Consider the following 60,948-nt stretch of genomic DNA (forward strand, 5'->3'; position numbering starts at 1 on the left):
TCTTACCAGTCCTTGGCCACCACTATTGTCCCCATAGTTTTGCTTTTCCCAGAGTGCCATATAGTTTGAAGTATACAGCATGTAGCCTTTGCAGAATGGCTTCTTTCACTTAGCAATATGCTTTTAAGTTTCCTCCATAGTTTTTCTTTTTTTTTTTTTTTTTTTTTGAGACAGAGTCTCGCTTTGTTGCCCAGGCTAGAGTGAGTGCCGTGGCGTCAGCCTAGCTCACAGCAACCTCAAACTCCTGGGCTCCAGTGATCCTTCTGCCTCAGCCTCCCGGGTAGCTGGGACTACAGGCATGCGCCACCATGCCCAGCTAATTTTTTTTATATATATCAGTTGGCCAATTAATTTCTTTCTATTTATAGTAGAGACGGGGTCTCGCTCTTGCTCAGGCTGGTTTTGAACTCCTGACCTTGAGCAATCCGCCCGCCTCAGCCTCCCAGAGAGCTAGGATTACAGGCGTGAGCCACCGCGCCTGGCTCATAGTTTTTCTTTTTTTTTTTCTTTTTTTTTTTTCCTGAGATAGGGTCTCACTCTGTTGCCCAGTGCAGTGGCATTATCATAGCTCACTGCAACCTCAAACTCCTGGGCTCAAGTGAACCTCCCATCTCAGCCTCCCAAGTAACTGGGACTACAAGCACACACTACCATGCCCAGGTAATTTTTTTATTTTTTGTAGAGCCAGGGTCTTGCAATGTGGCTAAGGCTGGTCTTGAACTCCTGGCCTCAAGCGATCCTCCTGCCTTGGCCTCCCAAAGTGCTGGGATAACAAGTGTAAGGCTGGTGGCGGGCCCCCTCCCTTCCCTAGTTCATAAAAGAAAAGGCTCGTGAGGTCAGACCTGCCAAGGACAAAACTGCCAGGCCCCGCTGAGAGGATCCACACCCAGATGTCCACCTGGATAAGAATGTTTTGGCTCCTGGATTTCACAAACACCTCCAGCCCCTCCTTTCCTCAATGACCACCCAAGGTCACAATGGAAAATCCCCCGCTCTTCCCGCCAAAAGTTTCTACCCAGGCCCAAAAGATATAAAAGGCCTCAGCCCCTTCAAACGGGCACGACTTCTGGGGCCCCCCTCTCTTTAGACCCCAGAACCTCGTCCACGAGTGTATAATAAAGCCACGTGGTTTGGCCCCAACTCTCTCCCTCTCTGTCTGTCTTTTCTTCTCACCGCCGCCAAAAACCTTACAACAAGCATGAGCCACTATGCCTGGCCCCTCTATGTTTTTTCATGTACTGCTAGCTCATTTCTTTTTATTGGTGAATAATATTCCATTGTATGGATGTACCACAGTTTATCTATTCACCTATTGAAGGACATCTTGGTTGCTTTCAAGTTTTGGCAATCACAAATAAAGCGATTGTATATATTCATGTTCTGGTGAAGAATGGGTATATGAGAGATTCTTATGACAAATCCAAACAATGGAGATTCTCTTAAATGTTTTAGAACCTAGATGCATAGAGACATTGTATACCTCTATGGCCAGCCCAGTATTAACCAGTCTTGATAAATTATAGGTTTATAGAATATAGAAAATCCCTATCTATTCACCTCCTTAGTAAGAACAACTTCTAATTCAAACAACATGTATTGGTCTCCAGTAAAGAGATTTGCTTATATTTATAGAATTAATGAAATATCTATGACTAAGTATTAAGCTAAGTGAGCTTAATACAGAAAATGCATATTATGAAATTAATCATATATGAACAATGTTAAAGATTCATAAGCAAAATTTTATTTTGCAATAACTATTTTTGTGATTATGAAGATAAAACCTGATCCAGGAAGGAAATGAATAAACAGTTGTTCTTTTTAGAAATTAATAAACTATCTACTGTACAAGCCCATACACCTATAGTACAATGAAAGAATGAAGATAATATCTTTACATTGTGAATGGTTATGAGAAATCCAGTGACCCTAATGTTATCTACTTCATATATGCCAATATTTTCTCACCTGTCCTGAAATAATTGAAAAATCACATTCTCATATGAAAAGAGTGATATCATAGCTTTGGTATAATTACTGTGGCTACAATAAAACTACAACATACATACAAACATATAACCCCAAATAGATCCATTCTAAATGGATGAAGTAATAATATAATTTATTTTAAAAAGTACTTCAAAGACATTTTTCTTGATTAAATCTGTACCACTTAATTTTTCCTGCCTCCTTAAAAGGTTCTTAAAATTTATCCATGAAATTTCTTCCATCTAATTACATGAACTGTGTCACATGATGTCACAAGCTGGTTAAATGCATGAGCTGGGCAATTGCTCGCATAAACCAAACATAAAAAATACTGAGGTTATTATCAGAAGAGTGGTAGTTAAGGATTCTATCCTGCGCGTTTATGGGATTCCACAAAAAGTGTTCTACTTAGAGCAGATACATTTTCTTTCTCCTAAAACAAGCATAATGAGGCAAAATATCTGAGTGAAAACAAATAACACAAAAGTACAACTCTTGGAGGAAAAAATCTGACATTTACCAACAATTTTGGGGAGATGAAACGTCAACACTTAAATGATGCAGTCCATCACGTGAATCTGTAACGTGTCTATGTCAGGCAGGACTTCTCCACATTTGGGGCAAGAATGAATTTGAATATTCTGTTGTTGCTGTTGTGGCCAGTTCCTGTCCTCAGCTCCTGAGACAAGCATGAAATAAAATGTCATTCTGTTAGTTTCCTTTTGTAAGTAGTTTCGCTTGTTTGATTTTTAAGAATAGATGATTAATTTTAACATCAACTACGCTGTGTCATCAATACCCAGTGGGACATGAACACAAGTGTCTGGTCTTTAACTGAAGTCATCACTATGCACACAGAGAAAATCTCCCAAAATAGTATCCCTGCTTCCCTATTATTCTAGGTATGGGAAAATATTAATACATGATTTCAGTTCTAGATACAGGGCAATACATGTTCTAGTAAAAACTAGAATACTGGGCCAGGCATGGTGGCTCACACCTGTAATCCTAGCACTTTTAGAGGCTGAGGTGGGAGGATTGCCTAAGGAGTTCAAGACCAGCCTGGGCATAGCAAGACCCTGTCTCTACAAAAAATAGAAAAATTAGCCAGGTATGGTGGCACACCTATAGTTCCAGCTACTTGGGAGGCTGAAGTACTGAGGATCACTTGGGTCCAGGAGTTTGAGGTTGCAGTGAGACATGATAATGCCACTGTACTCGGCCCAAGGCGACAGAGTGAATCCGTCTCAAAACACACACACACACACACCCCTCTAGAATACTGGAGAGAAGAAAAGAGACGAATGAGGATATAAGCAAAATAGAGAGAGAATGCAGAGAAAGAAATCAACAGAGCCAGGGAGAGGTCTCCTAGAGCAGGATGTCCCTGCTCAGAAGCAGAGACAATAATGTCATTTATTGAATAGACGCTGAGACCTCCAGGATGTGCAAGAGACTGCTGTGTCTGGGAGACAGATGTGGCACGGAAGCCATGGGAGAGAAGTGGCAGAGGCTGCGTGGTGAGGTTAAGTGTCAGGCACACGAGGGTTCAGTGGGAGTCAGAGAAGGGCCCTGGCTCTGGCCTCAGTGCAGATTACACCTGAGAGAAGGAAGCCTCGAGAAGGAAGAGGAGTTATCCAAGTAAAATGAGTGAGGAGAAACACCTGAAGAATGCATTTTGTCATACCCTCAATTCTGAAGTTATGCTGAGGTTCAAGCCTAAATTAGAGAATGTTTGCAAGAAGCCCTGACTCTGGTTAGGTCTCCTGTGTACAAACTGTGATCCATGCCGGGGAAACTACTTTTGGCTCCCGGGCAGCTCTCTGATCTGATCTTTCTGGACCAATGCAAACCAGTTTGGTTTTTAAATCACTGCCTAGACTTTGGTATAGGCCTCAAAATGTTTGTTTTTGGAGGTAACCTTTAACATGGCTATTTGCTTCTAAGAACATTATTTAAATGTAATAACATATAAGACTATTAAGATGGTTTGTGTTCAGTGATCTTAAGAAGCATTTGTGAGTAGATATATTGATCACAAAGCATGATTTCTGAAGCAGGGAGCTTTCTAATGGTCACACTGAGATCAGGGGTCGGAAACTCCTTCTGTAAAGGGCCAGAGTAAAAATTGTAGGCTTTGCAGGTCATATAATTTCTGTCACAACTACTCAGCTCTGCCAGTAGAGCATGAAGTGCCCTACAGACAAAATGTAAACAAAAGGGCATGACTCTGTCCCAGTAAAACTCTACAGGCCAAATCCTGGTCTAGGCTTCAAGACCCCCCACTTGGGCTGCTGCGCCAGCCTGCTCACAGCCCTTCTGCCTCCTGGCTCTTTGCTCTGTAATAACCTTTGTCTTTTTTCATTATCAGCACATCATCCTTACTTCTGCCCTTGCATCATGGTTTTCTAACCCCTAGTTTCGAGGTCAGGCTTAACGGGATATCTTTCCAAGGCCTTTCTCCACTCCTCTGGCCCTTAGTGATCAAACCCTTTCCTCCATCTTCAGAACCATTCTTTCCCTCCGTCACAGGCTATCCACTGTGAATGCACCTTTTCACATGCAAATCCTTTCTCTCCAACAAGACCACACCCTTTAAGGATCTGCCCCTGCCCTGTGCCTCCTCTCCTGGTGCTTAGCTGCCTGTCCTGGAACAGAGCACACTCCTAAACGGCTGCAGATGACAACTATGATGGAATTTATTAAGAGGATTGTTGTTTAAAGCCATCTTATCAAGAAATAAAAAATTCTTTTTATAACAAATAAGTTTATTAGGACAATTAAGAATGAATTTATGCTTTGTGAAGATTTTTAGATTACATATATAAGTCAAAGAGTGACCAGTTCTTTTCTTTCTTTGATGGAAATAGGTATTAACCTAATATAAAGAAGAAAAATCTTCCTTTAAGAAATCTAGGTGCAAGAGATTGCTCTCTTTGACTTGAGTCAATCTTGTAGGGCACTTCTAGAAATCAGGTTTATAGGTGTTGCTAGGACATTTAAAATCAGGTTCAAGAAAATACCTGGCAGGGCTCAAGTGAGTAAATGCTTCTTTCAGAGAGGAACATAGCTATACCCACTGATGCTAAAAAATGCGAGGTTAATATTTTTAGTAGGCCACATGCTACTTCTTCTAGCATGTGCTTCCTGAATAATACTATGTTGATTTTCAACCTAAATTACTGCCTTTAATATTTAACCTATTTTTTTTTTCCTGCAAGGGAGCTTTGGTATGTGGGAGAAGGGGGAGATGGTGGATAAAAGGAATACTTGGAGAAATTTCCCCCAGATTTAAAAATTTACTACATACACTGAACTGACAGAGTCTCACTATGTTGCCCAGGCTGGTCTTGGACTCCTGGCCTCTAGTGATCCTCTCACCTTGGCCTCCTAGAGTGCTGGGAATTTTACCTTTGTTCATACCTACAATCAAAGATAAAAATTCTTTTCCTTTCAGTGATAAGACAGTGATTTGTTATAAACTAAAGAATGCTATTATTAGTGTATTAAAACCATGTAATAAATATAGCACCATACTATTAAGAAGTGCCATGATCAGTTTCACTCAGAGAATTAACATCTGGATATTATATAATTAAATGGCATTCTGTTCTATGCAGTACTGTGTAGAGTCAGAGTCAGACAAAGTCAGACAACCTTGGGGTCCACTTCCAATCTGCCTCTAACTAGCCTTGCAATCCTGGGTTATTTAACCATGTCAAATTTCAGTTTTGTCTTCTGTTAGAAGGTGATAATTCATGCCTCATGTAATTTTGTGAGGCTCAAATGAGATAATACCTATGTTGTGAGATCAGCATAGAGACTGACATAGTAAACTCTCAATAAATGGTAATATTATTATGTGCATAACACCAGGTAGTAGGTGCAGATACATGCTCCAGGGGCTTATCACTGAATAAAGTACTTAAATACCTACTTAGGACACATAAATGCTTATAAAATAGCAGATAAATACCAAAACAAAGGAATACAATACTTTCGAAGTGCAAGAGGGAGAGGATGCATAGAGATGGAATTTGAAAAGGGTTTTAAAGACGGGGTAAGGGTAAGGGAATTTGAAAAGGGTTTTAGAGACTGGAAGAAGATGGGAACACGCATGAGAAGGGCATCTATGTGAAAGACACTGCATAAATAAACATACACATACATAAGCATAGGCTTAGGACCAGTGGAAGGAGACAGTTCAGTTTGGCTCATGTCTGTAGGAAGGCAGAGTGAGACAAGGCTTAACAGCTGGCCATGCCAGGCTTATGTGATGGGGCAAGAGTCTGGTCTGGATTCAGTGGGTTGTGGATGGAGACTAGAGCACTGTGGGAATGAGACTGGTGGACATTGTATTTTGGGTAGCTCGATTTAGAATCTATTGTGTAAATTATAGTGGAATTTTTCTTCAATTGTCTTTTTTTAATAGGACACTTGTCATTCCCGGAAAACCCAGAATCGCACAGGACTCACCTCTCTGAACAAGGTAAGCCTGTTGGTCGGGATCACTTGTTCTCGCCCCATGACGGCTCTGCATTTCCATCAAGGACTGCCTACTGGGATTAAAAGCAACACTATATGTAATGTTCTACAACCCTGAAACATGACAACATTAAGCACATAGTCAACAGAAGTAGGAGAAAAATAAAGTCAAACTACAATGCCAAAACTGAGGTTCATAAAAACCAGAACTTGAAACTAATTTGAGTTTTAAATACTAGTGGCACTAGGATACTATGTTGTACAAGTAAATAATTAAGATTAAAAACAAACCAGTTAGGACATAACTAAACTTTGATTGATAGGGAATGGATTAGAAAAAAGTGGCATATTTCCAAATCAAGACACTATACAGCAATTAAGTACAGTGAATTAAACCTGCATTTATCAACATTGACAGAGTTCAAAATCACAGTGTTATACGAAGCAAGTTGTAGAACAATACCTATAGTGATTATTTTATAACTTAAACACAAAGAAATCAATATTATCTTGTTTTAAGATAATATATAGGGGTGTATGTATATATGGAAAAGTGTAAAATAGATGGGGAGACTGCCCACCAAACTTCTGGTGATACAGGAAAGAGAAGGGAGGAATTTAATGAAGGATGAGGGACAAAGGAAAATTCAACTTTATCTACAACTTCCTTTTTTCCTTTAATTAAAAAAAATACTGGAAGCAAATAAAACAAATGTTAGCAACTGTCAATTCAGGATGGGGGACATATTGGTGTGGGTTATTTTTTCCTCTGTATTTTACTATGTTTCAAAGCTTTCCCAAAATAAATTTTTAAAAGTCAGAAGCAATTTTTGGCAGTATTTTCTTTTAAAGCATATTAGAGAATTTGAAGTGTTATGAATATTTCATTTATGACAATGGCAAGATAGGGACACATAATGTTAGGTTTTCACAGCTTCTCTAAAAGCAAGGAACTTGATCAGCTTCCACAAATCTCTGTCAAGCTTTGCTGTAAAATCCAACCAAGCACTGGGAACATGATCAAGTGAAGCGTACATGGAGCAATTCTTATAGCTCAAATTAGGAAACATGTTGGAAAAGGTCACCTCTGCTACAGCCCATGCTGACGTGTGCTCTAAGCCAGGGGTCTCCAACCTATGGTGAGCTGTATAATTATTTCATTATATATTACAATGTAATAATACTGGAAATAAAGTGCACAATAAATGTAATGTGTTTGAATCGTCTCAAAACCATCCCCTCGCCCTAGACCGTGGAAAAATTGTCTTCCATGAAAATGGTCCCTGGTGCCAAAAGGTTGGGGACCACTGCTCTAAGTCTTCCTCTCTCTTTACCTTACCTGCTGCCATCTTCAAAAACATCATTCTCTTTCAGCAAAATTGCCAGCTGCAATGCCAGTTGCTCTTTTTCTTCATGAATCTTCTCTCTTGCTGCTCTTTCAGCATGAAAATCAGAACAGTAAACCTCCATCTGTTAGAGGAAAAAAGATACAGAAGTTACTATGTTGACAAATGTAGGTTCTCTGTGGTTCTCTAGCTGTTGATGAGGTGAAGAGCTAGTGCTACATCCTCTGATAGGCCTTGTAAATAACAGATACATGTTCCTGCTAGAAACTGGTATAATGACCCCAACTTTCCAACTACAGTCCACTAGTAGATACAAAAGTTGTATGTGCATGTGTGCTGTAAACAGTTCAAATCCTGCCGTACAGTGACTAGAGCTAATAACAAGGCATTGCATGTTTCAAGATAGCTAGAAAAAGTTAATGCCATAAAGAAATGATAAAGATTTGAGGTGATAGACATGCTAACAACCTTGATTTGATCATTATACACTGTACCCATGTACTGAAACATCACACTGTACACCATAAACATGTACAATTAAATGTCAGTTATAAACAAAATCTTAAAAATCAAATCATTCAAAAAATTATCAAGTAAAAACAAAATAATAGTAAATTGAGTGAATTGAGCATTATTCTAATACCAGTTTTTAACTTTCAATGTTTAAAATTAGTGTTTTTCTTTTCAAATTACTGGTTCTAGGATACAAATTAGGAAAGATATATTCTCATTCATAAATTTTCCTGTAAGCACTCCACTCATCAGTACCAAGAGTAGGCCAGCCAAAATAGTCACAGCAAGCCTCTTACACAAATTCTTCCAGAGAACAATAAAAGAAGAAATGTGCATTAACTTGTTTTTATGAGACCAGTATAATCCTGATGTCAAAAACTGACAGGGGCATTAGCAAAAGGAAAACTCTAAGGCAATCTTACTCAAGGATCTAGATAGAAAAATCCTAAGCAAAATATGAGCAAACCAAATCCAGCAATATATACAGAGGATAGTTTGAGAGATCCAAGGATTAATATTTTTAAAAAAATCAATGTAATTCACCATAACTTTAACTTTAATTTAAATAAATTTAAAAAGCATATAATTGTCCAATTATAGCATACAAAGAAAAAACATTTCCCACATAAAATCCACATCCACTCAAAACAATAATTTTTGGCAAACAAGGAAAAGAAGGGGATTTCCTTCATCTAGTAAGTGATATATACAAAAAGCTTTTAGGAAGCGTCACATGCTTAGTGGAGAAACATTGAAAGCATTGCCTCAGGGACTGGGAGCAAGGCAAGGCTGCCTGCTATCTCCACTACTGCACAGTGTTGTAGTGGGGTTCCAACCAGTGCACTAAGACAAGAAAAAGAAATAAGAGATTTTCTAGAAAGGGAGAAATAAAACTGTCATTATTCAAATAATAATAATATTATAAATTTATGAAGTCTAAAAGATTATTCAGAAATATTAGAATTAAAAGGTGAGTTGAGAAAGTTTGCTGCACACAAAATCAATATACAAAAATCAACTGTAAGGCCGGGCGCTGTGGCTCACGCCTGTAATCCTAGCTCTTGGGAGGCCGAGGCGGGCGGATTGCTCAAGGTCAGGAGTTCAAAACCAGCCTGAGCAAGAGCGAGACCCCGTCTCTACTATAAACAGAAAGAAATTAATTGGCCAACTGATATATATATATAAAAAATTAGCCGGGCATGGTGGCACATGCCTGTAGTCCCAGCTACTCGGGAGGCTGAGGCAGAAGGATCACTCGAGCCCAGGAGTTTGAGGTTGCTGTGAGCTAGGCTGATGCCACGGCACTCACTCTAGCCTGGACAACAAAGTGAGACTCTGTCTCAAAAAAAAAAAAAAAATCAACTGTATTTCTATATAATAGCAACTTTTGGAAAATAAAGTTTTAAAAATATGCCATTTATAGTATCATAAAAATATAAAATATCTAGACTAAATCCAATAAAAGATGAGCAAAAACTCTACTAAGAAGATTAAAAACATTATTGAGAACAATTAAAGAAGATATGCCATGTTTACGGATTAGAGAAATCAATGATATAAAGATGTTAATTCTCTCCAAATTGATCTATATATATTCAATATAATTCCAATCAAAATCCAAGTAGATTTTTTTTTTTTGTGGAAGATACCAAGCACACTCTAAAATTTATAAGAAAAGGAAAAGGAGAAGGATAAAGTCCTCTTGAATAACATCAGTGAGGTAAGAGGACGTGCTCCATCAAGTATCAAAATTTTTGATGCTTTAGACTGGATGGTATGAGACCGAAGATACATAAGTCGACCAATGGAGCAATACAGAGTCCAGACACAGACCCATGCATACCTGGCCACAATTTATGATAAAGAGGGCGGCAGAGCTCTTAAGAAAAAATGGCTTTTTAATAAATGGTACAAAGTCAACTTGATATTCCTATAGGAAAAATATGAATCGTTACTCTTATCACACTCTACTACAAAAGCCAATTTCAGATGGTTTATACATCTTAATATAAAAGTTTTGTAGGCCGGGCGTGGTGGCTCACGCCTGTAATCCTAGCTCTTGGGAGGCCGAGGCGGGCGGATTGCTCAAGGTCAGGAGTTCAAAACCAGCCTGAGCAAGAGCAAGACCCCGTCTCTACTATAAATAGAAAGAAATTAATTGGCCAACTGATATATATATAAAAAAAAAAAAATTAGCCGGGCATGGTGGCGCATGCCTGTAGTCCCAGCTACTCGGGAGGCTGAGGCAGAAGGATCGCTCGAGCCCAGGAGTTTGAGGTTGCTGTGAGCTAGGCTGACGCCACGGCACTCACTCTAGCCTGGACAACAAAGCGAGACTCTGTCTCAAAAAAAAAAATAAAAATAAAAAAAAATAAAAGTTTTGTAAAACAACAACATTTTTAGAAGGCATCATAGGAGAATATCTTCATGGCCTTGGTGTGGTGAAAGTTTCCTAATTAGGACACAAAAAGTACTAATCATAAATGAAAAGACTGATCAATTGAGAACTTCTGTTTCTCAAAAAACACCTTTATGAGAGTGAAAAGGCAAAAATTAACTGACAAGGGGCTTGTATGTGGTGTATGTGCAGAGCTCATAAGAGCAAGAAAAAGCCAGGCAAACCAAAAGAACAATAGGCAGAGACTTGATGAGGCCCTTCACAAAAGAGAATAATACCTAGAGGGCCAATTAATACTTGAAAAAGTACTCAACCCCATTAGTTATCAGTGAAATGTAAATTAAAGGAGATACCACTACATACCTGCCAGAGTGGTTAAAAGAAAAACGACTAACACAAGTGTTGGTAAGATGTGGAACAATGGAAACTCTCTGTTGACAGGAGTGAAACTTGGCCCAACTACTTTGGAAAACATTGGCATTACCTGTTAAATGTGAGTAACAGGCAGAGCCTGTGAACCAGCAATTCCACTCCTCGGTGTGTGCCCAACAGAAATGAGTGCACATGTGAACAAAGGGACATGCACAGGAATGTCACTGAAACATTAACCCTATTGCCACAAACTGGAAATAACCCAACTACCTATCAACTGTAGAGCAGATAAATAAAATTCACTGAGCTATGGACTTAAACATTGGGTGCACTTTCCATGTTTCAATTTAAAAGTTTTAAAAAAATTCATTGGTGAAAAAAACCCCATATATTTTAAACACCATCACTTTCCCATTGGAGAATGCAGTCAGGGCTGGCCTCACTCAGCTCAGGCTTTGGAACATGTCTCACCTGAGCCCGGAGGACGCTCATGGTTTCCAGGTCTTCCTCCTGCCTGGCGATGGTCTGCTTCATCTCGTCCATCTGAAGCTGCTTCGAAGCCAGGGCCTTCTCTGCCAGTTCTAGTTTTTCATGCAGTTCCAGCAGCACTGCCTTATCTACTTTCTCTGACTGAAAAACACACGTTTATTCTAGAAATGGTTTTGAAATAATTCACCCTATTTTAGTAAAGTACTAGATAAAGGTTTATTTTTTTAAAAAAAATTATCGGCTCTAAACTAGTCTGTTAATTAGCAAGGCTAACGTATCAGAAAGTTGTACTGATTTAACTTATGTCTTGCAAATAATAATTTCCTAATGTAAAACAATAATTTTTAAAAAAGATAACACTAAAATCAGGAAAATAATAACAAACTCCAACTTGAAGAGGTTGTGACTCACTGATACTATTGTTTTTCTACAAGTTACTTTTACTTTGTGAAGTCAATGGAAAAGAAGAAATATGTTTAAATTTTAAAATCTATTAGGTCCAAGAGAGGAAAACTATTCTATTAAAAAGTAAACAGAAAACAAAGAATATATTTATAAGAATAACAATTCAAAGACCTCTGCTAATTCAAAGCTGTCATCTACAGTGAGAATCTACAGTGAGAATCTGTAGATAATCACACCATGCTGGGCATTATTACTCATTTATATAGCACGTGGATCTACAGTGAGAATCTGTAGATAATCACACCATGTCAGGCATTATTACTAATTTAAATTGCACATGGGGGGGGACTGACAGCAGGCAAGCTAGCTGTAGCCGTGTGCAATTCCACGCAGTAGATATCCCTTCCAGTCCACAGGAGCCCATGCTCTTAGCTTTCCTACAAACTTACTCTTAAAAATATTAAAAAATACTAAAAGTTTACTCCCTGACTGTAGGATATTAGTGCCATCTTCTTACACAACAAAGGACCTTATACATATGTGCAACATCAGAAGTTATAAATGCTTAGACCCTAGAAATAATAATAAACTTGAAAACCTTTGAAACTAGACTTAGTTAAGGAATAATGCAACTATTTTATATATAAAATGTTCCAGTTTCCATTCACTTCTAGGCTGTGGACATAATTTTTTTTCTGTCTTTACCTCTTTCCTTGTTAGTTCCTCAATTGTTTTCAATGCCTTATTATATTCTTGAAGAAGCTTGCTGTGTGTCACCTGTAGAATGGCCAATTTGGACCTATTAAAAAAGATATTGAAAAGTGGAATCTTGGAGGAAAATATCATAGAAAATTACAGTCTTATCTCCCAGCCTTCTTCTGAACACTCAAGTAGCAAAATCTCCTCACCTACCTTTATTATCCCACCACTGACTAGCATTTCTTACTCTCAAAGAAAATAATCTTTTCTAAAGAATCAAGACAGAATGTAAATATAATTTGCATAATTTTGTTATAATAAAACTTCTATATTCTATCCCCTATGAAAAGTATCCTAGTACTCCCTCAAATAAGTAAAGAAGAAATTTTATAAATTTATTCTCAAATCCTAATTTCAATCTGTATAAAAGCTAGCCTATCTCCTCTGGCAAGTTGCCCTTCCATCACAGCACACTCACTTTTCATCTTCTGTTTTAGTTTGCTCCATTTTGATTTCTGATCGCATGCTTTCCACTTGTAGCTCCAGCTTTTTATTAGTATAAACAAGCTCTTGCTTTTCATTCAGCTCTGATGGGGTTGCAGAATTTTTCCTTTCAAGGACCTGACACCTAAGAAAGATCAAGAGTTCATGTGGATAAACAATGCTCCTTCATGTCTTGTCTCAGTGGCCTTTAAACAAATCCCAAGATTATGTAAAATACAAAGAATTTTAGGGTTGTTAAGATTTATGAATGCAGAATAAAACATTTCATTCTCCTTGCTTCTTTACTAGATACAGACATATTTCTGAAACCTTATGCCCAAACATAAAAAGTGCAGATCTAAGATCACATGAGATACTGTCCCATTTGAATACTTGTTTCAAGTAGTCATACAAATACATTTTTGTTGCTTAAACACAGATCAAACTAGTAATTGGCTAACGGTCCTTCTCATATAGTGAACTATCTTTTGTATTTAAAAAATTTATGAGTTCTGTCAATCACAAAGACTTCAACTTCTGAAAAAGATTCAATAAAGGAAAAAGGAAGTCCCTTTAAGTACTCTTGAAGACCAGAAAGAGAATTTCAATGTAATAATAGCAAATACAAATAAATGACAGATGCGTATAAGGCATTAGGTTATGCCAAGCCTAATAGACATCTTATTAAATATGACATATATAATAGAAATTATGACACAATTTACAAATGACAAAACTGAGGCTAAGAGGTTAAATAACTTGCCCAAGGTAATACCACAGATATGATGCAGACTCATATTTCAAATCTAGGTCTGTTTGGACAAAGTCCTTAGCTGTAGCTGCTATGCTATATCAGATTATTATAATATTGTAGAGCTGTGGTCCCCAATCCCTGGGCCACAGATTGGTACTGGTCCATGGCCTGTTAAAAACTGGGTTGCCCAGCAGGAGGTGAATGGTGGGTGAGGGAGCAAAGCTTCCTCTGTATTTACAGCCACTCCATATTACTTACATTACCACCTGAGCTCCACCTCCTCTCAGATCAGTGGCAGCATTAGATTCTGCATTATGGCAAGCTGTATAATTATTTCATTATATGTTACAATGTAATAATAATAGAAATAAAATATACAATAAATGCAACACACTTGAATCATCCCTATACCACCCCTGCAACCCCAGCAAGTCTGTGAAAAATTGTCTTCCATGAAACCAGTTACTGGTGCCAAAAAGGTTGGAGACTGCTGCTGTAGAGTGTTAGGAATCATAACCTCAAGAAAATATACACCTATATATTGTGCTAAAAACAGGTTTGCCAACCAATCCAACAAAACAACATCAACTTAGTTTTGGGTAACTTCTTATATCAACAGAAAAAAAGCAATGCAGAATTCTCAATCTATATACTAGCCTTAATAACTGATTAAAAATGATTGAAGTACTTGATTGAAATTGATTTTTTTTCTAAATAAACCTCACTCAAGTTCGTTATACTCTTTTCAGCTTTATGTATGTTTGTATCAATAGTGTCAGTTTAAGATAGTCACTGGAAATCTGGCCCACAGCTTTGCACAGGTCCCACCTAGGCTTGTACACTTAACACTCTCCCCTAAATGGCAGAACCAAAGCCCCATCTCCATGCCTCCATGTTACAAGTATTTCACACTCACACAGTAACCTGGACAGTAGTGTTTTCTGAATTCACACTTTAATTAGGTCTCTATTTTTCTGTTAGTAACATAGTAACAAGACTATTTTTTTTGTAGTAACATTTTAATACTTTGTAAAAAATGTTTATTTTTAACAGGAGGATAAACCTTATCATTCTTACTTTTCTTGAAGTCTCTTCTTCATTAGCTCAGCTTCACTGAGTTTTGTATGAGCTTCTTGAAGCTCCTTAAACAGGGATGTCACCTGAAGGTTCAATATTTCCACTTCACTTCCAACCTGTCATACAGGACATCCCAAACATGAGACATTAAATAAACCTTTTTGTGAGAAAACAGTCTGAACCTTTACTATCCAATTAAGACTGACTGGTGAATTGACCCAAATATCTTGTATAAAAAGAAATTTTTTGAATACAACTCTGTTTCCCAGTAAAGCATGAACTAATCAATTTGGATGCACTCTTAATAATGACTTTATCACATTAAGATTAACCCTACTTGCGGTTTAGGAGATCATAGATCATAGAGGTGTCAAAGCATAATCCCATTTATCTAGCTAACAATTCTCCCCCATTTTCCTTTGCCAATTTATATTTCTGGTTTACTCAACTATTTTTGTTGGACAGCCTCTTTTCTAACAGCTCTATAATTTTTGTAAATGAGTTTTGTGATGCCTTGAAAGTCTCAATACTTTCCTACTACTACTTGTCAAATTACTTTTAGTCAGCAGAGTACTATTACTCATTGGTGGTCTCTTCATCTCAGTTTTCTAAATATTCTGTGTTCTCTCAATAGTAGGGGACTCCGTCCCCTATGTGGCATACAGTAGACATTCAATATATATATGTATTTGTGGAATAAATGAATTAGAGTATTTTATGTAAATGCCTTTTACATGGGCTGCTGTGGCCATCATAACTTCGTGGCTTCATTAACTTCCCCTAAGCTCAAGACTCTCATCAAGCTCAAATGTACAACTCTAAGTTACTAGATAACACTGAACTTATAAATTATATATATTTTGTATATGTGTGTGAGAGAATCTTTTTCATTCAAACTACTTTACTCAAACCAGTAGTGGGATTGAACCAAGATCTTTCAATTCTAACTCGAGTTTCTGAGTCATATCCTCAAATGATCTCATTTTAAAGTGAGCAAAATTCCTTTTTCATTTAGCAGACTTGTTCAGTTAGGGAGTTAGGAGGAGAAATCCATCAAGAAGAAATATAAGAGTGGATAGGAATACATCTCACTATACTAGACACTGAATGAAATCCAAACCAGGACAAAGAAATATAAAAAATAATATATAAACATCAATATTATTTCTGTATTTCTAAAGCAAATAACACATCACAAAACTTGAATCCAGCTGCTGAACCACTCTTAGGTATATGGGGGTGACACGGTCTTGGAATCTTAGTACCCACAGTTTCTGGGCTTTTCTTCTCTTCATTCTCTTCTTCTATACTCCCCTCTGTCTGGGTTCCAATCTGAGAACGATCATTTGCTTTCTTTTCAAAGTCTGAAACTCTGAAAAATTACAAAATGCAGAAAAGTTACTTTCTCTTTGGCTTCAAGGGGAATAGCAATTGCAGAAGCACTAAAAAAGAACATTGTTCAAAATTTGGATAAAAGATCAGAGGTTTTCAAAATCTCTTCATATTCACTATATTAGCACTGGTTTTGTTTTGCATCCTAAAACTGCCTAGAATTGATATGAGAGATGAATACACACAGAGGTAAAAGACAGGTATAACTAACTTTTTTTTTTTTTTTTGAGACACAGTCTCACTTTGTTGCCCAGGCTAGAGTGAGTACCGTGGTGTCAGCCTAGCTCACAGCAACCTCAAACTCCTAGGCTCAAGCAATCCTACTGCCTCAGCCTCTAGAGTAGCTGGGACTACAGGCACGCACCACCATGCCCAGCTAATTTTTTCTATATATATTAGCTGGCTAATTAATTTCTTTCTATTTATAGTTAGAGACGGGGTCTTGCTCTTGCTCAGGCTGGTTTCAAGCTCCTGACCTCGAGCAATCCTCCTGCCTCGGACTCCCAGAGTGGTAGGATTACAGGTGTGACCCACTGTGCCCGGCCTAGGTATAACTAACTTGAACACTGCCTGTTTTCATGTAACTGTACTATCCAGAAATCTTTTAAAAATGGTTTTAGTATCTATATCCATGTGGATGTGTATGTTCTGTCAGTGTGTTGTGTCCCATTTACAAGAATACACAGAGAGAGAGGAAGACTGTTTTTTTAGGACTCATCTAAGTTTGTAAGTCCCTGAACAAACAGACAAATGTGGCACTATTCTTACACCAAATCCCAATCACAGGCAAGCCATTCCAGTACAAATGATACAAACAGAGACTGTGGCTAAAGATGGTAGGTTGAATATATGTATACAATTTTTCTCCCACCCCAAACCCTACTAAAATTACTTTCAAAAAGCCACATGCCTACAGAACAAAGAGAAAGGGAAAGGAAATAATAGCAGGAAAATGTGGGGAGCACAGGTATGAGTGGGGACTGGCTGTGGAGCCCAAGAAGGATCCTAAGTCAACAATAAGGAGGGCCAGAAATGACCTGACTCACACTGTGGAAATACAGGAGCTCAGGAATTGGTGACACCAGGTACCTATGGAAGTGGTGATAAGGTGGGGCCTGTTTAAGAAGGACAAGAAGGTGGTAAAATAAAGGCACTCTGGACCCAGATGTAAAGCAGAGTTGAGGGCCTGGGTTATCTGCTTTAAAAGAGAGAAATTTAATTATAGACTACTGAGACCTTTAGCCTTCTTTTCCTCATCTCAAGAAACCTGACATCTAAAAAAGTCAGAAGGCTGGAAGTCTTCTCTGGAGAATCTGACCAGGACAAGGGAAAAGATGAAAAGTTTCAGACATGAGGCTTCCCCAGCAAACCCTCCCAGCTGGATCTCCCTACACCTTGCTAGGTGTACAGCTTTTCAAATTAGAGCTACTGAGCTAGGCCTGCCTTTGACATGGAAGTCTCATGTCCCAACCAGCTTTCTCTCAGTATTTAACAAAAGTCACCAATTAGTTGCTAGGAGCAATGTTTTCTCTACATGGGCATCAGGATGATGATTTCCTCCTACCTAAAATAGGACTGAAACCAAGAAACAAAATCACTGATACATGAACAACCTGTCTTGATGTATATACTATATAGGATATGATAAAAACACATTGTAAGACTTAGCATGTCTTTTTCTCAAGTTGGTCTTCAACTATTTTCATTAATCATGGGAAATAGGGGTATAGATGTTCTAAATTTTATTCTGAATAATTGGAATGATTTATAGGAAAAGGGAACAATAAGGTACAGAAATTTTACCCAAAACCCAGTCTAAATGATTTTGCTTGTGGTAGCATTATGCTACAGCTGTACCAATATAAAAAGGTCTACCAGCTATTTAAAAAGGTGTATGTATATAAAAGAGGTGGCACGTCTCAACTCATTCTATGAGGCTAGTATTACCAGGTTACAAAAACTAGACAGATATCATAAGAAAAGAAAACCATAGATGTAAAAATCCTCATCAAAATAATAGCAAACCAAATCTAGCAACATATAAAAAGGATTATATACCATGACCAAGCAGGATTTATCCCAGAAATGCAAGGTTGGTTTAACATCTAGAAATCCATTAATGTGACATACTATATTATCCCAACCCCATGGGATTATCTCCATGGACACAGAAAAAGCATTTGAAAAAATCCAAAATCCTCTCATAATAAAAATGGTAAATTAAGAATAGAAGGGAGCCTCTTGGTCTGATAAATGCATCTATATAAAACCTACAGCTAACATCGTACTTAATGGTGAAAGACTAAAAGCTTTCCCCATAAGATTAAGAATAAGATAAGGACATCTGCTCTCTCCATTTCTATTTAACACTGTATTAGAGTTCTAGCCAAGGCAGAACTGGTAGACCTTTTTATGTTGGTATAGCTATAGCATAATGCTATCACAAGCAAAATAAGTAAAAGGCATTAAGTTTGGAAAGGAAGAAGCAAAACTATCTCTATGTGCAGATGACACAGTCTTGTATACAGAAAATCCTAAGAAATCTACTAAAAAATTATTGGCACTTAATAAATGACTTCAGCAAAGTTGCAAGATTCAAGATCAATATAAAAAATCAGCAATTGTATCAACAGTTCCATTTATGATAGCATAAAAAAGACTAGAATACTTAGGAATTCAACATAAAAAGTCCTGGACTTGTGCACTGAAAACTACAAAACATCACTGAAATAAATTAAAGACAGATAAATAAAATGATATCCCATACCAGGGATATTGTTATGTACCAGGATGTTGTTATGATGGCAATACTCCCCAAGTTGATTTCCAGATTCAAGGCAATCTCTAACAAGATCCCAGCTGGCTTTTATTCAGAAATTAACAAGCTGATTCTAAAGTTCATATGAAACAGCAAGGAACCCAGAATAGCCAAGACAGTCTTTAAAAAGAAGAACAAAGTTGGAAGGCTCTCACACTTCCTGATTTTAAAACTTACCACAAAGCCATAGAAATCAACATGGTGTGGTACTGGCCTAAGTTCCACATAGATCAATGGAATAGAATTGACAGTCTGATAAAGTTGGCCTTCTATATCATACCACAAAAATCAGCTAAAAATGAACCACAGACTTAAATGTAAGAACTAAAATTATAAAAATTCTTAAGAAAAAACATAGGAGTGAATCTTTGTAACCTTGGGTTAGGCAGTGGTTTCTTAGATATGATACCAAAAGCATAGGTGACCAAAGAAAAATGAGATAAATTGTATTATATCAAAATGAAAGGCCAGGCATAGTGGCTCATGTGTGTAATCCCAGCACTTTGGGATTACAAAAGGCTGAGATGGGAGGATCATTTGAGGCCAGGAGTTCAAGACCAGCCTGAGCAACATAAAGAGACCTGTCTCTATAAAAATAAAAAAAATTAGCCAGGCATGATGGTACGCAGCTATAGTCCTAGCTACTAGAAAGGCTGAGCCAGGAGGTCTCTTGATCCTGGGAGTTGGAGGTGGCAGTAGCTATGATCACTCCACTGCACTCCAGTCTGTGCAAGAGAGTGAAATCCTGTCTCAAAAAAAAAAATTAAAAAATTTTTAAAAAATTGTGCTGCAAATGATACCATCAAGACAGTGAAAATACAATCCACAGAATGGGAGAAAATAGTTACAGATCATTTAATAAGGAACTTACATCCAGAATATGAAATGAACTCTTATAATTCAATAATAAGAAAACTTGATTTTTTTAAGTGGGTAAAGGATTTGAATAGACATTTCTCCAAAGAAGATATACAAATGGTTAACATGAAAGGATACTCAACGTCATCAGTCACTAGGGAAATACAAATCAAAACTACAATGAGATACCAATTCACATCCACTAGGATGGCTAAAATCCAAAAGACAATAAAAACAACTGTTGGTATGGATATGGAGAAAGTGCGATACATAAACATTGCTGGTGGGAAGGCAAACTGGTGCAGCTAGTTCCTCAAAATAGTAAACATAAAGTTACCATATGCCTTAGCAATTCCACCCATAGCTATAACCCCAGAGAAGTAAAAAAAAATATGTCCAAACAAAAACTTGTACAAAATGTGCATAGCAGCATTATTCCTAATAGGCAAAAAGTGGCAAGGACGCAAATGTTTACCAACTGATGAATGGATAAACAATGCTGTATATCCAGACAATGGATTATTGCCAAATGACAATAGAAAGGAATGTAGTACTGACACAAGCTACACTGTAGATGAACCTCAAAAACATTATGCTAAGTCAAAGAAGCCTGCCACAAAAGAACACATATTATATAACACCATTTATATGAAATATGCAGAATGGGCAATTGATACATAAAGTACATTACCAGGAGGAGGGGGTGGTGAGTGTTATGGATGTTGGGTTTCTTATCTGGGGGAATGATGTTCTAAAATTATATTGCAGTATTCATGGTTGTGAATATTCACAACACTGTGAATATTCTAAAGACCACTGAAACATACACTTCAAATAGGTGAATTGTATGAGATCTTAATTATATTTCAGTAAAGCTATTTTTAAAGAAAACCCCAAAGAATGTATATTTCAAGTTAATCTATTTTGTACCTTTCTTGGGCTTCCTTGAGTGCAAGTTGAAGTCTCTCCACCTTCTGGTTTCCTTCCCTTAGGCAAAGCAGGAGCTGGCTCACAGTTAACTCCTCAGATTCCAAATAATTCTTGGCACCTTCTATAGATCTGTTCCTACATTAAGACAATGCCATTTTCATAAAGGTTAAAATGTTTTCATCAGAAAATAAAAATATCAAAGCCTAAAAACAGAGTAGCCCAATATAACTAAAACCAACTTACAGGAAATGCTTTTTAGAGCATTCTCCAATTAATTTTCATCCACTGACCAAGCACAGCTGGACCTGGGATCCTCAGTGCCTAGGTCCCTCGCGCTTTATAGGGAAAGCATGGAGGCTCACAGTAGGGCCCCAGAAAGGCTGGCCTTACACTGCTCATACTCATTTCCTCCAAATGGTCTCCGTACACACACCAGTGGTCCCCAACCTTTTCGGTGCCAGGGACCAGTTTCATGGAAGACAGCTTTTCCACAGACTTGGGGGTAGGGTAAGGGGAGCTCAGGTGGTGATGTGAGCGATGGGGAGGGGCTGTAAATACAGACAAGGCTTGGCTCGCTCACCCACCACTTACCTCCTGCTGTGTGGCCCAGTTCCTAATAGGCCATGGACTGGTACCAGTCCACAGACTGGGGGTTGGGGACCACAGCTGTACACGACACCATAGGAACAGTTCACCAGAGGCAGCCCTGGTTGGTGGTGCCAGGCTTTCCAGAGATCTAGTCTCAAAGAGGACTGGCCTGTCTCAACTTCACAGAAACCATCACAGTCTCAAGTCAAGAGAAGAAAACCTTTCTCATTTCTGCTTTCAAATAATAGAGCAGAGAAATACAGGCACTGGTGGTATGTCAGATATCTTTCTTGATGTCTGATTAAATCAAGAGCCATTTCAGTGACAAACAAAACCATGACCACCCCCACTACAGTAACAACATATTAAGGATAGCTATGACGATGGCAACAGCAGCCACTCTTTCAGTAATTTACTGAAGTTCTCATGTCTAATAAATAGCCAGGGTTAGATCCTGGTTACCAGAACTCCAGAGCTTGACCTCCAAACCTAGAGATCAATCCAGACTCCTTACCGTACGCATAAACAGGGTACAGACATGTTATTAATATTATTTAAAAAGTTAATTTTTTTTAAAGTGTGGCTTCAAAGAGGAAGTGGTCTTTGGATATGGATGTGAATGAAGAGGAAGTGGCTTGAAGGCTTTCTCCCTTCCCATTACTTCCAGGAAAGTCTTTTGATACTAAAAAAAGCAATTTGGAAAAAAACTGAGATTCTCAACTAAGAAAAAGAATAACTTTCACTTATGCCAACTGCCCGGTTTGATGAAAGAATCCTATCTAATACTTATTTTCTTCCTTATACAAGGGCTTAGGAACATAATTGAAGCAATTTTCTTCACATTTTATGTGATTCTCTGTTTACATTCATCATGTTATAGAGAAAAGTTTTTAAAAGTCTGAGGGAGGCCGGGCATGGGGGCTCACACTTGTAATCCTAGCACTCTGGGAGGCCGAGGCAGGTGGATCCCTCAAGGTCAGGAGTTCAAAACCAGCCTGAGCAAGAGGGAGACCCCATCTCTACTAAAAATAGAAAGAAATTAATTGGGAGGCTGAGGCAGAAGGATTGTTTGAGCCCAGGAGTTTGAGGTTGCTGTGAGCTAGGCTGACACCACAGCACTCAAGCCCAGTCAACAGAGGGAGACTCTGTCTCAAAAAACAAACAAACAAACAAACAAAAAAGTCTATGGGGGAAGAGATCCTAAGTGAACTTTCCAGATAACTGTCTCTTAAATGGACTAATACAGTAGTAATCAGCTTACAGAGGACAAGCTAGCAGCCTCCCTGGGGTGAGCACTGCCTGCAAGACTCGAGAGGTTCAAGCACCCCATTTTGTTACTACCACAAAGGTCCTCCCACGATCTCAGATGTCTGTTTCCTAACATCCACGTGGGACAGGTAAACTTGAGACCCCACAGATAATATACCTGGGCACTTTCAAGCACCACCCACGTAGATTGAGAGTACTACTGGTCATGTTACAAAAGATGATCCAGTGCTGGCCACCCTGGCTCGAAACTGGGAAGGAAGAGGGGAGAGAAAACAGTAACATCTCACTTATGGCTCCTGGGCAGCCTGGTGCAGGGGAAGCTGCCCTGGGGAATAAATGAACAAACACAGCTCTGGATGAAGAACAAATAGCTGATTTGATTGAGAACCAGTTTGTTTTTCCTTCTCATCTGCTGGAAGTGAGACACCTCTATGACAGATTGGTCAGTGTGAGTTAGCCAGATAGGCACCAAACACTGTTTCTCATCTCTGCAAGTTTAGGCTGCAACATTAAATAACATCCAAACAGAATATTCTTTTTTTTTTGAGACAGAGTCTCACTTTGTTGCCCAGGCTAGAGTGAGTGCCGTGGCATCAGCCTAGCTCACAGCAACCTCAAACTCCTGGGCTCAAGCAATCCTCCTGCCTCAGCCTCCTGAGTGGCTGGGACTACAGGCATGTGCCACCATGCCCGGCTAATTTTTTCTATATATTTTTAGTTGGCCAATTAATTTCTTTCTATTTATAGTAGAGACAGGGTCTCACTCTTGCTCAGGCTGGTTTCGAACTCCTGACCTCGAGCAGTCTGCCCGCCTCTGCCTCCCAGAGTGCTAGGATTACAGGCGTGAGCCACCGCGCCCAAACTGAATATTCTTGAAAGGTCCTGGTATAAATTAATAAGTTACTTTTTCAGCCTGTTATGTTTGACCCCCAGGATAAGCTCAAAGTGACAAGGCTGCCCAGTCTGCCTGCCTGCCAGTCTCTTGTCTTCCTTCACGTACGTGTCAATGGTGTGCGTTCTCGTGGACCCAAGGCTATTCTTGGTTTCTTTTACTGACCCTTCTGTTTCTCCTTCCTGTAAAAGCAGAAATGAAAGGTATTTAACACAGTATGTCTGCAAGACAAATTCTTTGTTAAAAAAAAAAAACACAAAAAGACCAAAGATTAAGAATTTTGATGATATGCAACCCAAGGAACCTACCATGCATTTAAATGTGAAATGTTTAAATTGGGTTGCTCAAATGGGATGGGAATGTACTCTTCCCTTGCCCCGCACACACTGTCAGGATTATAAATATCTAGGCTAAGGCATGAAGGTCAGACTCCTCTCCCTGAACACTTTCAACCTGACTCCATAAAGGCTTATCTCCTCCTCCCTCTCCCTGGCAGTTCCTTCTTTCTCAAGGTTAAGGCTATGCAGAGCTAGTGACAACTCCATATACCTTTCTTGCAAAGTCCTTTAAAATGTAAGATGCTAGAACTTGCTGAGGCAAAGTTGAAAAAGAGGCAGTTTTCTATGGACAAGACTCAAAAACACTGTCTTTGCTGAGGCAGCTCCCATTAGAAATCTGTATGCACCACAGGCCATTTAAGGAACAAGACTAAAGCTAAGACTTACGGGATTGAAAGGCATTTATATTCCAATAGCTCATGGGAAAAATCTTCAAAAGTACACAGAGATGGTTCTAGATATTATTTTTCTGCTTGGGGCCAATGGAGGTTCTAGATATTTTTTGATACACTCTTCCTAAATCTTGGGCAATATTTTCCAGTTCACAGAAGCAAAACAAGAAAAAGATGTTTACACTAAAAATAACTATCACTCTTCTGTGAGGGAGAATCTAATACTAACCAGGCACCCTGAAAGAAGTGGCCTCATTTGGAAACTTGTGATACGCTGTTTGGGTTTCCTGAATTTTATCAGTTATTTGCAGGCTAAAGTTCTCCGATTAGACTTCTGTTTTAGTTATCTTCAGCCACTTGCAAAAAGGGTACTCTAGCAAAATGTGCTTTTCAGTTGGTATTTTAACTCTCTTGATTTTGGCCATTATGAATACATCTAAAATGTCTAAGGGAGTATGGATGGCATTTGCAACTCTATTGATCTTTAGTGCAGCAAATGAACCCAGAAAGTAAAGAAAGGCACACACTAATATTTCAGATATATCCAGTAGTTTAGCTTTCTTGTAAGTTGCTCCTTACTCCTCCTGCCTTATCTACAAAGTACATTTTTCTCTTTCAAGACACTATTAATGTCTTTTCCTGTATCAATCAGATGGGTACTTTGACTAAGCCAAAATGGCAATCTGTATCACAAAGGATTTTATCCTGGTGTGTTTTTCTCCTCCTCTCCCCAATCTTTGTTAGCAGCATTGATGGAGAGGCCCCTGCATGGGTGTCTACTTGCTATGCTCTTTAACTGGACTGTCCCTACACCCCAGTATAGGTGTGATGGTTGTAACAGGTGCTACTAACAGGTGCTGCACAAGAGCTTAGGGATCAGCACACGCCCCCTCACTGAGCTCCCTTCGTTTTGGGCTGCACAGACATCTGAGTTTGATGGTATTGGCTTCAAACTCAGCTCTCAGAGGTTCCTGAGCTGTTGCTGTTAAAAGGGAAAAGCCAAGACACCCTCTCAACCAGAGCAGCCTGGCTCTCTTTTCTCCTCTTCCTATTTGTAATATGCCATGGTTCCTCATAAGACTGTTTGAAAAGAGGGTTCTACTATTAAAAACGGTTTAAAAGCCATTTGTTTACTGCTTTTAATCACATTTCTGCTCACTAAGTGAACTGCTAAACACAGTTCACTTAGTTGAGACCTGGTCTGAAAAATGACAGAATGTTCATGGTTATGTTGTGTTTTTTTTTTTTAGGTCACAAAAATGTCCTATTTATCAGGACATATTGGAAAGGGGAAAAAAAAAAAAAAGACTACACCTTTTGCCATAAAAGGTAATTAATATTTTTCCATTTCCTCCATGACAACCCTTACAAGCATTATGTTATACTTAAAAAATGAGAGCCAGTTTATCTTTACTACACTGAAATTTCCTCATTATTTAGTTTCCCTGTGTTGACTAGAAAAAGTGATATTTGTTTCTTCTGTGCAGGTGAGGCTTTGTAGGTTGCTTAAAACAAAAACAGAAACCTTACAGCCATCCTAATTTCAACAAAGGAGTCTTCTCCAGGGCCGCTGGCGTTCAGCTTGAGCTGCAGTTCAGACACAATGCCCAGCAGGTCTGCCTTCTCGGCCTGAAGGCGTGCCACCTGCATCTTCAGCTGCTCCATCTCTGGCTCTCCTTCGGCCTTGGGAAGCCTGGAGTCACCAGTGGGGTCCTGGAAATGACAGGGAGTAAAGCAAATTAACAAGTCAAACCTGGGACCCAGCCACCTCCACCCATGGACAAGATCAACATCTTTGTCCCAAACCTATGCCTTAAAGTAGAAAATTCCAGCTCTTACTTGACTATTTTGATATCGCATTTAAATTGGAAATTTTTACATTATTTTATTGTATTCAAATATTATGAATTTTAAAACAACTTCATGATAAGAAAGAAAAGGCTTCCTCAGCACACTGGACTAATCTGACATTATGAAAATAACCAAGCCAACTTTGGCAATGGTAGACTCATAAACCGTAGTTCAAAATTCCAGAAAGTAAGGGCAAAAAGCTGCCATCACCCAACCCCCTGCCTTTTTTGTTCCCCACAAATGCCCACCCAGGCCCACTCTTCTCCTACTTGTCATATCTACTTAGAAGCCAAAGCATCAATGATGTTAAATGGTCCCAAAATGGCAAAACACAAAGAAAGGTCCAAAGGGCTCCCAGTGTGGAGGCTGACAGCTAAAATATTCTATAGTGGTGTCTTAAGCTTGCTAAAAGTACATCTGGCAAGAAATAAAAAAATTTAAAATTCAGAAGCTGGTACCAAAGATTAAAAAAAATAAATTTCAGCCTATATAAACATTAATAATAAGCATTAATATTTCAGTAATGTCAAGAACGTGTTGTGTTCACCCTGTTACATTCACTGCATATGACAAAATCATAAGAGAATGACCCTGTTTAGATGCAGTGTTTTTACTTGTTTTTTATTTTCTTTTTTTTTCTTTTTGGTAGAGACAGGGGTCTCACTCTTGCTCAGTCTGGTCTCAAACTCTTGACCTCAGGCAATCCACTTGCCTCAACCTCCCAGAGTTCTAGGATTACAGGCATGAACCACCACACCCAGCTAGGTGTTTGCACTTGGGAGGAGGGAGAACAGAGCTGGGCCATGCTCTGCTTTTCACTGAGTGTGTCACTTGGAGTAGATTCCCTTCAGGTCCTGGGCTCAGTTCTCTTGGGTTAGGAAAAAAGATATGGCACCACAAGGTCTCCATGTTTTCTTTCAGTTGTCACCTGTTAAGCCTCCCGTTTCTTCCTCAGGAAACCTTTATTGCCCTTATGTGCCTGGTTCCCTTCCCAAACCAGAAATACATACACTTGGGATTGTCACAAAACTGCAACACATTAGAAAATTGAAATACACACCCCCCATCTTAATAGTGTAGTGGAAAATAACAAATACCTTAAGATCAGCATTTTTTTTGTTGTTAGAGACAAGGTGCCATTCTGTCACCCAGGCTGCAGTGCAGTGGTGTGATCATAGCTCACTGCAACCTCAAACTCCTGGGCTCAAGAGATCCTACTGCCTCAGTTTCCCAAGTAGCTGAGACAAAAGGTACATGCCACCACCTGGCTAATTTTTTTTTTTTTTTTTTTTAATTTTTGGAGGAAGAGGTGTCTTGCTATGTTTGCCCAGACTGGTCTCAAACTCCTGGGCTCAAGCTATCTTTAAACCTTCGCCTCCCAAAGTGCTGGGATTACAAGCATGAGCCAACACACTCAGCCAAGACCAGCTTTTTAAAAAAAATCTTAATTACCTTTAGGAACTTACAGCATGATTAAATATCATCTAGAGATGCTACAAACAAGCAGTTTAAATGAGTGATCTCAAACTCAACGTGTTCTGAGTTTTTTCCCTTCCCTGCCCTCTTTGCCATTTCCTAAGGAATGGAAAACAGGCCCAAAGGATCATAGTAGAACCAAAACAGTAACAGAAAGATATGCAGATGGATCATAAACCAACTGGGTCATGAAATATTAAAAAAATGAAGGTACAGGCATTAACTTGCAACATGACATGTCCTTTATGCCACCGGGATTGTGCTCTTCCTTCACATGGAGTGGACCTGTCCCTTGATAGGAAACTTGCTACCACCTGCCTTAGAGAAAAGCAGCTCATTGTGAAACTGAAGAGTTGGGTCTGTGAGGGAAGGTTAAAAGTCCGCACAGTCTCTCTTAGTAATGACTCAAGCAAAAGAAACATAAATTTAAAGGAAGAAAAACAATAAAAGGGCAGGTACTGCTTAGCCTAGAACCAGGAAATAAGCACGAAGAGGCAAGACTACGCCTTACTAGGAATCTGCACGTTTACCCTCCTGACCTGTCTAAAGACATTTTATGGAATGATTTTTTCAAAACCACCTTCACATAAGGGTAGGCAATAGAGTTTTAACCAAGTGTCTGGGGACCCGTGATATAAGGCCACGACATTAGAATCTCAGATTATTAGGTTAATTTTCCTCTTCACACTTGTGAGGATCTCTTAATTATCCTTGGGAAATCATGAATCCACTTATCTGGCCATAAACGCATTGTACAATGACTCTTTAAATTTCCCTTCACTTTACTGCCTTACTTTCCATTCCTTTCCTGGACTATTCCCATGGTTCACCTCTTAGATCTCTACTCCAACTCTATTGTTTTTTACTGTCTTTCATCACTTCCTGGCACTTACCATTGGTCTTTGTGCAGCACAACTTCTCTGTCTTTTCATTTATTTGCATAATCTCTCTACCCATGGTCCTGAAAACATGCTCTGGTTAATATTCCACCTCAGACTCCCAGAAGGAAAGTCTTATCTAATGACCTTCTGCCTAGCAGTCTGTACAATCAAAAGTCAGAAAGTGTGCTCTAGGGATCAGTATAGTGCCTCATCCAGTGAAATCGGCCAGAACCACAAACAGCAGCCTCACCCTGAGGCTCAAGGGTAGACTGAAAAGGAGATCCCTACTCCCTTCCCTGGAGAGTTACGGGACACACTCGAGGCCCTGGTGGCCTAGTAGCATTCCCTGTGATACCCCTGTGGAAAACAGCAGCAAGGGTGGGTTGGCATGAGTGAGAAAGTCCGAGGCCCAAGAATTTAACCAAGTCAGGGAGAAGAGGGCTAAATGAAACATGTCTCCACGGGCCCATGAAACAGAAATTAAAGAAGAGGCAGGGAGGCAACAAGGCGGGCCTGGGGAATGGAGCCGGGTTTTAAAGAGCTGAGGGTTTTAAAGAGCTGAGGGTTTTAAAGAGCCATGAGCTTCTCCTCCCAGGCCCCCACCTCCTTTCTGAGTAGCTGTTTTTCAACGATCATCTGCTTAAAGCAGCTGTCCAGAGTCAGCTTCTGATCTCAACATTTTCCAATTCTGGGCCCTTCTAGGAAAACCTACAGGCAGATTGTCTCAGACAGACTGCTTGCGGAAGCTCCATTCTTGACTTCAATGTGACAGGCCCAGCAGGCTTGAAGCCACTGTCAGATCGTGTCCCCCTTGCTACATAGGGTAAGATATTTTCTTCCAGAGAGTAGAACATTATTCATATATCCCAGGTGATCATTTCTTCAGAAAATTTTGCCCTCAAAATATTTAGATAATGAGAGATTTTCCCCCAAAGAAGTAAATTAATGCTCTTTGAACTGAAAGACAAGTTGAAGGATCAGATGTGATAAATATCATGAACAATAAAACACTTCCAATATGAGTATAAATTTATTCAAGCAGGATCTTTTCATTGTTTCTTGAGCAAGATCATTGACATGAACTATAATATTTTTCTAAACAATTTTCATGCTTTGATCATGCTATATTATCCCCCTCTTTCCTATCATTTTCTTTCCATTTTATTTCTTTATTTCCATTCTTTAGCCAACTAAGAAATCAAAGATCAGCAAAGTTCTAGGTAGAGTCTCAAGAAAAATCACCGATATCTGGAATAAATCCTCTCTCAACCAGCCCAGTGCTCCATCCCTCAAAGGGTTGTTAAGTGCCAGTTTTGGAAGAAAACAGGCAGCAGATGTCCACTGAAACAAACAATCCTAGTGGGCCCTGCAGTGTCTGTGGGGGACTTCAAATGTATTCTGGTTTATTTTTTTTCACTAACATTTTTGACTTCTACTGTCGGGTATGAGGACATTTTCCAGGTTTTTTGGGTCAAGAAAAATGTGTTTAATTCCCTCTTCATCTGTGGCAACCCTGTTGTCTCCTACCACATGAAATTTGCAAAACCATTTTTTAAAAGGAAAATGTAAAGTGAATAATCTCTATTTTAGACTGAGAGAAAGGACAAGGTCAGTAAGTAAAAATTCTGAGTAACAGATTTTTAAAATGTGATTTTATATCAAAGACATAAACTAAGGACAATTGGATGGTTCCATCTATACCATCTATAATGAATCTAAAACACTGATTTATAACCTTAACATTCTTTTGACTACAATCAATATGGTCAAAGATTTACAAATTTCTTTCCCCCAACAGAGATGATACATGATCCTTAAAAGTACAACCAATCTTTTCAGCAAAAACACTTCTTCCAAGACTATGTAAAACACCAGTCCAGCCTGAACCACGAAAGGTTTTGATCTAGGAGTCTAGACAATGAAGATCTGATTCTACTGCAAATGGTAAGAAAATAAAATCACAATTGATTAGTCTGCTCACCTCAAATGACTTTTCTGATTTCCCTTTTAGTTTTCCAAGCTCTTCTTTTAATTTCTCATTTTCATGACTCAAGGCCACAAGACGTTCTTTGGCTTCTTTGCTCTGTGTCTCAAAAAACTGGCGTTCTTCCTTCTGTTTCTCTGTCCAGGCTGATAGCTCCTCAAATCGCCCTTTCATAGCTTGATTATTTAGCTTCATGGCTTCTGCACAAGGTTCAGAGTGAGGAGTAAGAGAATCACACGCCAGGAGAGTGGACTTAATTTGATGAACCAAGCCTCCCCCTGGGCCACTTTGCCACATGGCCCTGAATCTAAAGTTGCCACACTTGGCTTGGGCCCAGGGTTCAACAGGAAAAAGACTATAATAATGTGAGTGGTTTTAGCTTCCAGAAAGGACTAGTGGATCTAAAGTCATTTCTAGTCCTTAAAAATCCCAACACAATAAAATTGATTTGGGTACTGCCACTACAGCACAAATACCTATTAGTAACTAGGGAACTGAGGAAGTTCTTATCACTCCTACATGGGAACAGTGGTCCTGCCAAAAGCCATGGCTTGAGATATAAGAATGCTTTCTCTTAATAATGTGATTTTTAGGACTAACTCTGTAATCATAGTGGCCTTTCTTTCTTTTTCCTTTTAAATGGGCTAAATGTCATTATGCGATTTCCCTGAGATACACAGAATACTTTTTATTCTTACCTGTATTCAAAACTAAGGTAAATAGAAACAGTTTTAGCCTTGCCAAAAACTAAAACCTGTGCTCTCTCTCCCCAGGGAAACAGAGAAGGGCGCTCACCTACAAGCCTTATTACAACGGGATCATGTTTCGTGAAGGCCCAGGAGGATGAGCGCACAGGCCAGCTGCTGCTCACCTTTCAGCTGATGGTTCTCGGTCAGGAGCTCTTTCATCTGCCGCAGCAGCTCCTCTGGGGTGAACGTGTCCAGGTTTGGGTGAGCCAGACTGGGGGGTCCATTTCCTGTGGTTTCGTTGGGGCTGTCCCCTTTTTCAGTCAGGCAGCTGAGAGGTTGGTGGGACATGGCAGAAGTTCCTATGGAAAAGTCACTAACTGAAAATAGGACACCTTGCTGCAAGGGGTCCACTTGAGTCCCACAAATCCATTAGCAGTTGCTCATATTTACTCCAAAAATTGCCTTTCTCTCCAAATACTGTTTGAACATTTGTGATTCTTCACTTTAAACAAACAAAAGGGGTATATTCCAGCTCCAGGGAACTATGTGTGCATGTGCATTGCATGCATGGTGTATAAGGGAGTACAGATAGGAGCTGGGAAATGGGGGAGGAAGAGGGGTGTACAATGTCATGATGATCAGGATAATATTTGCAGACAAGGGCAAAGTGTCATTAACTAAATTTCCCATGCAAGTCTTTAAGTTCAAATATCCTTGCATGGTATGTGAATTATATGACAATAAAGCTGCCAAAATACTCCATATTTTATTTCCTGTATTTTTGGTTAAAAGGAAAGGGAGGATTAGCATTCTTTGAATGCCTAATATATGCTGAATCACACCAGACATGTCACTGTCTCTATTCTTCACTGAAGCTCAGCTAAGCAGCTACTTTACAGGGGAGGAAGTTGAGTTTGCAGAGGAGCACAGCTCATCCAAGTGACACTGGATGTGGCACATCAGGAATCAAGGAAGATTCCAAAACCTAACCTGTGATACAACAAAGGTACTACTGAATACTTAGGCTTTAATATTACAGTTTTCCGTGCATGCTGAAAAGACGAAGATATCTTTAGTTATTACATATTTTGAAAACATTTTTACACATACTGCTTTATTTTGTAGAGGGTCCAATGTGGACATATAAATATAAGATGGATGAGTGAATGCCAACTCCACTTCTGTGTTACCTGCCACCTGGGCAAACACAGATCCTTCCCACCACTGGCTACATGCTACAGGTACAAATGTAAAAATCTTCACACTTCATGAAAATGATTCTTTTCCCTCAAGAACTGATGTGGATAGACTATAAAGCAATACATAGTAAAGGTAACTCCTCTTCTAACACTGTGTATACCTGTGCACGCGCACACACACATACACACACATCCCTATTCTACAAAGCTAAAAAGTGGCTGATGTACAGAGAGATGCCTGAGAAACATATTACTTCCAAGAGGCTTACCCTTAGAAGACAATTTTCAACCCATCTATCCAACAAATAGGGAATTAAGCAACCACGCACGCTGTTCAACTGTGATTAAGCAGAAAGCCACTGACTCCACAAAAGCCTTGGGATGAAGAAGGAACTTGGAAGTGAGCATCCCGTTTCTAATGGAAACAAAGCACTGCTCCAGTTAGACCAATCAGCATCTCATGATTATAGAGCCTGTGTGATCCCTTTGTATCATAACATCTAAGTGTGTGCTTAGTATCCATCTATTAAAATGAAACCAAACACACAGAATGTAGGGTTGCTTCCCTGTGACAACAGGAGGCAGTACCTCAGGCTCCCTGGAGGTGCTCTGGAAGCCAAAGCCTGGAGACCTCCTTTAGGTCTCAGGAACTCATAGGTAACCAGAGACAGCACTACTGACCATACCCTGGGGCAGGACAAGCCTGCATAACTTCTTCCTAAAGCAGCTCGCATCAAGAAAAGCATTCTCATGAAATCCTGTAATGAGGATGATGGCGATTTTATAAAGTGAAAAGCACTGATAAAACACATTATTCAATTTGAACCTTTTATATCTGTTTCATATACCTGAATTTAGAAAAAAGGTACAATGCTAAAGTGTTCTTCACTTAGCATTAGTTGATTAGAAAAGAATGCTTTTTTCCCCCAAAAAAATGATTTGGGTAAACTGTCAGTTCCTAACTTTCCATAAAATTTTTACACAGAATCACCTTGGTACTAATATTTCATAAAAACAGGGTTTTACTAAGTAATGGTATTCCTACCTATTTTACAGAGGAATACTAAAATTCTAGGTAATAGATCTAAAAGATAATATCTTGGCAATATGAATCATTTAATTGTCAACATTAAATTTCCTCTGATATTCAGTGATGACACTACACTTTGCAAAGGCCATGGAAACATTTAACCAATTGTTATTTTTTAAAAAGTATCTAAGCAACCATCTAAAGAAGTATTTGGTTTCATCTTATTGTATGCACAAATTTCTCCTCCATGGCTTTTCCAAGATGGAAAGAGAAGGGAGAGGAAGTAGAAAAGAGAGACATGTTCCTTTGAAAATTGTCCAGATTTCTTTCTTCCTTCCTTTATACCTTTACCAAGCCCACAGATACAACCATAATAAAGTCAAAACTGGTTCTAGTTGTTAAATCAGTGTTTCTAACTTTCTCAGGCTGTCCAGATTTTATGAAGACACAAGGGAAAAAGCTGGGTAAGGAAGACAGAAGAAAAAACACTTGTACCAGATGTGTGGGCTTGGGCAGTCACCTGACTTCTTATGATTATTTATTGACTCATCTAGCAAATGATGATCTTGACAGTTGCTTTCAGCTCAGAAGCCCTGTGAAAAGTATTCTTAAATTTATAGTAAGAAAGATCACAGTCTAAACCATACCCTTCAACATACACACTCCCAGGACCCTCAGGGACATGCTAGCCACTCTCATGAATACATACATACACCTGTCCTAATCAGAGCAAATTCTCTGATAGCCAGTGTTGTTAGGAAAAATTATTTTGTAATTCAAATGTCATAGTAAATAAGAAGTTAGCATATATGGCAAACATAAGCATGTAAGTACTTGCAACCAAAATTTTACTAAAAGTAATTTAATTGATTTTGGATGATTCGAAGAGTACTTGATGATTTTTAGAATGTTCTGGGCCATCATTATGGGTTATTGCTACATGATAAACATGTGAAATACATATTGTTAGAATGACTGAGAAAGCATTATTCTCTAAGTTTTTAACATTACCTTGAGCTACTTTCAACTGTGCAAAGACAGAGACACATTATATATCCTCGCATACATCTATAAAGGTTAAAGAAACTGAAACTAAACCATTTATTCCAAGCTTCTATCTAATAACAGATTTCTCAAAATCAACTGTCCTAGATCTGAAGTGTGTCATTTCTAAGCAAAGGTGATGTTTAACAATGGAACCATGAATTAATTGAGCAAAGGATTTGTCAAGATTTCACCAATGAGGAAGACTGAGAACTACCTGGTAGGAGAAAAGTAAAAAGCAATTCTCCTAGATTTTATTCCTAGATCTGCTATCTGAATTCCTGAAAGTACATATTATTTTTTAATACCAGAGACCAAGTAATAATAGAAATGACTTGACCTTGTAGACATAGGCATAAATCTCATTCCTGAGTTGGCCTAAGAGATGATCCAGTCCAACTTCTTATTCAATGCAAGAATGTCTTTTATGTTTTCCATAGCACATGGTCATACAGAGCTCCGGAATGCTTCAATGACCGAAAATATCAGGGATGACTTGGCAGGCACCATTTAATCCATTACAGGATGGCTCTGATTGCCAGAAAGTTGTCATATGTCAAACAGAACCTGCCTTACACTGACTTCCACCCACTGGACACTGGACACAGACTAAGCTTAGCTCCTTACTCTGGTGTGGCTGAGTCTTCAAATTTACTAATGAAGTATTTACAGGTTCAACCATACATGGACAAATTAGTTTTAAACAGTGAAAATTTGTTTCTTGATCAGAGACAATAGTTGGCTATTTGCAAATTCTGGTGGGTTCACAAGGGAGCTGAGTAAGGTTCCAAGATTGCATCCACTAAACCTATCATACCACTCTGGAAAAAGAGCTTAGAGTAAGCATCCTACTAAGGGGTAAAAGCAGACTGTATTTTACTGTATTTACATCACCTTTACAAAGATGATGTTTAACAATGGAACCATGAATTAATTGAGCAAAGGATTTGTCAAGATTTCACCAATGAGGAAGACTGAGAACTACCTGGTAGGAGAAAAGTAAAAAGCAATTCTCCTAGATTTTATTCCTAGATCTGCTATCTGAATTCCTAAAAGTACATATTATTTTTTAATACCAGAGACCAAGTAATTATAGAAATGACTTGACCTTGTAGACATAGGCATAAATCTCATTCCTGAGTTGGCCTTAGAGATGATCCAGTCACGTGGGAAATGGGAATAGCTTTAACTAGTTGCCTAAGGCAGGAACCTGGGAGTTATGCTCAGTTCTTCCCATTCCCTTTTCTCCCAAGTCTACTGGGTCACCAAGTGCCATCACTTCCACCTCCAAAATGTTTCTAAACCCCACTGCCTCCTCCATGCTTAGTCCAGGCCCTTCTCATCGTGTCTGGACCACAGCAATGTTGGCCTTCACAAAGGACAGGTTTTTGCCTATTTTGTCTACTGCTGTATCCTCAGCACTGAGAATGTTACTTGGCACACAGAAAGAAGGGTTCAGCATATATTTGCTGACTACGTTAGAAAAGCCTCCAAATGGTCAACTTTCACCCCTTTCCACTTCAGTCCCATGGCCTTCGTGGTTTCGTAATATGAGGTCATTCTCCTGAGTTCATCCTTCCTACACAAGGCGGAGTTTCAGCTTCTTACCAACACAAACATGGCCTTTCAGGGTCTGGGCCCAACTTACCCACTCGAATCACCTCCTGCCACCAAACCACTTGTACCCAAGGCACGTTAAAGAGCTCACAGTTGCCTGCATTCTTTGGCCCCTGTGCCCTTGTTTCTCCTCTGTTCTCTGCCAGAAATGTCTGGCTCCCTTTTGCCCTGGCAAACTGTCCCTGGACAGATCAACATCCAGCTTGAAGATGATGTCTTGTGTCAAATGAACTGTTCCTTCCTCCAAGCACCCAGGAGCACTTTGCATTTCCACTTCCTCAGCCCTTTCCAAAATTACTGTAATCATCTCAGGCCAGTCTATTTTCTGTTCATTTTATTTTTTCTAGAGACTAGCACATGGTAGGCTGTCAGTAAATGTTTATTAAAATGAAATGAAAATATAGCATAATGAGGTATTTTCAAGTCTAATACCTGTAAAGTGCTTTCTACTGTGTAGGTGACAAATCCAGCATGCCAGTATTGTTACAAGTTTTTCTACAGTCCTATGGCATTCATTTCCAGATTCCTGAAATTGACTTTTTAAACTTATTCTAAAAAGTAGAACTGCTTTTTTATATCACTGCAAAGCATCTGGATATCATTTCATAACACATATTCTAATAATCATCATACACATGTCAATGAAAACTTTTAAAATAGTTTTTTCTTTTGGAATGAAATAGATTTTAATTTTTAAAAAGAATTTAACTTCTTCCTTTTCTTTTGGATTTTGAGTTTACTATTCCATAAATTCCAAAGGACATACTAAACATGCCAAGTCTCTATAAAATTCAGGAAAGCAGGGCTTTGGGGATGAAAAGGTGTCTTTCCTGGCTAGAATACCTATAAGCCCCTACTTAAGGGAGGGGGTTTGGTAGGAAGGTAATACAGTGTCCAATTGTTTGCAAGAATAAAGTTTGGTTTGGGGGTTGGTGAAATTCTGTAGAGTAGCATAACATGCAACCTAAAGGTCAGTTTATAAAAAAATAAGCTGCTACTTTTATACTGTTGTACACAATACATAAAAAATTCCTAAAATTGGCCCAGTAGAATTCCTAAAAATAGACCAAACAATCACCCACAGACTCAAATCAATCATTGTCCACTCTCTCTACAGGCTACATTTAAACTTCACTTGTCTTTCCAGGGCAATCATGGCCTTGGCCTCTGCTCCCTAACCTCTCCAGACCAATGCAGACTGGGCCTGCCGGAGGAGGCAGCCTGGGCTAACTGTCCTCTCCCTAGGTCAAGCACTGCTACCTTGCTAACCAGGTCCAAAGGCTCTTGATGTCTTAACACCGCCTTACTTTTTCCATGGCTTTGGTTTCCATGTCATCCTTGGTGCGAATTTCTCTACCAATAGTTTTCCTGGTGGTGGAGGGCAGGCCAGAAGCTGAGTTTCATTTTCTTTGACGGATGTTTACTGCCTCTAGCTTGCACATTTCCAGTGGTGAAAACAATTCCTTTGGGGTTCTCAGCCACATCAAATATTCTCTCTCTCTCTCTCTCTCTATATATATATATATATACACACACACACACATAGTATGTGTACACTATACCTTCTCTCCTAAAAACAACGGTTTATGTAGATTCCTTTCAGCTGTTCAGTAATCCCACTACCTTAGAGAGGGGACACTATTCTTTACTGTTCCTGGGCCACCCCGTTAAGCTAGAGTAGCGTTCTCATGTCTTCCAGAGATGTATCTTTAACCATTTCCTCCTTACAATGAGGAATTGGCTGCACATTCATTCCCAATCTGCGGGAGGACGTCACCCTCAAACAACCTCGGTGACCCGCAGAGGAAGTCACCTGCGGCCAGCCAGGCCGGCATTTTTACCTTTCTTGGGGGCAGGAGCTCTTTGGGGTGGCCGCCCCCGTTGCCCCTGCGCACCAGGGCAGGATCCGCGGGGCCTGGAAAGCCTCCCAGGGCAGCAGTCCCATGGGAAGGACGCCCCACCCCTGGCCACCCTCACCCGACAGGTTCTGGGCCGCAGCGAAGGGGGCGGCGGGAACCGATTTCGGACAGGAGAGGGGCCCGCCACGGAGGAAGCCACCCTCTCGCCGAGCCCCTGCCCGCCCCTTGCCCCGGCTCACCTGCCGCCAGCGATCGGCCTCCCTCGGGGTCACTGCTGCCCCGGCATCGTGCCGCTGGGGTGGGCTCCGGACCCGGATGCGGACACCGACCAGGGGACCGGCAGGGGGCGGCGGCGGGGGCAGCTGGGTTCGGGGAGCCTCTAGCTGACTCGCGGCCTGCCGACCCCGCCCAGCGCCGCTCAGCTGACCGCGCGCCGGCTCCCCGCCTAGGCCGGGGACTTTCCCGGGCCCCGCCCCCCGAGGCCCCGCCCCTCCCAGGTCCTGTGCCCGCTCGGGGCTCCGCCCCTCGATCCTGTGCCCGCCCCGCCCGCCAGAGGTCCCGCCCCTCTCCTGCGCCCGCCGCTAGGCCCCGCCCTTCGCTTCCGGGCCCGCCCGAGGCCCCGCCTCTCCTTGCTCCTGCGCCCGCCCCAGGCCCCGCCCACCCGAGGCCCCCCTCCGGCGACTAGCAAAAGGTCAAGGCTGGGACCGGCGCGAGTGGGGAGTACGCCGGAGTGCCAATCTTGACATAGACCCCAAACACAAAGCAGCCTGTAGAATGTTTAGGCCCGGAGAAAGGCTCCGGGTGACACCACGATGCTTCAGGTGCCCCAGGCGGCTGGACGAACCGACTGACCGGGAGCGTGTCCGGGAGCTGCCTTTGCCGCCGTGGCGAGCGCTGCTCTGCGGGACTGGAGGAGGGACGGCGCCGCCGGGCCAGACAGGAGGGTGGACACGTAGAAAACAGGACGAGGTGAGGGGGAGAACCGCCTGGTTTGCATCTGGACTCCGGGAGACGCCCCGCAGGACGCAGACAGCGTCTGATCGCGAGGTCAAGCTCAAGGCGTGCTCCCGGCGGGCCGCAGGACCCTCGAGCTGGACGAGTACACGGAAATTAGGGCGGGCCCAGGTGCACTGGGCGAGGTCCGAGACCAAGAAGGCTGGGTACGGGGGACTGACCTGACCTACCAAGGAAGGGCCTGGCGCCGCTCACATCCGTGGCATTAGCTAAGCAGCACGTGGCTGTGCATCCACGTTGCTCACAGGTTGCAAAAAAGGAGGAAAAAAAAATCTTAATCTGAAATGGGAACAGGCTGATGCACCCTCTCCTGGTATCTTCGTATCCTGTCCAGGCCGCCTGCTGCCCCACCGGCTCTGCCTGGGAGACCCTCGTCACTACCCCCAGGTCACCCTGAAGAGCAGGCAGGGTAGGCTAGCAAGTCAGTAACTGCCCCAGACCCAATGCGCGAGGAGGAGGGTGTGGGAGGAGAGGCTGCTCTATGTGGAGAGAGCCTAGGGGTGGGGGTGGGAGGGAGCCCCAAATGGAGAATTAAAAAAAAAATAAGTGCAAGGCAGAACTGGGTGTCCTTCATGAAAAAAGCTTGGAAAAATAGAAATAGAACAAAACTCTCTAGTTTTTGTTTGATTACTGGGATAATTCAGACAGCAGAGACCTTGTCACAGCTGTCCCCTGGGAACTGAGGAGGAAGGCCCCTCGGGACCTGTTAGGGGTGCCTAGGGTATGTGTCACACCCCTGGGCTCGCTTCCATTATTTTAAACCACATGAAGGCGAATTAAAATGAGCATCGGGGAAGGTCTGAGCAGGGAAAGATCACACACAAGGCTGCCTGGAGTGGCAAGGCCGGGGGTGAGTTTCAGATAGAGAAAGAGGTAGAGGTAGTTTTTTCTCCAATTCCTTGCTTTCAGCAGGGTGGGTCCCGGAAGCGTTGAGCACCCCACCACTTCCTAGTGAGGACCTTGGACAAATGACTTCATGTTGCCATGCCTCATTCTTTTCGTCTGTAAAATGGAAAATATAGTATAGGTCCCAAATCCAATAAGTTCCGAGGACCAGAAGTCTTTTCTTAATTCATTCCGTGGCAAAACCTGACCTGACTGATGTGAAGCTAGTTGCAGTTTTCCTTTAGACCCCTTGGTACGTTTATTTACTTGCTTTGTGGAGGGAAAATTAATGAGTTGATATGAGAACTGCTTCGGGCCCCATCGGGGTGTTATGTTATTTAATAGATAAATCTCGTGCATTGTGTTACCTTTCTAAAATCTAAAAAATTCTGAACTCTGAAACAAAGCTTGCTCCAAAGGTTTGAGATAAAGGATTTGGACCTACTAGCACCTACTGGCTAACAATGTAGTGAGTATTAGTGGGAGAATATGTGTAAAACACTTAGGAAAATGCCTGGCACATAGTGTTAATTGCGGTTATTATTGCTAGTGTTAGCGCCAGCTCTGTTTCTTAGCCTAAATGGTCCAGTGTGGTGCCTCTGTGCTCTTTCACAATTCCATGAATGGACGGAATCTAAATGCAGCCAAGACCCTGGAAATTGTGCATGCTTCTATCTGTCTCATTGATGCGCTTTGTGGTGGGTAAATGCAAAACAGTGTGGCAGGGTATTTAGTGAGATGTTAATGTGTGTTTCATGCTCCTTGTGCTCCTGTCTACCCCAGGCTCCTTTGTTTTGAGTTAGTAGTTAGTGCCTTTGTGTTTCCTATCTCAAGGAGTGTTTGCAAGATTTTAGGCAACAGCTCTTAGAAGAACAACTTTCTTCCTGTCTTCTGAGAAAGCCCCATCTCAGTAAATACATCATCTACTCCAGACGTCCTGGAGGGACAGGGCCAGAGCTAGTGTGGGGTGGGGGACTCTGCAGCAGTTGGAGGGAGGAGTGACTCCCCTAGATTGGGAGGGGGTGGGCTTGTGGTCTCGTGAGCACCAAGAGCTCAAGCCTTAATCCCCGTAGCACCAGGACAAGTGGCAAGCTCTTGGAGTGACACAGCTGTGGGATGCATCTGTTGGACTTTGGGAACCTTCTTGTGCCCCCAGGCCTGTCATTGGAAATTGGGCAGCCTGCTCCCTAGAAGAAGCCCTATGTTGGGTAATGAGGGTATCAGGAGCAAGAGGGATGGGCTGAAGGATAAATGTCCCTTGTTCCAATGGGGACATCTCCTGGATTTTTGCCTAACCCTGGGGAAGGAGACCCTCTGCTCTCAAGGTCCAATGATGCCTGAGAAGGGGTTTCCTTATACCCCCGCAGGGCTATTTTTTGTTTCTTTTTCCTCCTTCTTTTAAAAAATTGACATATAATAGGAGCTGAGTTTAAAGAAAGTAAAGATATATGACATTTTCATATACATCTGAGCTAGTAGACTTGATACCCTACATGCAAAAAACTACATTTACTAAGTATGATTCCATATATATTATATTAAGTGTCCAGAAATGAGAAATAAAGAAAGACAGGTAGCAGACCAGTGGTTACCTGGGACTGGGGGCAGCTGAGACTGCAGACAAGTTCAGATGACTTTTTGGGGAGAATGGAAACATTCTAAAACTGGATTGTAATAATGGTTTCACAACTCTGTAAATGAAATTAAAAGTCATGGAATTGTACACTTACAGTGGGGTGAATTTTATGGCATGTACCTCATTAGAGCTGCACAAACAAAAACAAAGAGCAAAGAGACTGAAATAAATACTATAGTAATTATGTCCAATACATAGGCCAGGTGTGGTGGCTCACACCTTTAATCCTGCCCACTTGGGAGGCCAAGGTGGGAGGACCATCTGAGGCCAGGAGTTTGAGACTAGCTTGAGCAACATAGCGAGACCCTGTCTTTACAAAAAATAGAAAAAAAAATAGCTAGGTATGGTGGTGTGCACCTGTGGTCCCAGCTACTCAGGAGGCTGAGGCAAGAGGATCCTTGAGGCCCAGGTATTTGAACCTGCAGTGAGCTATGATTGTGCCACTGCACTCTAGCCTGGGTGACAGAGTGAGACCTTGTCTCAAACAAATAATGATGATATCACTAATAATAATTATCATTATTGTTATTATGTCCAATAATGGGTGTGTCCTTTCTTCTGTTGGGCCACTGGTGTGCTGGCTGTATCAATCATCTCCCCTATGGTTGACCTGAGTCTGGACTTTGTCTCAGCTTTAGTTAGATTCACATTATCACTGGCTCCAAAATGATATGAGGGCGCATTTGTCAGAAGGTTCAACAGAGAAATACCATATGACCCAGCAATGCCACTCCTAGATATACACCCCAAAGGACTGAATATAGGGACTCAAACACATGCATGTATGTGCCTCTAATAGGTTGCTTTCCTTCCCTGAAATCCGGCATGGCAGCCTCTCCCAGTGCAAGGAGGAGGTACGTAGTTGGGGTTTCCATCAGAACGAGGCTCTGGGATTAGAGTCCAACCTGTGGCCTCAGCCAAGTGTCCAAAGTCCCAGGGACAACAGCTTTATGAAGAGCCAGATCACAATGTGCATGGTATGATCCTCTGGTCCTTGCTTTCCTTTCTTCCATGCTTTTAGATCTTGAAACAGTAAACTCATTGAGAAGGAGCTGGGTGTTTATCTCTTAGGTGATCAATTGGCCCTCGGTACATATTAGATAAAAATACCATAGGAAGAATACTTATTAATTACTTCCTACTCCTTTCCCATTGTGTATCTGCAGACGCTGTCTAGTCCCTGCCACCTTTGCCGTCAAGTCAAAGCACAGCATAGCCGAAATGTTAAATCCTTGCTTCCTGGTTTTTCTATGAAACTGTTAAGAGTTCCTGGAGCAAAACTTTTCTGTTAAAATATTTAATTAACCAGAGCCAGTGATTTGGGAAAATGATCATTCTATTACACCACAATTCTTCATCATGGTCTGAAAAATATTGTCATCATCTTCTTGGCCTGCCTGGGGAGTGAGAAATGGTGTATCTAATTTTAGACATAGTTTTAGCCTCTTGCTTTGGATGAAATAATTGATCAGTAGCATGGAAGCACATATGATTTGTCTTGTTTTCCATCCAAAATAAGATGTCTCACTTCTCTGAAGACGTGCATGGTGGGGTGAGGGACACAGGGACCTGCGTGTCAGGTTACCTGGGCTCTACCTGAGAACTCAGGAAGGAACAAAGGCCCCTGGGCCTTTGTCTTCTCATCAGCGAGGAAAGGCAGTGACTGGAATAGGTGATCTCTTAGCTTCCCTCTAGCTCTAAAAAAAATTGGAATTCCTTTTAGTTTATTATATTTGATATCCTATTTGAGTGGATGCCAAATTAACTCAATTTCAGTATAGGCTTCTTCCTCCTATAGAGGCTGACTTAATGCTTGGCTAAATTGTCAGAAATGATTTTGCAGTTTGAAAAATCACTAAGTCCCCTGTTTTTGTAAAAGAAAAAAATGTGTTCATAGGTGACTTTCAAAAAGGCTACAATAAACCTGCTTAGCTGGATGGCCTGGGACCTTTCATACCCACAGAAATTCAATGTTCCTTTCACCAGCTATATTAACCTCCTTCTGCTTTGCACATAGTGTTCCTGTTCCCTTGTCATAAACCAGTGGACAGTTATCAAATTTGTACACATGTTGCCTTCATGAGCACAGAGACAGCTTTCTCTGGGCCTATTATCCTCTTCACAACTGGATGCCAGGAGACCATTTCTTTCGTTCACAAGGCCCCTGGTTCAATTCTGCAGCTGCTATATCTTTAAATTTTGCAACCGGTTAGCCCTTTGTTATTCCTGACCTCATGCACTCCTCTTTCTGGATCCTTGGGGAACTAAGGGAGCAAGTGACTTAGTTTACATGGGAGTTACTCCAATGTGGGTTGTCTTCACACAAAGCAATTCTCACCCAGTTAATTTGATCTGACCCCAGGGAGGCAGAAAGAAGTCCCAGCCATAGCACGCTTCTTGCAGAGACAATTGGATATTCATGGACTGCTGCGGCAATGGTGGCCAAGTTTTGAAGAGTTGGCTTTGAAAACTCCAGGAGGAAGGTCTATGTGTGTGAACTTGGAAGCGCTCAGGCAGTATTTCCCACTGCAGCAATTTCAGAGACTTCAAAAGCTGATCTCACATAAATCTGGAACTTTCCCATTCATTGTGTCTTCTTAAAATCCTGAGAAGTGGCTCCGTTCTGTTTATTATAGAAACAAGGGAAGAGTCTCTGGGAATCTTTTTAAAAAACTATTTCCTGCCTACCTTGGTTCCCATCCTCATGAATTGTCTTATTCACCTTCAGTGCAAAAGTATATTTTGGTGGATTCTGGCGTGGGTGGGCTTAAGCATACTTCCTTTGTCTGCATATTCATAAAGTGCCCCCCACCCCAGCTGCCTCTCTCCGCACCCTGCACTTTCTTCCCCTTTCTTATCCTCCACTCTCCAATTTTTCACTCTCCCCCTCCTTCCACCATCAGCCTTTCCCACTGGCAGGCTGTAGATGCAACATTGACACTTTGGCGTCCTCTCAATTCAGAGTGTCACCTATCCGGAACCTTGGGCATTTAGGATTATTTCTAATTTTGTAATAAAATCTTTGTCTGTTAAAGAAATTTCATTGATCTGCCATCAGGGAGGAATTATTTTTTAGGGTTGGGTCTTTTCTAGTAAACTTGAAATCAGACATATAAGGAATGTCCATCTTGGCTACAAGAAAGTCATGCATTTGATTCTATCATAAGAAAAGGGGGCCGGGCGCGGTGGCTCACGCCTGTAATCCTAGCTCTCTGGGAGGCCGAGGCGGGCTGATCGTTTGAGCTCAGGAGTTCGAAACCAGCCTGAGCAAGAGCGAGACCCGGTCTCTACTATAAATAGAAAGAAATTAATTGGCCAACTAATATATATAGAAAAAATTAGCCGGGCATGGTGGCACATGCCTGTAGTCCCAGCTACTTGGGAGGCTGAGGCAGAAGAATTGCTTGAGCCCGGGAGTTAGAGGTTGCTGTGAGCTAGGCTGATGCCACAGCACTCACTCTAGCCTGGGCAACAAAGTGAGACTCTGTCTCAAAAAAAAAGTGATGAACTTGGGAGCTTTTAAACAGATGGAGTGGACAGAGTTTCAGGATGATTCAATGTAGCAGGTGAGATGAAGAAAGTTGTCAAAAATCAAAATTTCTCCGGTGGGTGACTAGGTAGATGGTAAATATATTGGCTGCTATACCAAAATATCATAGGCTGGGTATGGTGGCTCACATCTGTAATCCCAGCACTTTGGGAGGCCAAGGCTTGAGGCCAGGAGTTTGGGACCAGCCTGGGCAACACAGCAAGACCCCATCTCTACAAAATTTTTTTTTAAATTAGCCAGATATGGTGGTGCACACCTGTAGTTCCAGCTACTTGAAAGGCTGAGGTGGGAGGCTCTCTTGAGCCCAGGAGTTTGAGGTTACAGTGAGCTATGATTGTGCCACTGCAGTCCAGCCTGAGTGACAGCAAGACCCTGTCCTTGGGAAAAAAATACCATAACAGGTGGCTTATAAACAACAGAAATTTATTTCTCACAGTTCTGAAGGCTAGGAAGTCCAAGATCAAGGTACCAGCAGGGTCTGATGAGGGCCCGCTTCCTGGTTCATAAATGGCATAAAGGAGCCAGGCAGCTCTCTGGGTTCTTTTTTATAAAGGCACTAATTCCATTCATGAGGGCTCCACCCTCATGACCTAATCACCTCCCAAAAGGCCATACCTCCTACTATCATTACCTTGAGAAAAAGAGCATTTTATCATATGAATTTTGGGAGGACACAAACATTCAGACCACACCAGATGGGACATGCAGGATAGCCAGTGGTTTTTGAAGAAGGGTGATTAGTAATTTGAATTACCCGTGGGATAGGTGAGTGAAGATGTCCACACCTATTTAGAGAAATGGGTCTAAACCTCAGGATAGAGATTAGGCTTGGAAATGTGGTCAAGAACCATCCTGAGAGATCTCATCTATGATGGCTGAATTCTACAGAATTCCTGCAATTTAAGGGGGCCTCAAATGAAAACAAAAAACTAGAGAGGCAGCAGCCAGAGAGGAAAAAGAAAAACTAGGAGAGTGCTATGTCCCAGAAGTCCAGGGAAGAAAAACATAAAGAAAGAGGGACCATTGGATATGTCAAAGGTCACAAAGTGATCAGAGAGTAGAGACAGAAAAGCAAGTTTGAGATTTGGAGCCTTTAGTCCACTGATAGGACTAAAGTCCCATCAACTTCAAAGAATAAAACAATAACGCTAAGTTTATTTGCATTCTTTATGTGATTAAATATGTTCATAAATAAATTTTAATAAAGTCATTTTATTTCATTTTACTTTTTACTCTGTACTTTATAGATAAAACTTATTTTGCTTTTTCCCCTTTTTAAAAAATTTTAATAGAATTTGGGGGTACTAGTTGAATTCCATTTTCTGGATATGTTGTAGAGTGGTAAAGTCTGGGCATTTGAACCCATCACCTGAAGAGTGTACATTGTACCCCTTAGGTAATTTTTCATACCTCCCCCAATAATTATTTTTAAATGATTATTTCTAATGAGCTGGCTACTTACTACATGTGGGCTGCAAGACATATTTTATAGGGTCAGCTGTATAGTTTTGGGACCCGAATCAGATTCATATATCTTAGTATTGAGTTAATTTTTAAAAAATGCTTTCCTCCTTCCCATCTTATCCTCCTTAATTTTGTTCAATGCCTCGTTTGCTTCTTTGGCCTAAGTTTTTGGAGACAAGGGCAGGCAGGTGCGAGGCAGCTTGGATGTTTTTGCAGGATGTCATCTCAGAGATCTGCAGCTTGGTTCTTTTCTCTAGTTCGCATGTTACCTTTCAAGACCAAAATCCTATTTCTCAATATGATTCATCTTCCTTGGAGACTTGTGCTAATTATATTTAATAGCTTATATTGGTCTATTGGATCTGGGGGGTGTCATCTTACGACATCCCTTTCTTGTGTTTGTAAACACTGGTTTCCTCAATTCCTATTTCCTTTTCATTTATTCCAAGAGGCATATCTCACCCATGGAAGTAGAATCTTTCTGTCTTTGGAGAAACATGTATATTTTTTTCTATTCTTCTCAATACTTTCCGAACTGTCAAGTCTTTTTAATGATAACTAAAAACGACCCTAGTAAAAAATGACTAAGGTGAATAAGACTACCCAAGCTTCCTCTATGTAAATTTGCTGACATGCATTTACCACGGATTGGTCTTTTGCTAGGATTTGACTGGGGCTGCTGTGGACGCTTGTGCAGGCCGTTCGCTGCATCGCCAAGAGGATGAATGCAGGCTGGAGTTGCGCAGGCACTGCCCTGGCTGAGCCGTGCGCTTTGGTGTGGAGCTGCATCTTCCCAGGGAAGCAACTCTTTTCTAATTCACACAAAGGCTCTCCATAAGCCAGCGGAGTCCTGGATTTGAGTTCAAATAGATCCTAAGCCTACAATGCTAGCAGGAAAGGCAGGAGGAAGTATAGTTCTTGCCCGCAGGTTCCCGATGCGAGCTTATCCAGAAAGTCTGGACAACCACAGACATTTTACCTTCAGGTTCTAGTTGTACGTGTCAGCCTCTCACAGATCGCACAGTGTGGCTGTAGCCATGGCTTCTCTGCTCTGTTCTCCCAGCTCTCTGATCCGGTTTCTCCACTGCTGCAGACCACGCTGCTTGCTCCAGCATGGCTTATGGTGGAGAGGGATGCCTCTTCCCCTTCAGACCTCCTATTTTCCCCTCCGAGCCCCCAGTGTCCCTTAGTCCTTAGGTCCTTTGATCTCACTCACCCCCACTTCCAGGGTGGTGACTTCTCTGATGCTAGTTTTCAGTCTCCCACTGGGTCTTCTGTTACAAGCCGCCCTGTTGTGGGTTCTTGGTGGTAAGGGACGCAGGGGTGGGCGTGGAAGAGGGGCAGGGACAAAGAGGTGTCAGCACTGTTCCTAGCACCTGGTATTATTATTTTTAATTTTTTTATTTCAGCATATTGTGGGGGTACAAATGTTTAGGTTACATATATTCCCTTTGCCCTACCCGAGTCAGAGCTTCAAGTGTGTCCATCCCCCAAACAGTTCGCACCGCACCCATTAGGTGTGAATATATCCATCCCCTCTCCCCCCCCCACCTGCCCGACACCCGATGAATGTTACTACCATATGTGCACATATGTGTTGATCAGTAGATACCAATTTGCTGGTGAGTACATGTGGTGCTTGTTTTTCCATTCTTGGGATACTTCACTTAGTAGAATGGGCTCCAGCTCCAACCAGGATAATACAAGAGGTGCTAGATCACAATTGGTTTTTGTGGCTGAGTAGAACTCCATGGTATACATATTCTACCTTTTATTAATCCACTTATGTATTGATGGGCACTTGGGTTGTTTCCACATCTTTGCAATTGTGAATTGTGCTGCTATAAACATTCTAGTGCACATGTCTTTTTTATAGAGTGTCTTTTGTTCCTTTGGGTAGATGCCCAGTAATGGGATTGCTGGATCAAATGGTAGTTCTACTTGTAGCTCTTTAAGGTATCTCTATATGACTTTCTGCAGAGGTAGTACTAGTTTGCAGTCCCACCTAGCGCCTGTTATGTTCTCCGCTGGATCTCAGAGGTTAGAAGCTTGGGAACTGTGTTTCTGAGACTGCCCTGCCGGCACACTTCAGGATAGAGCTTAGAAGATGCACCTGTGCCAGGTTTGGAACTCGGAGGCCACAGCAAGTGTATGGCCTTCAACAGATGAACTTGCAGCTCCTTTCGTGTTCCCTTGGCTGTTGTCACCCGGGGCTGTGGGCATCTGTGATCGTTGGCAGTGGTTCTCTACATTCTACTGAACTCCGGGTGGCAGCTACAACTTCCTGAGTCCCTGGATGATAACTTTGGTGGCAAACCTGAAACCTGGTGGTGAGTCCCCTGATACCCTGTGGTAGGGAGAGGGATTCATCACTCCCAAAGTGTCACAGACAGTTGCCTTAAATCAGAAGTATCGATGATAAGAGTGACTTGGAATTGTTATGCCCACTTCTTTGGAAGTATTTTAAAAGAATGATCATCTATTTTACATTTAAAACTCATACATTTTGGATTTCACTTCTTTTCATTTGTTATTACGATAAGAAGTATTTACCAAGAGAAAGCAACTTGATTTTAAGCTGCTTGAGAGACTTGCTCCATGAATTACTCCATTTCTCCTATTGGCCATCTTTCACTCTTCCCTGGGCCTACAAACATATGGAAGTTTCTACCATTCTACACATAACTCAATCCCTATAATCAGGCCTCTGTTAGCTTGGCTTTTTCTTTTACGACTACCTTTCCTAATTCAGTTTCTTTTCATCCAAACTTTAAAAATAAACTCAGCCCCTTGAATTTCCAATGTTTGATAAAATAGTCATAGGTTTTCTGCCTGAAAAGGGAGAGGAGGATTGTGGATCCAAAAAAAATCTGTGTTAAATAAAATGTAGGAGATTCCTTTTCCTTGCCAGGGCGTTTAATAGGCTGATATGCATGATGAAGTTCCTAACCGTGGGACACCGAATTTGGTGTTTTCCGAATGCTTCAGACTGAGAAGCCATTTGCTCTGTCCAAGATCACTAAGGACCTCCTGTTGCTAAGATCAATGGCCGGGTAACAGGGTGTAGAGTTGTTTTTAGCAGAAGAAACTGACATTTAGAGTTGCCAGCCATTTCTATTTCTGGCATGGGGACGCTGAGTCATCCTGAAGCAGACCTTTTTTTGGCAAGAACCACTTGGGTGGCTCCTTTTGGTTAGAGATCAATAACGTTTCTGGGCCCAGCACACTTCACTTCCCCCTGGCCAGGGCTGTGCCCGGAGTTGGATCTGCAGACCCTGAGCCTTCACCCACATCTCAAGTTTGCTGTCGTGGTCACAGCACTTTGCCTAGAAGCCAAAAAGCTTCCTGGGAGGAAGGATATGGACACTTCAACACTTCCTTTTTGTTGTTTGGTCAAGGTCTTTGAAGGGGCTCAGAAAATAGCCCTTTTTCTTTCCTGTTGGGCTTCTGAACAAATGAGAAATAAGATGAAATCAGACAAAGGCAGGTGGAAGATTGCAAAATTCCTTAATGACTGGTAAAGGCTTGGGTGAACGGTATGGCTTATCTGTGGCATAGCTATAGCATTTTGGAGATCATCGTCCACCCCAGCCGGCCCCTGCGCCCACATCCTGGGCAGGGGTGACCCCTGTCTACCTTACCAGTGTCATTTCTAGTCCCCCGAGGGGTTGCCCCCCTCCACAATGTGGGGGTGTTTTCCTTGTGCTGTCTGCCTGACCCCCCACCTGCCTTCCTTCTCTCTTGCTCCCTGTCTTTTGCTTTGAGACTAAGCTCAGCTGAAACCTCCTCCAACCCTTCTTCAGGTCGGGTTAGGCAGCCCATCTCTGTGTATCTGCGATAACCTTGGCATGCTTTTACCACTGCACTTGTGACCTTGTATTTATGGATGTGTTTTTTCCCATCTTTTCCTGATTAGTCTGTAAGCTTCTTATTGGGGTGGGGGAGAAATCATTGTTTGGGGGGAGAAAACCCATGACTGTTATCTTTCCTCGTTCCTCTAAGTCTGATCTCTGACATTCAAATGATCACTCTTTACTTTCCTTCCGTTTGTCACAGATAACCTCTTCCTCGGTCATTTGCAACAATCGAATAATTCTTTTGCACACTATTTCCTTCAACAGATGCTTTTTAAAAAAAAACCCTTGATGATGATTTTTGAAAAGCTGTAAAAATTATCTTTAAGGGTTGGCAACTTTGAGGGTTTGAACTAAACGGGGGAAGGACACTTGGCCAGCAGTTCAAAGCCTGGGGCTCAGGTCCTGGCTCAGGCATCAACTGGCGACTTCACTTCTCTGAGCATCAATGTCCTTATCTTTAAAACAGAGATGAGGATGCTTGACTTGCTTGCTTTCTGGAATCGTGAAGGTCAGCTGAGCTGCTATATGCCAAGGTGATTCTGGGGATGTGTACAAATGCAAAGTGCCACCGTTAAACTCTCCAAAGACACTGGATGCATATGGTTAGCGGCACGTGGGCATTGGATCCAGACACACCTGGCTCTGAGTGCTGGACCCGTCACTGACTAGCTTGGCTTCGGTGACATTCAGCTCTTCTGGGTCCCCTCCTACTCCCTCTGAGACCCCTCCCATGCAGCTTCCTTCACAGGTGCTCTGATGGCTGGAGTTCCTCTGGCCTTGGCCCTGGGCTCTACTCTCTGTCTACAGCGTCTCTCTAAAGTTGATCTTATCATTTCCGTGCCTTTCAATACCATCTACCTGCTGATGGCTCCCAAACTCACATGTCCAGATGGGACCCCTTCTTTGCACGTCACACTGGTGTGTCCGTCTGATCCGCCGCCTGAGATCACTACTATGATGGTCTGCAGGCAGATCAAACGTGCCTGTAGAAAAGCAGCCCTGTGTCTCTGTCCAGCAAACCTCCGATGCCCTCCCCCTCATCCATCCCCCGCTTGTCATTTGGCCTCCTTAAGGTCTCAGTGAGCTTAAATGTCACCTCCTCTAACCCCCTTGACTGGGGGATCCATCACATGTAACTCCACCCTACTCATTTCCTTCCTAGAACTTTTCTCATGCCAAGTGTCGTTTCCTGTTTACTTGATTGTTATTGGTTATCCTTTCTAGAATTTCAGTTCCATGCGGGGACCAGGTCTCTCATTTGCCTTTCATTTGTATACTCAAATGACTTCTATCCTGAGGCACACCACAGTTTGAGGACCAGTGGTGGGGCGTATACAACGAAGTGCAGTATTGGGATTCTCCAGAGAAACAGAACCAACAGGAGAAACAGGGGGGTGAGATGCACTGGATACACCAGGAGGCTAGAAATTCAGGCAAGAGTTGATGTTGCGGTCTTGAGTCCAAGACCCACGGGGCAACAGGCTGAGAGCTCAGGTGGGGTGTCTATGCTGCAGGCTTGCAGAGAATTCCTTCTACTTTGGGGAAGCTCAGTCCTTACTCTCAAAGCCTTCAACTGATTAGATGAGGCCCACCCACACTATGGAGGGCCATCTAATTTACTCAAAGTCACCTGCCCGTAAATGTTAACCACATCTAAAATATATCGTCACAGCAGCACCTTAACTGGTATTTGACAAAACACTGGTCACCATAACCTAGCCAAGCAGACACATAAAATTAACCATCACACTGGGAAAAATCTCTTAATCATCAACTTTTAAAAACTGTATTGAGCATCTAAATTTCCTCCAATTCTAGACCAGGTTTCATGGAGGATCTACAATGCAAAAGACTTATTCCTTCCTACCTCCCTCACCACGAGAGTTTGTTACTGATTTATTTTTCTTTTTAGTCTTTTTTTCCTTATTCTTAAAAGATTCAATACTTTACAGGTGGGGAAAGGTTCTTAGTTAGGGGATTTGTAAGCATTGCCCACTCACCCAGGCTGGGAGGTCTAGAAAAATCCTCTCTCATTGAAATAGGGATATCTCTGTGTCATCTTCTCCCACCTCAGATGTTGATCACTTATTATTTCATTTAAAAGCCACAACAACGAAACAAACCGACCTTGGAGCTCCTAGCATGTGCCATGCTGGATACTAGGGTTACAATGATAAGCAAAATGAAACAAAAGTGTTGGTGGCTTGGTTGTGATAGTAAACAAAGCAAGGGCACTTTATGAAACTGCAGAGGAAATAGGGAAAAAAATAGAAGAAACTCTCTAGATTCTGATATGTTTATAAGAAGCTGGAGAGATTTGTTTTAAGGGTATAGAAAACATTGTTTCAGCAGGAAACAATTTGTGCCTAACAGCTCCAGGTTTGCGGCTGGGCACCTGGCGCGCTCCACTCATCAGATGCGATTTTCCCAGCCTGCGACTGTTCGTTTCGTCCAGCAGGTGGCGCCAAAGGACTGAGGTTGCACCGACTCCTCTTCAGACTCTCAGCTAACCAGACCCGGATGAACCAGCTCTCAAACGTGTGTGCCAAGAATCACCCAGTGCGTTAATTAAGCGGCGGCCTCAACTCCAGGCCTTCTGATTAAAGAGGCTGGGCATGCGCCCAGGAATTTGCATCTTCAACGGTCATGTCAGGTGATTCAGATGCAGAAGATCCAGAGGCCTCTCTTAGAGAAACGCTGCTCTAAGCAAAGGTAGAGTTGGTCAACGGCAGAGGCCTTCAAACTCACTTTCCATTCATTCATTCATTCATTCATTCACTCTCTCCTGAGTTCATTAATTCAACAAATATTTCTGGTTCCCTAGCACTGTGCGGGACATGGTAAATACATGTGGTGCAGGACATGGTAAATACAGGGGACTTTGTTCCTGCCTGAAAGGAACTTAATATCTAATGGCTGATGTATGTGTATATATATTAATATATCTCTGAATACCAACACCAGGTCTGAAGTATTGAATGTATCCAGTGAAGTCAGAGCGTGTGGCAGGGATTTGGAGGGAAGTCGTGTCAGCGTGGGCTGGAGTGGGCAGGAACTGTTTCGTGGAAGGCATGGGACATTGCCTGGGCCCTGATTGATGAGGAATGATCCAGATATTGGAGACAAGGAAGCACTAACGTTAGCTTGGTATCATACTTATTAAGCAAGAACGTTATTAAGATCCATAAGCCTGTACTAAAGATAGCAGCGTAGCCAAGCTTGCCTGAGGATTAAAACCATAATCTCATTTAACTACCTTCAGAGGAGAAATGAAGGGTGAGAAGCCAAAAAAGTTCCCGCCCTAGTAACAGCATCTCCTGTGTTTTCGATATTCTGATGTCCATTAAATCATTTTTTTATGTTAAGTTGATAAACAGTAGGTATTTTGGACATGATATGTTTAAATATTATTGTTTTTCCTCCTAGATCCATATGTATTTCATCCAGCTACTTCCAAAAAGTTAAAATGTAGGGGATAAACAGTTAGCACCCTAAGAAGAAGATTAGGACTGTTTGAGACCAAGAGAGGCAGAGCAGTCTGACTACAAGTCACTTCCTGTTTAACAAAGAGCTGTGTATTCCTTAAGACTTCTACTCAGATGTACTAATTTTCTTAGCTTTACTTTGCCTGTCTTATTACATCAAGGAAATTTTAACCCAGCAACTTTGTCCTCCCTCCCAGCTCTTCTTGTCAATATCCCACAAAGTGTCGAATCTAAATATTTAAGCCATTTTGTCCCAGAGTTTTCACTGAGCTTGCAGGGAGGTGGTGTGGCATAGTGGTGTGGACTCTGGAGCCAGTCGGTTGGGTTTTCAATCTTGGACTCATCACTTAATGTCTGTGGGGCTTTGGTGAAGTTACTGAACCTTATTGTGCCTTGGTTTCCTTATCTGTAGACTAGACATAAAAGGATCATTAAGATTTAACGCATCCCTATACATCCATACACGTAAGGCACTCAGATCTGCAAAGGCTCAATCAATATTATTAATCGCTATTGTCATGAGCTGTGAGGTTAAGGAACATACACAAGGGCATGACAGTTTCCGTTTTGTAGACTATACAGGTAGACTGGAGCTATATTAATATACACTAGAAAATCTAATGTATGGCTGAAAATGATTAAGCCCCCCTCCTGAAAAATTATTTATGTCTTCCGTTATAACAGAAAGGATTTAAGACTGTCTGTGAGCATTCATAATATAAAAGTATGTGGCACAGATTTAAAATATGGGGATAGGCCAGGCATGGTGGCTCACACCTGTAGTCCTAGCACTCTGGGAGGCTGAGGTGGGCAGATTGCTCGAGGTCAGGAGTTTGAAACCAGCCTGAGCAAGAGCAAGACCCCCTCTCTACTATAAAATAGAAAGAAATTAATTGGCCAACTAATATATATAGAAAAAATTAGCTGGGCATGGTGGCGCATGCCTGTAGTCTCAGCTACTAGGGAGGCTGAGGCAGCAGGATTGCTTGAGCCCAGGAGTTTGAGGTTGCTGTGAGCTAGGCTGACACCACAGCATTCACTCTAGCCTGGGCAACAGAACGATACTCTGTCTCAAAAAATAAAAAAATAAAATGTGGGGATAGTAAGAGCAGGAACATTAAAGAGAACCAGAGAGAAATCTAGTACATGCAATGGGGGCTTGGGGGGTGGGAAGAAGACATGTTTGACTCTGAGCTTCCTAGCAACAATAGCAAAAAGGAAAACCTGATCAGTCACTCACAAGATAAATGCAGGCCAATTGTTCAGGAGAAGCACAGTTGTTCTTTATGTCAAAACCAGACAGGACATGCCTGTCATCTGTGAAAGGAGGCTGTGTAATGTAATCAACATCTTTTCAGCAAATAAACCAGTATTTTATAGGGCTGTTTCCCATAACATTCCTCCACCGTTCTCTGAAAGCCCATTCTGATAAAATCTGATTTTTATATCTGCAACTCCACCGAAATTGCCATGGCAAAAGTCACAAATGACTTTGACCCTTTGTTTAGCCTTTAAGAAAATACTTTGGAACAATCAATTATTGACTCGTTGACATTCTGTTCGCCTGTGGCTTTGTGGACGTAGGTTGTTCTTGATACCCCTTCTGTCCTTCCGACCAGTTCTGCTCCTTAGTCTTTCTGAGCAAGTCCTCCCAGCCCACCTCCCAAGTGCTGGAGCTCCCCCGGGCCCCATCCTGGGTCCTCTCCTTATCTGACTCTATGGGATCCTCTCCATGACAGCCAATCCCCTCCTGTGGATTCAGCCGCCATCTTGGGAGCAGGGAACCCCAAACCTGCGTAGCAGTGTCACATCTTCCATGGCTTGAGGTCCAAAGTCAGAGGCTGAGGTCAAAATGGCATTTCCACACTGTGAGATTTGTTCACTGTTTTGTTTTTTATTTTTTTATTTTTCCCGGCTGAATAAGAGATGAAACAGCTGGTTCAGATTCGAAGCCATTATGTAGGAAAAAAAAGTCTCTCTAAAGATTGGAGTTGTGCTCAGGGTGGCGAGAGTTCACATTTCAAGGACATACGAGCGAAATGAGGCCGTTTGAAGGAACAGCAGATTCACACCTCTCATTTCATGGTTAGTTTAGAGCCTGAAGCCATGCAGTGAAATGGCAGAAAGAAAACCTTAAATCATTCTTCCTTTCTCTCTATGGTTTATTTATTTAAGACCAAACCCATACAAGCGTGTTTGTGTATGTTGGACTCTGTGTATCTCCAACCAATCTCTCGCTGTCTGCCTAGTCCACAGCTCCACTTGGTTGTCCTGCAAGATCTCAGACTCAACACGTCCAGTATCTAACTTACTGTCTTCACCCCCCAGTTTAAATCAGATGCAGTAAGATGGTCACTCAGTATGGTTGCTATAACAAAGATACTCCAAAGTTGCAGTGGCTTAAGCAACACAAATTTATTTCTCATCTATATAACTGTCCAAAGTGGGTGTTTCCGGGCAGAGGGTGGGGGTGAAACTGGGATAGAAGAGGTCCGCTTTTGCAAAGCCATTCAGAGGTCCAGACCGGACTGAAGAAGCTCTGTCATCCCAGTAGGTGGCTTTCAGGGTCTCCTTGGTGTCAACATCCAGACAGGAGAAGGGAGCAGGAGAGAGGACACAAAAGGGCACATTTAGCACCCCCTGTTAGGAGTGTTTGTGCCCCATGACCAGCCTACACCGTCAGAGGGAGCCATGCAGCACACGTTGATGGGCTGTTACTCAACTGCCACTCTCTGTCCCTCCCCATCTCTAATTTGTCCTCCCACCAGTATTCCCTTGTGTTTTGGCTTCCTCTTCTGTAAAATGGGCTAACAATAAGGACTCTTCTCAGGGGTTGTTGTGAAAATGGAGATAATCTATGCAGAGCCATTAGCATGGGCCTGACTTGTAGTTGATGCTCAATTGTTGATGAACCATCATTGTTATTGATTAGTTGGAGCATCAGCCTCCCATTTGCGCCAAGCTGGAAACTGCCTTCCCTCGTCATCAACTTCCAATCAGCAAGTCCTACTTATCTAATTTGAAAATACATACATATTTATGTTTCTTTAAATGCACATAATGGATGTTTCTGATATAGAAATCATGACATCGATTTGGATCTTTTATAAAAGAAAATACTAGCACTCTGGGAGGCTGAGGCAGGAGGATCGCTTGAGGTCAGGAGTTTAGGACCAGCCTGAGCAAAAACAAGACCCCTTTTCTACCAAAAATAGAAAAAGTAGCTAGATGTAGTGGTGCGCACCTGTAGTTCCAGCTACTCGGGAGGCTGAGGCAGGAGGATCCCTTGAGCCCAGGAGTCTGAGGTTGTTGGGAGCTACGATAACACCACTGCACTCTAGCCGGGGCTAGAGTGAGACTGTGTCTCAAAAAAACACAAAAACGAAAAAAAAATACAAACAAACAAAAACTCTCCCCAAAGGATCCAATGTGTCCATATGGCTTCAACTGCCATCTTGAAAACAGGTCGTGTATCACCGTTAGACTGGATGAGACTCCCAGCTGGAAGGGATCTTGAAAAGTCCCCTCATTCTAAAACTGAGGAAACCGCAGCCCAGGTCATGGCAGAGCTGGGCCTAGAACCTAGGTCTTTGGCTGCAGTCAAGTGCTCCGTTATACTCAGCAGCCTTCCTACACAGCAATTTTATCTACTTCTTTTGATTCTCACTCCTGCATTGAACTCCTACTTTAATTTCACAGAAAGCCAAAACCAACCCTACAAGTCCTGTCCCCCTCATCCTCACAGTTTTTGTTTGGTGTCTGTTAAATGGAAATGACCACTCTATGAACCTCCTGGGATCTCCTATGGTCACCAAACCCATTAAGATTCCAGAGCGCTAAGTTCTGATTTTTCTATCACCTGTTGGTTCTGACCTTGAGCCTAGTCAACTCCCTTCCTGCTTTTTGTTCTGAGCAGCAGGTGGCGCTGTGCACAAGTCTAGAAAGATGTTTTCTCTCCTCTAGGGAAATGTGCCCAAGCTTCCTACCAAACACGCCTTTAATTTCACAGACATGCTCACCCTCCCAGTTGTGTGTGAGCTGACGAGTGTGAGCTGTGTGTGAACAGGCACAAGTGATGCTGTCTGTGTGTGTGCAAATTATACAGTCTTGGACATGGGGGCATAGGCTGCCAGATCATCACTGAGCTTCCTTCCACACCTCCCTGGGCACATAGCTACAGTTCATTTCTCGGTTTCCAACATGGTTAGATTTGGCCCTAGGGCTGATTTGAGGAAATGATGGCACACCATTCCTAGGCCTGGCCTGTTCAAAAACTCACATGCTTTTTCTCCTCCACCAGCTGATGCCCAGAAGGACCTCAGAGGTCATGAGTGGAAGATGGCAAAGTTACCACCATCCTGGGTCCCCGAATGACTGCATGGAGCTGAGTGCCTCCATTGACTTGGATCTACATTGGTCTGTTACATGAGCAAGAACTAAACTCTACTGTGTCAAGCCACTGAAATTTGGGGGTTGATGTTGCAGTAATTTGCCTACAACTCTAACTGATACAAAGATCAACTGTGAGACTGCAATGCCCTGTGTAATGTCCTCGGGAAGATGTTTAATGGTGTTGCATAGGAAGTACCCATGTTTCCCCACAATAGGGATCTTGTTCTCCACATTAGACTCCAAATAGGAAGTGACTGTTCCCTGCCAAAGGGGGTTTTAAAGACCTCCCCGGCCCGGTTGTTTCAGCAGGCAAAGGATTTGATCTGCAGACTCAAAGGCAGGCAGCTAGCAGGGAGAATGCAAACTCATGGGACTAAGTCTGTTTATGAGTAAAGCAGGTAGCTGGTAATCTGTCAAGCATTTCGGAGTGAAGTAAATCCTTCAGCAACAATAAAGGTACCATACTGAGTACAACCTTCAGGTGGGAAGATTGTCTTGAAAGCTAGCCAGTGGCCAAGCTCAAGTTGGTAATCCCAGCACTTTGGGAGGCTGAGGCAGGAGGAAGCCAGGAGCTCAAGACTAGCCTGGGCAATATAGCAAGATCTTATCTATAAAAAAAAATAGCCAAAGGTGGTAGTTCACACCTGTAGTCCCAGCTACTTGGGAGGTTAAGGCAGGAGGATCCCTCAAGCCTAGGAGTTTGAGGCTGCAGTGAGCTATGATGATACCACTGCATTCTAGCTGGGGTGACAGAGTGAGACTCTGTCTCAGAAAAAAAAAATGCATTGATTTGGGCTCTTCATCCTTTCATCACATAAATCAATCATTGTCAATGTTTTCATCTCCCTAATTTTAACCCTTCTACCTACAAGAACAAAACCAAAAACTGAACATGTAACTCTGCTTGAACTCTTTTCAGCCCCTGGTATTAGAGGAAGAAAAATGAGTTTTCTTATTCTTCTGAAGGTGGAGAGGAGAAACCCCTTTCCCTGCTCCCACCTTCTGTTTTTTGGGGGGCTAGGAGAATCCACACTTGAGTGTGTAAGAAGATTCACTGGTGGGGGTGGGGCAGGAAGAAAACACTGGAACTTCCATTTGTGTGGGTGTTTAATTATGGTAGGAACCCTTAACATGAGATCCACCCTCAACAAAATTTTATTTTTTTATTTTTTTCAACAAAATTTTAAATGCATAATACAGTACTGTTAACTATAGGCACGATGTTCTACAGCAGATCTCTTTGTGTTTGTTTTTTAATCTAAGCCACACTTAATATATTGTCAATGCATACAAAAAAGGTATAAATAAACATGTATGTGGAAGGTGTCTGATCAGATCAGGTAAGCAATCAACAAAGTTTGGAGATTATATGTCCTAGTAGTCTGTACCTTCCAGGTTCCTCCTAAAGTCCCACAACAGGCACCCCATATCCTCCTGTATGTGAACAACTGCATACACACTTCCTGCAGGAGGAACCCAGGGCAATGAGTTCCCTCCTGTCTTCACCACAGCAGCACAATCCTTGACTTCAGTTTGTCTCTGCTTTGTCTTGTCCATGCAGAACTGCTCAGTGCCGCAGCCTGCTCCCTTGCTGGTTGAGAACTGTCCCTGACATCTGGTGGCTTCATCATGATGCTTCCACCAGCCTGCGTACCTTTCCCTTCACCCCAGGTCTGGGCTGCTGAATCTCACCTGTCCCAGGTAGACCACCTCCGGCCACCCGCCGGCTCTCTCTGGCAGTCTGCCTCCCTTCCACCCCACCTTGCCCCACAAAGCATCTGAAGTTCATCCTTCATAGACAGGTATCCCATTCAGTGACAGTGTTACCCTGATTTTGAAGGAATACTGATAATATAATAATAACAGTGGTGACAGCTGCCATGTACATGCCTCTAGCAGTCTCTGCACTTTATGTGATAATCTCCAATGTGCACGATGACTTTGTTAGGGGAGTAACACTTTAGGGACAAGACAATTGAGGCTAAGAGTTGAAGCTCAAAACCTGAGCTGGGATTTGCAGGCAAATGGCCCGCCTGCCACTGGAGCCTGGATCTTTCTGCCACTGCTTTTCTTACCCTCCCTGCAGGGCCCAGGGTGGTGGGTGTTAGCTTCTGCTCATGCCAGATCAGCACTGGAATGGCCTTGCCGGGTGAGCAGTAATCCCTCTTTATCCCCACAGCAAACAATCTGTAATAATTTGCAGGCTGTGACCAAAACAAATAATAAGTTGGTTGGAAATACTAGAAGCCCCTTTGGGGCAGAATCAGAATATAACACAAAGGAATCCCAATGTCTGGAGTTGTGTCTAATTCACTGCTGACTATGATTGGTTTTCTCAATGGCCATTGTCAACAGAAAAGAAGACAAACTCTGTAAAACAATTTAAGGAGGTTTATTCTGAGCCAAATTTGAGGATCCTGGCCCAAAGCCACACCCAAGAAGCCTTGAGCACGTGAACTCCAGGTGGCTGGGTTACAGTTTGGTTTTATACTTTTGGGGGAGACAGGGATTACAGGTAAAGTCATAAATCAATACCTGGAAGGCATAT

The 60,948-nt window shown here is 41.7% G+C and overlaps 1 protein-coding gene and 1 long non-coding RNA gene across 4 annotated transcripts; one reads left to right on the top strand and one right to left on the bottom strand.

Annotated features, from left to right (window-relative positions):
- Positions 1–2,484: 2,484 nt before the first annotated feature.
- On the bottom strand, positions 2,485–38,622 carry OPTN (optineurin). Of its 3 annotated transcripts, none has more exons than XM_020284076.2 (14): positions 38,357–38,591; positions 31,551–31,727; positions 30,677–30,879; positions 26,018–26,200; positions 23,866–23,939; positions 21,009–21,143; positions 16,280–16,382; positions 15,011–15,126; positions 13,175–13,324; positions 12,703–12,796; positions 11,575–11,733; positions 7,814–7,944; positions 6,466–6,545; positions 2,485–2,668 (listed from the first exon to the last, which is right to left on the bottom strand). In XM_020284076.2, exons 2-14 carry the CDS (start codon positions 31,714–31,716, stop codon positions 2,541–2,543), a joined length of 1,722 nt encoding a protein of 573 aa, XP_020139665.2. In that variant the 5' UTR covers positions 31,717–31,727; positions 38,357–38,591; the 3' UTR covers positions 2,485–2,540. The 3 variants fall into 3 exon arrangements, with proteins under 3 accessions (XP_020139665.2, XP_012621157.2, XP_012621159.2); XM_012765703.3 differs by having other exon boundaries at positions 6,466–6,548; XM_012765705.3 differs by lacking the exons at positions 30,677–30,879; positions 31,551–31,727 and having other exon boundaries at positions 6,466–6,548; positions 38,357–38,622.
- Positions 38,623–38,778: 156 nt separating this feature from the next.
- LOC142864355 (uncharacterized) lies at positions 38,779–60,679 on the top strand. Its single transcript, XR_012914895.1, has 3 exons — positions 38,779–39,086; positions 52,982–53,235; positions 58,309–60,679. It is a non-coding gene; the product is annotated as an uncharacterized LOC142864355 (long non-coding RNA).
- The last annotated feature ends 269 nt before the right edge of the window (positions 60,680–60,948 follow it).

This window comes from Microcebus murinus, chromosome 25, assembly GCF_040939455.1.
Source record: "Microcebus murinus isolate Inina chromosome 25, M.murinus_Inina_mat1.0, whole genome shotgun sequence".
NCBI lineage: Eukaryota > Metazoa > Chordata > Mammalia > Primates > Cheirogaleidae > Microcebus > Microcebus murinus.

Excerpts from the sequence above, each read along its gene's own strand:
- OPTN (XM_012765703.3), bottom strand. The coding sequence starts at position 31,716 with ATGTCCCACCAACCTCTCAGCTGCCTGACTGAAAAAGGGGACAGCCCC. Across the intron at positions 26,201-30,676 it reads AATCAGAAAAGTCATTTGAG|GACCCCACTGGTGACTCCAG; the intron begins GTGAGCAGACTA and ends TGTCATTTCCAG. Across the intron at positions 6,549-7,813 it reads GTTTTTGAAGATGGCAGCAG|TAGGCAGTCCTTGATGGAAA; the intron begins GTAAGGTAAAGA and ends TTTTAATCCCAG.